The sequence below is a fragment of the Apteryx rowi genome, unplaced genomic scaffold (assembly GCF_003343035.1).
Source record: "Apteryx rowi isolate R43461 unplaced genomic scaffold, aptRow1 scaffold_502, whole genome shotgun sequence".
Taxonomy (NCBI): Eukaryota; Metazoa; Chordata; class Aves; order Apterygiformes; family Apterygidae; genus Apteryx; species Apteryx rowi.
This window is the reverse complement of record NW_020450764.1, coordinates 598,535-670,623: the sequence shown is the minus strand read 5'-3', so window position 1 is coordinate 670,623 and position 72,089 is coordinate 598,535. Positions and strand designations below refer to the sequence as shown.

General features: G+C 36.0%; 1 protein-coding gene across 3 annotated transcripts; it reads right to left on the bottom strand.

Annotated features, from left to right (window-relative positions):
* Positions 1 to 16,873: 16,873 nt before the first annotated feature.
* Positions 16,874 to 66,114, bottom strand: ADGRA3 (adhesion G protein-coupled receptor A3). Of its 3 annotated transcripts, none has more exons than XM_026079890.1 (19): positions 63,989 to 66,114; positions 63,577 to 63,648; positions 52,452 to 52,523; positions 51,031 to 51,102; positions 50,046 to 50,117; positions 48,170 to 48,330; positions 46,803 to 47,016; positions 45,714 to 45,878; positions 38,708 to 38,909; positions 34,924 to 35,073; positions 32,095 to 32,256; positions 31,636 to 31,839; positions 30,339 to 30,552; positions 29,969 to 30,177; positions 25,250 to 25,374; positions 24,592 to 24,715; positions 22,496 to 22,641; positions 18,681 to 18,776; positions 16,874 to 18,455 (listed from the first exon to the last, which is right to left on the bottom strand). In XM_026079890.1, exons 1-19 carry the CDS (start codon positions 64,039 to 64,041, stop codon positions 17,213 to 17,215), a joined length of 3,756 nt encoding a protein of 1,251 aa, XP_025935675.1. In that variant the 5' UTR covers positions 64,042 to 66,114; the 3' UTR covers positions 16,874 to 17,212. The 3 variants fall into 3 exon arrangements, with proteins under 3 accessions (XP_025935675.1, XP_025935677.1, XP_025935676.1); XM_026079891.1 differs by lacking the exon at positions 63,989 to 66,114 and adding an exon at positions 61,814 to 61,915 and having other exon boundaries at positions 17,213 to 18,455; XM_026079892.1 differs by lacking the exons at positions 45,714 to 45,878; positions 46,803 to 47,016; positions 48,170 to 48,330 and having other exon boundaries at positions 63,989 to 66,096.
* Positions 66,115 to 72,089: the final 5,975 nt, after the last annotated feature.

The following is a 72,089-nucleotide window of genomic DNA, read 5'->3' as shown; positions in this document are numbered from 1 at the left end:
TGGGATATTTCTGGGTTTAGCTAGAGTGATAGTCTGTCCTCAGTATTTGCATTAAGTTGGCTGATTCTCTCAATACTCACAAAACATGTAAAAACTTACCAACTCTTGAGATATCTACCCCTCTTCAAGTAGTGTTGATACATCCCAGAGCATCAAAAAGGTTTTGAAAAGAAGAAACGGACAATGCAATTGCAGAAGACACATTTCCCGAGGAAACCAGTCTAAAAATACTTTTTGTTTGTTTTCTGTTTTAAAGTATGACTTACCTGTCAACCCAATCTCATTCTAAATTGATGTCAGGCTTATTTGAAAGGCTCACAAACGTCTTCAGCAAGCCTGGGTTGAAATCTTTAAATACATAACAATCAGAATTTTGAGAATTTCTGCTCAGACCCTATTTTGCTGTGCATATCTTGCACAGCTCTGTCCTCCCTCTTGATAATACAAGTTGTTCTGAATATGCTTTTAGTGTGGTCTGCAACTGTTTGAGTGCCACAAATTAGCTTCTAGTGAACTGCAATATTATCGCCTCAACATACTTCAATATGCACTTTTAAAATTCAGTAAGCTTACTGAAACTGGCATCAGCCACTACATCCATGTGGGAGGATTCAAAGTCATTTTGCATCTGCTCATTCTTTTTCTGAGCATTTTTCAGTTTGTCATCAAGTTTTTCTAATGGACAATGTGCAAATTCTATAGATCACCTACCTTGCTGAGTATCAGCATCAAATTCATATAAGAACTTAACCCCCCTATTTTTAAACAATTACTTTAGAGTCTCACTAGTTCTAGAAGGTGAGTGAGAAAGGTGGATTAAATTGATATAATGGAATATAATTTAACTATGCTTATTTATAACCCAAAACAAAATAAATCTCAAGGGTTTGTTTATCTCGGATGGGTATAATTTCAAGTGCTATGAATTAGTTTTGTCTGTCTCTGGAAAAAAACACCTACTACAAAAAAAGACACAATTTATTTTGCTTCTCTCTTTTGTGTTAAGGGAATAAAAACATGTCTAAAACTCACCAAAGCCAGCATCAGCATGTTTCAAACCCTTTCCTCTATCTCACCCATTATAGCTGTATGTTGATGAGAATAATTCCTTTTTTTGATCACCCTGTGAAGCAGCTTGGTTCTAATCTGTCCAGCTGGTTATTTATACATACATAAACATGGAAGTTACATTTGTGACCATTTGTTTATCTGCTCATGTAAAAGCATGTGGAAAAACAAATTAGCAAAAATTAATGTCATTAAATTTAATGCACTGATCTCCTACTTTTCCATGTAAGTGTGGTACAAAAGGAAGAATTGCTTAGTTTGCTCATATAATGGTGCAGACTACACAGAGGAGATAATTAGTGCAACCTTAGGGAATTATTGTCTGGTAAAAATGTGTGGGTGTTAGGAAGACAAACCTATATGAGTATATGGCAAGCTTGTCTAGCAAGCACTTGCATATGAAAACCTGAAATTACCAGGGTAGGTCAAGAGCAATATCTCATACAAACTGAAATAGGTGAAGGTAGGTCCTTATTTGCAAGTGATGGGCCAAAAATGGGTCATTTTCTCCTGCTTTTCTAAAAGGAAGGGAGGTTTATGATACAGAAAGCTGTGAAAGGGAAGTTTGACAGTCTTTCTCTACAGCTCTCGAGCAAAAAATTGCCTCACATACTTGCATGCATTTTTCCTGAAATGAAGGCTTAAAGAATATCCACAGGTCATCCCCCTCAAACTACTTCCATACCTCCAGGACAATGAGAGTGCTTTTCCTGCTGCTGCCTACTCATTGCAAGTAGRCTGCTGGGTTAAACGCATTATAGCTTTTCTCTGGGCTTGTCAGCCATCATTAACAGGAARGGGGAAAAGACAGAGTTGTTGTGTCATATCCATAACGGCCATGGACTCGTTCTGAAGTTTGATGGTTCCACTGGTTGCAAGTACACTTTTTGTAATTGCTGTGGCCTTCAATACTGGTAACCTCTCTCCACATAGCACAGTTGATCCTTCGTCATGGAAGATTTTGAAGTATTTTTGATCATTTTACATAGTTTAGAAAATCATCTAGAAGCCTTAAATCAGTTTCAAAAGTAATCAGCTTACTCTTTAGTGAGAGTTAGTCCTCAAAAGTGCCTGCCTAACTTAGGGCATTTGAAGTAAAAGGCTTAGGCACTGATTAGGACTGTGTAATTGTGTGAAAACAGTGCTGTTTTGTCACTGCTTGCTCTTGCTCAGAGGCAGGACTTACCAGCTCAAGCCCAACATCATGCTCATGTAGCCCTGCTGTGTTGTAGTCCCCAGGTGGCATCTCTGAATGGTACTGCCCAGCATATGCTATGTGGGTATACCCCTGTGGCTGAAACCAGCTCAGGGGGCTGACCACTATATCCCATTTCATGATATAGGTGTGGCCCGTATGCACAACTCTTTGTGTCTGCTTCTTTAAAATGCTACTAGTTGAAACACTTTTGTCTTAAATGTGAATGTGGCAACTGAAGAGATTTGGGTGTTTTACTTAGTTTGGGAATGAAAATACGTTATAGTGACTTCTTACATTCTCACATGTGTACACCTGACCTCACAATCATATAAGTATGCTGTTTGTTTCTCCTTTTGCTCAGTGGACACAGAGTCCCCGGAGGGGGTGGACAGAGTGGCAATACTAAGACAATGCTGCCCCAGTTAGATTTGGAAGGAAGTTGTATTTACTGAAGAAACTTTGGATTTCTACTGAAATTTCAACACAGTTGCCATGGAAGCACTTCTGTTTATTTCTTTTAGCTCCTTAAATGCTTAATAAAACCTCACCTGGAACCTAAATTGAGTCAAATTCTATTTGGCAGTACCCATTTTAAATGTTTACTGGGAATTTATGATCTGGTTTTCTCATTCATATCTCGTCACTTACAGTTTCCCACTACCATAAAATTATGTTTTGTTGAACAGTCTATAATGTTGAAAATGTTGAAAAAAGTCTATAAAACTATTCAGTATTGCTTTTTTTATTACCCTGACTGGTTTTATGAGAGCAGTGCTCTGTGCTCCAAATCTTTCCATTTTTTCTTCCATAGAGTTCTTCATGTTTCAGTAATTAAACTAAGAGATTGTATATCCAGCTGGCTTTACAAGACAAAGCCAAGATTTTTATAGCACAAGAGTTAAAATCATGTTTAGGTATGAGTTAAATCCCAAATATCTTGCTTAAGTTGTCAGTAAATGTTCATTCTGTGCATTTATTAATGTGATTCAACATCAGCCTTACACAGTTTTGAAGGGATTTTGAAGAAGACGACTTGTGTTAGGAGTCTTCATGAGTTTTTGCTCTTTTGCTTGAAAACTAAGGCTTCCAGCAAAACAAACCAGATGCCAAATTTTGTCTTGATTTGTTAACTGGTATGCATCACAATTCATGCTTACTTCTAAGGACACTTTTGGTTAACATTGAAATTACTGGATTTGAAACCAACTCTCTCCCTCCCAAGTTTTTGAAAAAAGATTAAATTGCCTGTAATGTAATTATTCTCTTTACCACTCCTTTGAAATAAGGAAGTGCTATAGGCCAGCTTACAGAAGGAAAGCCGAGGGACAGAAAAATTGAAAGATCAGTAAGAAAACATTCAATTTTCTGTTCTGTTGCTGTTCTGATGTTCCCAGGTGCTACAGGGAGATTATAGGTTGATAATATCTAGTACAGTGCACCAAGTACTGTGCAACAGAAACCAAAAGGAGAAGGATCCTAGTGGAATCAGTATAAGAAATTTTCATGCAAAAAGTACCAAACTTAGTGAGGTTCTTCCTGCACTAGACCACCAGCGAACTGTGTCTGCTTCCAGATGAGGACAGCTTGGAGAGCAAGGTGAGAGCATTGACAATGGCACAGAGAAAGATGGAATCTCCTGCTGCTGATGATCTTGTGTATAGAAAGCATGATTTTTATAAGCTCACCATCTTATATTAACTGTTCAAAAGTATTGCAGAGTTTCTCTAGAAGACAGAAGTAGTCAGTTTATTCCAGCAAGCTGGCCCAGATCTTAATTTGATGAGAAGACTTCAGTAACTACACTCTAATGACTAATTCATAAAATGAGACCTGAAGCACTCATAACTGCATGAAAGAGACCTTGTTAGGGACTGTGCAGACAGAATGACTAAAAGTTTTTAATCAACCTAGTCCTTGTCAACCATTAAATTTGGTTCTGGAAGACTAGTTAAATAGAGATTCATTGTGTTTTGAAACTAGAAGTCTGCATGATGACCTCCAGCCTAATAGAATTTCTATGTGACCTGTGGAATTTTGTGAGTATGTTTTTGGAGGCAGGGAACAGATTCTCTGTTTAAGGAAACTGGCATTTTTTGGTGCTGGTTCGTATCTGGGGATTCTGAGGGCCGTGGTGTCACTGGTAGCAACTCCCGTCTAGCCTTGTTCATGTCCACTGTGAAGTGAACATACCTGTGGTTGGAAAATGCTTGCTGAGGTTCTCTCTTTACTTCACTATAATTTATCTAAATGGATCTTGGAGCAAGACCATTGTTACCGTTCTCGTTCTTACCGAGGAGGCACGGGGCCTTCTCCCCAGGCCCCGGACCATCACCACACAGACACCAATATGAGGAGTGGCAAAATGGCGTTTAATGAAGCGTGTCCTACTCTATTATAATGCTGTAAAGCCCCGCCTTCTTTTCCGGCAGCAGTGCTCCGCCCGTTACRACCTTCCCATGTTCCGCCCCGCAGTGCCTCCCTGCTCATCCTTTTTCCTCCACAGACCATCCCATGCTTTGATGCTCAGAATGAGACAGTATTATACTGAATCACTAGCTAGCTGCCTGGGGAGAGACACCGATCTAACATGACCATTGCAAAAGATGACTGAAAATTTCTGAATATATATCTGGGTCTCAGGACACTAACGGCCCGTTGCCAGGTGACTAACAGAAAGCAAGGAGGAGGCTCATGTTCATAAGCTATTGATGAGCCCATCTGTGATGAGTTCTAGGAGCCTCTTCCTCAAACAGAAGAGGCATAGTATTAATTTGCTTGGAGAACTGTCTAATCATTAGCCTAGATGGAAGATGCTCATTATTTCTTTTTATTGCAGTGCATGAGGTACAAATTCATATTCAAGGAATTTTTATGCTACTTCATACATTTGTAATGTAAACCATTACCATCCCGACTTCCACAACACAAAGTAAAACTGTAGCAGTTTTAATGAATGTATCCATCGCACAATTTTTTTCAAAACAATTTTTATAATGGCAATAAATCCTAGAACTGCCATTAAAGAGGAAATTAAAATGAAAACCCCAGACCTATTAATAAAGTAACAAATTCAAGGCAAACTACTGAAAACAGTGAGTTACTGCTGCTGTTCTACTTCAATTCATGGACTCTGTGTCCTAGTATTGTACAACTAGCTCAGTGCCAACTCTTTCTTGGAGCAATTCAATTATTTGAGACAATCGCAGCATGAGATCATATTTTTGTCTTCTTGGGTATGAGCTGGAGGTGAAAGAAAATTCAGTTTTGCTGAGGTAAATTAAGTTTCTTCCCTTGTTATTACTACTTTTGCTTAAACAAGTAATAAGGATTTGCATTTTGTTAATTGTTTACGGATGAGAGGTACAAAAAGGTTTTAATTTAGCAGAGAAAGTAATTTTGGATGGAACTTTTCCCTTCCTTCATCAAGATGAATCTGAGGGTTCAGAGTATTTTTAAGGATTAGAGCTGACTTGGGAGAGAGAACTCCCCTTTAAACAACATTACAGCGATGAGAAGACAAGCTAAATGGGAAGAAAAACTAAATAAGTGATTTGGGAAAGAGCAGAGCTCCACTTGCTATGGAGGTTGTGCAAAGATTCACAGACTGTGGTTCTTGCAGCAAGGCTACTGGGGCATAGTGAAGAACTGTACTCTAGGAATTATTTGTATATTGGCTGTAAATTCCTGTGGCTCAGCTGCCTGTAATATATCACACATGAAGGGATTTTACACTGCAGAGTGGAAAAATGTGCATCTTGCAATACAGCCCTTAGAGCTAACTTCTGGGGATAAAAATGGGCATTTGCCAATTTAGTAAATTATATTTAAAAATAAAAAAGCAACAGCAATAAATAAAACAATGTTARCTTCTAAAAATATTTTCAATAGGAAAATGCAGGATAGGATTTTGCAGTGTGCATTTTTCCATTTTAATGTGACTGCAGACAACTTTAAAAATCTGATCCCTATTGAAATCCATGGCAACACTCTTGCCTAGACTGGAATTGTCTCTCTTGACTGTCTTTCACTGGGTCCTTACCATTCTGCTATTACTCATTTTGTTACTTCAGAGCATTTCTTTTTTTTTTCCTGCCCCTTCCATATGTTTGTGATGACAGAGTTCCCATTCTTTTTTTTTTTTTKTCCATGAATGGCACACAGGGCTTGTCACTAGCAGCATTACAGTATAGCTATACATTTATCTTAACTATTTCCCTCCCTTATTCCTCCCTCTCCCCAAACCTTCCTGAGTTACTTTCTGTCCCTTGAAGCTATTTCTGCAGCCATAGCCTCTTTGGAGGTGTGRGAGTCCTGGGAGGCAGCAGCAGCAGCAGTCTGCAGAGTCCAGCTCTATTGGCACCTGTCTAGTACCTGCCCTCAGAGCTRTAGTTCAACTGGCCAGGCATAAATGCAACAACCTTTGTATGCACTTCTTTTTCTTTCATATTTTCTTCTTCCAGTACCATTTCCATTCTCATTTCATCTGTCCTTCTTTGTTCCTTTGCTTCCTGCTTTTTTTTCATTAACATCCCACATTCATACCTCTTCAGTATGTCCCAATATGTTTTGCACTTTTCCTCTCCATGGGATGTGCCTCAAACTGTCCGTGTATGTTTATGCATGTGTATGTCTGTAAGGAAGTAAGGGAGCAAACAGGAGTCCTATTGCTTGTGATTTTCTTGAGAAACCCCCTTCACTCAGTCCTAAGTGAACACAGCTCCAGGGAATTATTGTCTCCTCACTATTAAATAGATGTGACTGTAATGCCACTGGAAAACTTCTGCTTATTTTACATAAAGTCTGAACAAGCAAACTTTGCAACACTTGCAGTTTTAATTTGGCTTTTGAAGTGAAGGAGGGAATATTTGCATGATTAAAGGTCAGATTGCTTTTTTTCAGTAGCGAGCTTCCTTAAAATAAAGGCTGTTGCACAATGTGTGGAGAAGTAAACATTTTCCCACTACATTTAGTTAAAATCTCCTATGGCTTTGCTCTTCAGAAGCAGTGTATTTAGAATATTGGCCCTCCTTGGTTAGAGACCAGCTATTGTCATTCAAACCCTAAAGAAAGAAGGTTGTGAAATAAAATGTCAGTGTTGCTGGGTTTTTCCCCACTGGTGTGTTTGGGCAGGGTTTTTTTTTCTCACACAGCCACTGAAACTTATGCTTCTGGATGAAAATAGCAGAGTTGAAGGAGATGGGGTACAGGCTACTCTGCATCTTAAGCTCCTAAGTATGATAAATGGATCAGCAATTTTGTTTTCGTGACCTTGTTTCTTCTTTCTTTAAGTAGTTAAGTTGGTTTCCTGCACAGGCACTGTTTCTTTTTCTCATTCTTTTCTCTCTGTTTATTGCCTCCAGATGCAATGAGTCCAAAAGAAGTCTCTCTTGAATTCCTCCGTGGCTGAGTGCTGTCAGGTGATGCTCCATAAAGAAGGCTCGCTAAGGTACAGCTTTTCCAAAGTACATTTAAAAACTAGGCTTTTAACTTGCCACTGTTGCATATGATGTGTGATTTGGGTTAGGGGCRAGGAATCAGTTATGTAGGTTAGGTTTTGGAAAGGAGTATATATTTTCTTCTTGTTGAACTTTTATGTAGTCTTTCATAATATTCTGCATGAGTGAAAAGTAAGTAATAGTTAGCAGATATCTGGGGCTTTTTAGGGTTGGAGTTGATCAGCATGGCTAGAGTAAGAATATAGAGGTCTTCACCAGGATTCTACATCCAAAGAAATAAGGAGTCAGGGCCTCATTATCACCAGGCACAGTGCTGGCAGCTTCCTCTCAAACGCCTGCCTGACAGCATTCCCATTTTGGTTTTGTCTGTACAAACCACCCAAAGGAAATGGCAGGACTACAGCACAGTGGACAAGTCTGTGAGCGTTAATAACCTTTTGCTTTAGCTCTGTGATGTTCTGTAATAAAGTGAAAGACTTGTCCTAATGTAAAAATAAATCCTAATAATAACCTGGATCTTTTAAGGGGGCGATTAAATCAACTGTCTGAATAAATGCAACAGAGTATAAAAAAAGCACAGTTTGGAAAGAAAAAATAAAGAAATGTTAATTTTTTTTTTAATAGAGCTTTTTTAAAGTTACATTGGAAAGGAGGTATAAATTTAGAATTTCTCTGTGATGTGTTTACAGAATAAAAGGTTTTCAATTTTTATTTTCTTAAATTTTCTCCTGTGCATTAAGAATGTTGGGTTAGCATGCTCTTGAGAAGATAAGGCTAAAGCTGACATTTGCTTAATAGCAGAATACCTAAGGAAATTAACTGGAATAATATAGGCAGGTTTTAGAAACCTCCAGGCAATCTTTTGAATTTCTGATCCAGACTAATAATGATATCATGCATTATTGTTACCATAGAGTCTATTATCTTTACATGGGTGAACAGTTGTTGTTTCATAGAAGAAATCCCATAGTTTGCAGAAATATGCCATCCCCATTTTAATTTCAATAATATTGAACAAAACTTAAAAAAAAGCTGCCTGATTAAGTAAAAATCATCATGCAGCAAAAGTCAGAATTCTTGGGAGAAAGGGAAAGGAGAACTTGGGGTGGGTTTTTTGTTTTTTTGCTCATTAAGGTACACATCTTTAAAAAAAAAGAAGAAAAAAAGAATATTTCAGTATTTTAGGAAAATTAGATGGATACTGTTAAGAGAAGAAAGATGCTTGACATATGTGTTGGACAAGCTGAGCTACTAACTTGCTGAGTTAACAGCTGCTACCTGTAAACTTCATGGGAGGAGAGGGAAAAAAAAAACAGAACAGGTGCCTATTCAAATTGAGTATAAGCTGTTCGACAGCAGGGACAAAATAACCCCAGTCCTAGGATTATGGCAATTACGCTTTTCTAAGACATGATATTTTGGGAACACGACTCACCCTTCTGATAGCTTCAGTCACTAATTGCTCTGGTATTTCTAACATGTATCTTCATTCTAAGTAATTCGGTAGTGATGTTTTTGAGCCTGCTCRCTCATTTTCAGACAAAAGCTTTGGAAATAGGCCAGTAGGGGACTGAATTAGCACAATCAGATTTCAGTAATTAAAATCAAGCATTATCAGCATAACTTTAGACTCTGGACATCGATGGCACCTGAACGCAAGAAGCAGCTTCCTTTTTGCCACAGTGAACACGTTGTTATCTATTAAGCAGCCTTAGAATTTTGCTCTGGCTCCTTTTGAGATGTCTCAGAAATCAGTTTGGTTTCCATGCGCAGGGAGGTTTTCTGGTTGTTTTTCAGTTTGGGGCTTTTTTTTGTTCACACTGATTTAAAACTCTTCCTCTCTCCTTCATCAGAAATATTGATTAGGTGCTAGAAAATTCTCCTCGGGTGCCTCTTGAGCTTTTCTTTATACACCAGGTTACTTAGGTCATTCCAAAATTAATGATAGAGACATAAGCTGTCTTTATTTAGTGTTTCCTGGATTCAGGGACAGGAAAGAGGAGGTGGCAAAGGTAAAGGGGAAAGGAAAATCACCCTGATTTAGCTGCTACCTTTAATGAATGAACCTCGCCACATAATTCAATGTTGAATCATTTGATGAAAACAGCTTATGTAAAAGAAAAATCTCATGAACTACAAAACACTTCAGTCAAAGAGGCAGACACAGCATTCACTTTTATTCTTGGGTGGTTGCTCAAAGGTAGCAGGAAAACTACTGAGCCATGTAATTTAGTGAACAGCTGATACCATCTATTCCACATGCAGTTACGCTTATGCGCCTTACTTCATTTCAGCTCTCCAAAATTGACAACATAAAATTGTTTTAACTGTATACTAGTTTTTTTTTAAAGTTCCTTTGAACTGCCTGCAAGGTTTAGAGGAAACTTGAGGTATATGATAATCAGATGCTTATTATACAGGCTAGCACAGTCTAAGAAGTCACTGTCAGGGATGTGTTGTTCTAGTGGTGATGGGTCCCGTGTCCAAATTATCTTTAAATTGAGAAGTACTAGCCAACTGTAAGCATGACTCCAGTATGTCATCATTTTAGGACAATCAGCTGGGTTGTTCATTATCCATAGGGGGAAGGAACAAGGTATCCCTGATTGTATCCATTTTTGGTTATCAAATCTTGAGAGTGTAAAGTCCTGAGAACAGATATTTGTCTACTACTGTATTTATTAAAAATGGCCTTTGAACTATCTTTTTTGTTTTCACATCAAATATTTCCCCTGAAAATACTAGCTGCCTTATAGTACTCACTCAGTGATTACACTCCAAGTACAGTTTTACTTGAAAACTCATAATAGTAGTATGTTTTAGCCCATATAGCACAATGGTCTGCTCTGGTTAAGTGTTCTGTGCCAACTGAAAAGACAAGTGCATGGATTATTGCTCCTTTGAGAGCCAGTAGAAGTTGCATGTCTAGCACCTCTAAAAATAAGGCTGTTAATGATTAGAAGCACAGTGCATCAGAGTATTTATTCTGGTTTTAAATATCACCTTGCTCGGCACCTCTGGGTGCTATAAGGGATCCCGCTTCCGCTAGAGTCCTTCTTACAGAAGTTTCCATTTCACCAATTGTGTCCAGTAGAAACATCATCAGCTATTAGAGGCCAAGCAAGTCAAGTCCCTCCATACTGCATGTTCCTCAGAGCTGGCCTCTGACGCAGAAGAGTCGCTCATTTGCGACTTACAGGGAAGCTGCTGCAGACAGTGCAGAAGTTGCTATCCAGCCTCATGATGCTGAAGCGGGGTGCTGAAGGAGAATGCAGTGGACAGGTATGCGGTAGTATTAATTTGTAGTTCAGCAGAAATTAGGAAAAGGGTTCACGAGAAACACTGAAGGGRACATTGAAGAAAAGAGAATAATCATTGCCAGCAAATTAAAGCTTAAGTGGATGAAGTGAAAGGGTTAGGTATGTATTATATCAAACACAGCTTGTGATACCAAGAATCGCATACCAATTCTACACACCAGTCGCTTTAGCCTTAGTCCTCGTCCTCTAAGTAAGAACTCAAAACTGTATTTAGGATTTTTTTTCCCTTATAAATGTTTTTCTTTTTGAATCTTTACTGATTTTATGAAAAGCAATTTCTCTGAAACTAGTCTCTATATACTTAAATGTCCATATATTTGTTATTTTAATACTAAGTATTTTTTTTCATTCAAGCAAGTTAAATTACTATTGGACAGGAGGTAGGTAGCAATGTCTTATTGAAGAACACGTACAAAGACTGTACTAAGCTTTTAATATAGTTAGCAGTAGGTATCATAATGCAAAATTTCAAAAATGTTCATCTAATACAAACTGCAAAATTTCTCAGCAATTTGATCTCATTTTAATCTTAAGTCTTGCCTCATCTATTTCACTATATAGCTCAAAAAATGTAAAATTGTTAAGACTGCGTAAATGCTGAATTGAGAGAAGATGCAGTCTTCAACTATGCACTTCATTTGTCTACACAGACTGTGTATTTTGTGATTTGTTTTTTTCAATATTCAAGGAACTCCACCCTCATTGCAGATTGCTGCCGTGAATAAAACAGGAATATGAGAAAATCGTCACAAGCCCACAGACAGTTAAAGATGTAAATGTCAACACTGCTGTGCTAAACTGCTTTTTTTTTAATGATTATTTTTTAAATCAAAGCCCTCAGTTAATAGCTTCTACATAAAGCAAGGGAACTATTTCCCCTAGATTAAGTGCCACATGCCCACTCTTCAGCTACCAAAATCTCTAGTGGTGCCATAAGGCAGATAGCTAAGCACAGGGGAAAAAAATACACAGAGGGACTATAGGACTGCTTTTCTATTCAGTGTGTGTGCGTCTGTGTGTGTAAACATATTGAAAATGATAGAAATATGAATAAATGCAGTGCTGTAGCCCTAAATCACTAACTCTACTAAATTTGCCCTATGCTTTGAGCTTTTGATTATACTGAAAGTATGTGCCAATGTACCATTAAATACATGAACATACAGCTTCCATTTGGAAACACAGGGTTCCACAAAAAAATTTTTTTAAACTAGAGTTGCACTAAATATGTGCTCAACTGGTTGAAAAGCCCACTCATATTCAGAAAGCCCTATCTCTATTTCTGCACTGAAATTTTAGCTGTTGTCATTTGACTTTGCGATACTGTCCTCCACTCAACTCAGGATTTGGTCTGACTGCTGATAACAGAGAAGCCTGATTAGCAACACCAGTTCAGCACGAGAKGAAAGACTTTGCCAGGTTCTAGCCATAAATACCAGGTGTAGAGGCTGGTTTCCTCGAGTCCATACCAAAAGACAGTAAGTAGAGTTATTTTTTACCTGCTCATATGGAGGCAAGTTTCAGGTGTGAGGGGGTATTGGTGGGCTAGTATTACAGAGATGAATGTTTATCATACTCATGAGCTTGCTGACCTAATCATTTTTAAATCTTCCATATCAAGCAGTTTTTATATCTACATACATAGATGCCACCCTTCACTTACTCCTACATTTTCCTAAATACCTGTATTTGACATCTTAGAACCAGAGAAGGTATAAACCAAATTCAAACTGAAAACAAACTCYCACAACACAATGGGTCCCTCTCTTTTTGAATGTGAGGTTAAAAATATTCTCAGGATGTTTAACTTAGAAGCTTCTTTCACATTTTATATCTGATCCTTGATCTGGAAGGCAATATTATTTCTCAGTGGTGTCCATGCTATTAGTTTGTGCAAGATCTAGGAATTGTGACTAAAAAGAAAAACAGACCAAACTGATTTCTCAGTTTGCTCAGGGTTGTTAAAGAAAAGTAATACAAGGCACAAGACGGAGGGAGCTGCCTTGCACAAGCAGCACACCGTTAGCACAGAACAGTCCAAACGGAACGCAATTCTTCAAGTAAAAATGGGAGAACTCCATTAACATTGTTTTTCCTTCTGAACACTTGAAATATTTCTTAACCCACAGAAATTCAATTTTAAAACTAATTGACAGTTACAGTGCTGCGATAACCTATTCATATTCATTACTTAAGATCAAACAGTAATACTGTGAACTCTTTCTTATTGAATAAAAGGCAAAATACCTGCACCTTCATGTCTTAATCATRCATCTAAGCAGCGATTGTTTGCAGGTGTGTTTCATGTGTGAGTGTTCAGCAAAACAAGGGAGAAGTCCCTTTTGATAGTTTAGCTTTTTGATTATGAAGGACACTTTGCTCAAATGGTTGTCTATCTAATCAAAAGTGATTATTTTCTAAGAGTTTTTCTTAATGCATTCCCTCAGATTACAGTTAATGGCACTTTGACCAGATGTCCTACTGCTACCCAATATCTGCTGGTGTCAGTATGTATTATACTCCAAAATGTTATTAGTCCTGTAAGCATAAGGATGTCAGTTGCTGGGGATGTTTTCTCCTCTGTGCCATTACAAATGCGTTTTAGCTCTCAGAATCAAGAATTGTTGGTTTGGCTGTGAGACTTTCACGATCTGTATTATACCCTTACTCTTCTCCTGTTTCAGTCAACTCCATTTTCTTATTAACTTTGAATTTTTTTCCACCTTAATCCCTGTCCTTAGTATCACCACCAAAATATTTTTAGCAGGAAAGAGAGTGTGTTCACAGAACGTAGGTGACCCCTGCACTTCAAAGCAAGGTTTGTCAGTCCATTATGAAAGGACAAGTCTACTTTGACTTGTATCACAATGATGTCTAGCACTGTCTACCTAGAGCAATCTCTAGTCTCTACCATTTTTATTGTAATAAACACAACTGTCTCAAAGCAAAGCTGTCCTTGCCATCCCCCAGTCTGTATTATCTACTCCCTTTTATATAGCTACTTTCTCATTGTCCCATTCTAACAGGCAAAAATGTTTTTTTTTCTTCCATTGGAGTGCTTTAGATGGTTCTTCATGCAAAGGTCTCAGATCAAAGTTTATACAGATTTTTAGATACAAAAAACACACTAATGCAATTAGAACAAGCTAATCGCTCTAATCCCATAAAAATTTGAGGCATGCCAAACTATGCTGAAATATTATGTATAGGGTTAAATTTAAAGGCACTTTTAAGATTGGCTTCGTAAACTGGTAAAGACTAAATGAATGTTTCACCTACAGACTTGTGCAAAAGGAGCCAAGTGGTAGAAGCAAAGGACAAGCAGATTCTGAAGGATAACCTGTTCTCATGCAGATCACGGTGATGCTTTACTCAAAGAATAATCTGTCTATGGAATAGTTTGAATATTTTTATGATATTGAATACTTGAATACATATGGGAATTTATATACATATGAGTGTGTGTGCACACTAAAAATCATGCCAAAAATATTTCCTACCATGTCACTGCACAGAAGATACTGTAAAACTGCTCCTACTAGAGATGCCATTTCCTAGTTGAAACTGAAATATTTTTTCTTAAAAAAAAAAAAAAAAAAACAACTAAGTGCCTTTAACTTGTTCATTTGCATTAGTACATAAATTTATTATAAACAAACTTGCACAGTATCTATGCCTGATTAAATATAATCTAAAAAAATCTAACTTTTAGGCTACAAACTACATATGAAGTAACCCGAATGATTAAACTGCTGATAGTTGTGTAGATAATGCAAATTCAGCTTACAGAGATCAGTACTTCTTTTAACACATGCCCTTGTATTTACTGTCTGCAATTTTCTTTCAGTCAGTCACTAAATTGAGAGACAGAGCTGCAGCATTTGGAATGGAGTATTATCAGTTTTGACTTTATAGTTCAAAATGTATTTTGCCATCAAGAGGAAAAAAACCCTGCACTGAATAACAACCCGCATGCAGCTTTCTCTAAATTACAAAGCAGCAAGTTGTCCAAGAACCTACAAGTAGCTTAAAATTTAAATATTTTACATATATTTTAGACATTTGGTTTAATCTCTTTTGGTAATATTTATAAATAACTTTTAGGGTCTGGCCATACAGTAGCTATAAGGTGGTTACAAGCAAAAGAGTAATAAACAAAATTGTAACCACCCCCAAGAAACAAGAATAGCGCCCAAATCCTAGTAACACACTCACGAGATGCACAAATAGACCCAAATTTTAATAATACGTTCCTACTTGAGAACAGAAGTTTACAATGCACATGGAGGTTAGTCCAGACTACCAAACCCCCTGGCAGAGGATGCTGTAAACCTGACAAGCAATAATTACAAACACCCCCATGAGTGCTCCTCCTATAAACTGCTGAAATGCAACTCAGCTGGGAGCGTTAGACCAGGACTGTATTGAGRCAAGTATTCTTAACTGTTACATTCCCGACAGTGATAAATTAGATAACCAAGCCACCAGTGTATACAGTCCAATACAATTTTTGCTTAAACTTAAAAGGTGAGCATCTGTTAATAAAAACAGATAAAGTCCCAAGCATTATTCTACAACTACAGCCTCAAGCTTGTCACAGCAGCAAGATTCACAGTGTACTCAAAATATGATTATTTATACTGATATGCCAACAATTCAAATATAGAAAAACTATACTTATAATTGAAAAAATTTATTTCTATAATTGTATTTTACATTGAATATTTTTACATTGACTAATTTTTGTAATTATATTGTAATTAATGTAATTAAATGTAAATTTGATTGCATTGTAATTAAAGTGTAATGTAAATATGTAAATGTAAAAATTGTAAAAATGTAAATGTAAAAATGCAAAAAAGTAAATATGTAATAGTGTAATAAATGTAAATTTGTAAATGTAAAAATGTAAATGTAAAAAATGTAAAAAAATCTAAATATGTAATAGTGCAATAAATGTAAATTTAATTACATTGTAAACTAAACTTTAAATACAATGTGATTCTGTAAATTTTGAAGTTTACATCATTGTAAAAGATTGTGCATTTTAGCTATTTCTCTATTGCAGTGATTGAAGAGTTTTTTTTAATTGATAGCCTTATTAATATGACCCTTCTACTGAAAAGAAAACCTTTTTTGAACATAGATGCTGTATAATTTTGGAAGAGATTTACTCTTGAAATGACTGCATATAAATGAGTAAAAGTGGACTTGCAAATCAACAACCTCTCTCCAAAGTCAGCTCCTACAGTGACGCTGAACTTAGAGACCCTCATTTTTGCATACTGATCATGAACTTTACAAGTGTTTAACTCATTGCCCTCTATCAAGACAGCTGTGGTATTCTTCCAGATGTATACTGACTATCTTTGCAGACTAGCTCCTATTGACTGTGAACATTCATAAACTTTTCAGTACAAATGATTAAAGCAAAGAAAAAAACCCAAACCCCAGCCAAGTAATTAGGAAGGCAAAATAAAATAGAGTGCTTTCCAAAAACATCACCAGGTCAAGGAAGCTAAACTCTGTGTAAGTATGCATTAAAATAAACCACAGGTGCTGAAAATATAACTTATGTAGCAGCTACAAAACAGGTATTTTTGGAGTAACTGAGTTGCCTGTAATCTAAAAATCTGTTTAAAAGATAGCCTCATTTCAATCAAATTCTAGGACTAATACAATTGAGCTATTCACATTGTCCATTTCAGACACCAAATATATTCTTTAGCAACTAAAAATATCACAATTTTCAGGCACTGAAGTAGTAAAATCAAGATGTCATTAAGTTCAATGATCTTTAATTAAAAAAAACAACAAACAGTACAACATTGGGCTGCTGGGGAAAAGTACTATTTATTATACATTTAAATACAAATTTGAAATGTGTTGTGGACGCATCTGCAGGGTTACAGGTAAAAAATAAAAATGTACAAAGTTATGTTCTGCATCACTCAAAAGGTCTGATGCTTCAAAAAAAATTTCACAAAATACCAAAAGTTCATCTCTGTAAGAACAGCAAAGATATAATGTATACAATCTTTTAAAAGGTAGATATCTTTGTTCCCTCCCTGCATTAAGTACCTAGAGTTTGTAAACAGTCTTTAAAAGTGTTAATAGCTTTAAGGAATGTGTAATTACAGTTCATATGGATTTGTCCCATAATTATAATGCTACACAGTAGTTTCATGTTTCCATAACCCAGTTCTAATATTACCAGTACTGTCTGCAGTGAGCAAGGGTCCATTCTGTCCACTGCTTTTAAGTGGTCCATTCTGAATGGCTAAATTTAAGCCATAAGATTTTTGCTGGTTTTCAAGTTCAACCACTATTGGTTTCCTCAGAATATCTTTTTTGTTGTTGGTAGCTAGTGTTTTTTCAGTATTTCTGCCGCTTTTTGGAAGTGTACTGCAAGCATCACTGCTATCTTGTTGGGACTGGTTATACTGACGTTCTCTATATGCTAAATAGGCTCTTCGGCTCCTTGAATGCCCTTCGCTGTTGCTTTGTCGACTTTTAGGTAAGCCATTTTGCACACTTCCTTCCACACTTGTGGGAACATCATATGCATATTCCCTCAATACTGCAAGCCTGCTAGCACGATGTCCTTTGCTTCTGTTTTTATGATGCCGACTTGGGTGTCCATTTGTCCGAAACTGCACCTCTAATGGCGCTACGTGCATCTTGATATCATTATCCACTGAATGCTCAGTGAGACTGTTATCAAGTTGAGGACCTGTGTTCAATGGTAGAGAAGTGGGGTGGCACTGAGCTGCTGCAGCTTGTATATTAGTTAGCTTACAACCTTGAGRAGAATTTTTTAGGCTTGATGCACTTTTATTTGTGCAAGAAGATTCGGCACTACTGTTGGTACACTTAGGGGCCTCTCCACTGGTTCCACTGGAASTGGAGGGCTGAACATTTACTTGCACTGAATACGTACTCCTCCCAGGGCAGCAAGTTGTTATCCAAGCATGTCTGACATCTTCCCTATTAACGCAATGATGCACCATAAGAAAGGCACTAAGGCTTAAACATGTCGCCCCAAAAAAACAGCTAAAAATCAGGTCCATGGGATAATACAGGGAAACCGACAGGGCTCCGAAGATCCACAGAGCAACATATAAAAGCAAGGTTAGGCCCACTCCCAGAAGCTGGGCTTGAAAACTGTGCTCATTCTCCAAAGCAGATGTGGAAACTAGTGACACTGACAATGAATCTTGGTGAGTCAGTTCCCCGTGTTCATTGGTGGCCAGACGCTGCTGCTCCTCAACTAGTTCCTTAAGTTCATATTTGCGCTCAGGGTGTCGTTTCAGTTGTATGAATATGCTAAGAAAATACATGCAGTTTATGAAAATTATAAAGCTAGCTGGTCCATAAAATGCTCCTAAGCTAGGCTCCCAAGTCATCCAGCAACTGGAGGGGGTAGGAGAAGAAAAAAAAAAAAAAATCAAAATGCATGCCTTCTTACAAGTCACTTACGCTTTATCAGTTGACTTTGAAATGATCTTGGCTGAATAACGTTATCTGGAAGAATCACAATTCAACTTTTTTTTTCCCCCCACAGTTGCAACTGATAAAAACTATAAAAACCAAAACTATAAAATCTTATTACAGAGCTCTCAGTTATACAGTACTTACTATGGTGCATTAGGTCTGCTGCCATAATTTCGGATGTTTGCTGCTGCTGTTATTCCACAAACTATGATAGGGATTCCTCCACCAATCAGGTAGAACCTAAAAAGCAAGGCCAGGATATTAGTGGCTGCTTAGTGGAAAGAGGTTTTATTCAGTCACCGTGAGGGAAAGGAGAGGTTTCCAGGATTCTAGAGATATGGAAGTTCTTTAAGAAAAAATAGGGTGAATCAGGTTTGGGCTCCAGTGAAACCAATTTTTCCAAGTCTTCCCCGCTATAGTTTTTTTTCCCCCCGAATGTAACCCATCCTCCTCTCACAGCTGCTCACCTCCCTCCAAGGCACAAAATAGACAAGTTATATACAGTTAGAACATGGAAGCAAAAGCCAGAAGTCAAAAGTTATAAACTACTAGAAGAGACTATGGAAACTTAGAAGAAAAATAAAGGGGATCTTTCTCGCTTCCAAAGATGAACTTGTCTTACAGTATTGATGCTATTTACAGAAGACCACACATAAGAACTCTAGTTATTTTCCAAGGACATTAACCTTGTAGCGCATATATATTCTGCTTCCCTGTGGTAGCATTAACGATGACTTTATGCCTTCACAGGGATGAGGGCAGGGCATATATTGGTAGAGGATCTAACCTTTCATTCTAACTTCTGCGAACTCATGTTGAATTTGTTAGTGGCAGATCAATAATTACTGATGATCATTTAAATCAACGGCACTCTGTCCTCCATCTTATGTTAAATCAGTCTAAATTCAGATCAGCACACTCAGCTGAAACTACTGCTGTGACATATGGATGAGTTTATTTTGTCAACAATGTATACAGGAGACATCTATTCCTACAGTCCTGGACCTTTCCACCTCGTTTCAGATAACTCACCATAAGTTACTGCTGTCTCTCACTCGAGAGACAAAACAGCAGTCTAAAATAGTTTAAATCTTTCTTGGAAGCATAGGTACACTAAATCTTACCTAGCTGCTGAATCCTACAAGGATCAAATTCTGTTACTGGTTTATTCCACCTCATCATGCAGCTATCAGGTGATGGGCCAGATGGAACAGATCCTTTACACAGAGCTCTAACTCTACATATCTTTCACTGCAGGTTGCTAAATCACCGCCTCAGAGATGCAACGCTTTTCAAACTTGAACAGCTAGTTGAAGCTGGCTCTATATACAGCGAATGAGTATGGGGGGAGGGGAGGATGGGGGAGAAAAGCAAAACAATTTGCAGCCATAGTTCAGTTTCCGTTACTGAAGGAACATGTTTACAACTGGCCTTTAATCATGCCAAGGTATCAAGCACCAACACAGAAAAAAGCATGTGTGTTGTGAAGTGTAGATCTTCAGCAATTCCTAAGAGCCCTGTCGAGCGAGTAAAGAGTTAACAGGACTGAATTACAAACCAAAACTATGAGGGCTAAGAGCTGTATGAACAGAATAATATCTATTAAAAAAAAAAAGAAAGCAAAGTATGCTAGAAGATGCAGTAATATTAGGATTTGGAGGCAGAATGCTGCGAAAGCTAACACTTTTACATGAGCTAGATCAAAAGAGAGAGAGAGAGAGAGAAATATTCAAATGACATAGGTACAAACAAGAGATATTAAGATGGTGACAGAAAAAAAAGAGAATTTTAATAGTGAAATTTTGTGGTTTTAAGTAGTATGTTCACCCAGTATCTGTATTACAATATTTTGCTTTACATGAAGTATTCCATGACTGAGATCTTCAGTAAAGTTCTTTTAAAAGCAGTTCTTTACTTTTATGTACAAAATTTTGAAATTGCTTCCTCTGTCTTGTTTGAAGTCTGCTGAACACCACAGTATTTCTGCATGACTAAGAAGTTCCATTCCATTCTTGTGATTGACACTTGGGGACCTCAGTTATTTTCGCACCCTCTTGCCTGGCATGTCAATGCAATGTACTTGCCATAAAGTTCTTCACAGTCAAGAAATTCCACCCAGTGCAAGTATTGCAGTATTTTCTCAACACTGGCTAGTGTGAGCCACATCAAATCTCCCCTCTACTCCCTACAGTGGCTTTCTGTGGAAAACCAAATCAATTTTCAAAGTCTGTCACTTTCCGTCTTGTTCATGATTTGTAACAAAGTCACCTAAACACACAGAATGGAGACCACGATCGACAAAATTATCTTACACATAGTGAATTTTCCAAAATAAAGAATAAAGCTCATCTGTGCTGAAGGGAAAGGAAGCATGACTAGCAAGTGAGGGGAAAAATATGTATCTACATCCATCATTTTATTTTTGTCCTTTCCAAAGAACCCTTTCCTTTTTAAGTCTGAAAAGGCATATTGGGGGGGGGGGGGAAGAATATATAGACAGCATGGAGGCAAATAGTGAATCGGTTGTTTTATCTCTCTCTATTCAAGAAATCAGGAACCTCAAAATAGTAGGTGACAAGCTCCAAAACAAGAAACTTTTGCTTAGAACTCCTTGACCATGGCCATAGTAGATAGATTTTCTTGTTTTATTTTTTTTAAAGTATATGTTTAAAAGGCCATTAAATGGAAAAAAAAAATCATTCCATGGCTGTTATGTGCAAAAACATCACACATCTGACTGAGGAAGTCCCTGATCTGCAAGAATTTGGACACAGAGTGTATTTTTAGGAAATACAAAGTATACTTTCTCTATCCTTTTACTTCTTCATGGAGCTACTGCCATTTTCACAGATGAGATGCTCAGATCTGAAATGGTATGTGCATGTTTATGGTCACTTAGAGCTAAGCCTGAGAGGCTGGTAATTTTATTGTAAAATTTTTCCAAAGCAAGAACTCTACTATAGATAGTAAAGGAAGGGGGGTGAGGGAGAAATCAAAAAACAGATATTGAAAAGGCTACTCAGAACACTGCTGAAAAGCACACAGTTGGGGATGGATATGATATCCTACGCTGAGCACATTTACGTTCTCTTAAAAGGGAAAAAAAAAATAAATTAAAAAGAAGCAAAGGGGGCACTTAACTGGTTAAGTATTAACCTTCTAACTCATTAAATGTTCCTGTACTCTTGTTCATACTGTTACAAAATTTTACTTACAATATTAAGAAAAGCATTTCTGATTTTCCATCTCTGTACTTCAGAAACAAGTTTTTAAAATGTTTGCCTGTATCACTAATCAAAGTTAATCAACTTCTGCCACCTTGTGGAGAATTCCAGCTTAGCAGGTTTTAATTACTACCTGAAGTAGGATATATGAACAAAATCTGTTAAGGTTTACTATTTAAACTATTTCACACAGAGGGGGGATTCACAGATAATTAGTTCCTCTCACTTCAGTGATTTTAGAAACAAAAATTCTAAGAGAAATGCTTTACAGAGAACACTATTTTCTCTTTGATAACACCTGGTATTTTTCCAGTTAATTGTAAAGAGCCTTTTGAAAATCTCTTAAACTTTATTATAGTGCTTGTTATTTCTGTGTTAAAACAGTTCTCCACATTGTTTCCCCATGATAATTTAATGAGAAGTACTGCTATCTATAATCCTAATCAAAGCCCCAGTGGTAACACTGAAACACTACCCATGTCTTAATTACCAACCAGGAATACAGCATTATAACAGTAATATGCTAAGACCAACCATCCTTCAGCTCATCCTCATTAACATAATGTTAAGGATAAAAAAAAAAGAAAAGAAAAAGAAAAATCCAAAATGGACTTTATGAACCTGAAAGAAATCCAGGCATAAAAAGCAATTGCTACAGAAGAGTACTGTTATACTTTCCGGTCAGAATACGGGCATAGCAACCTGGGAAATAAAGAGTTACAGAAAGGGACTCACCTGAGCATTGGTCTGGGCGGAGGAGGTGGCTCATCAGGATCTTGACATCTTTTTGCTTTTTTAGTTACTTGCTTGTAAATATTACGAGAGGTCACACCCAGCCACAGTACTGTGGCAAGAGTGGAATAATGGAGAATTATCCCAACCTTAAAAAAAACCCAAAACCCAACAATGAAAACCCCAAACATGTCCATTTTACCAAGTTACAAAAATAATCACAGAACAAATGACTTGCATAAAAATACTGAATTTGTGAAGGCTCGCAGTTTCAGAAAAGAAAATAATCCCTCTCATTTCAGTATGACTGTTCTAAATAATAAGCCACCATAGTTTTTAAAAAAGTAAAGTGTGTTACATGAACACATCTTCATGTTAGTTGAAGAAACATGCTATAGTTGCTACTGGCAGAAGAAAAACGTAGTAACCCAGGAGACTCATGTTGTGCAATTCAACATTCTTAAGATTACAGATCAAACATGCAATTTAGGAAACTTTATTTTATGAAAAACAGATTTTAGCTTTAAAATGTCTTATGTTATAGATCAATATTTAAATCCAAAAGTGAGGGAATTGCAAATTAACAATATCCTGACCAAACTACACACTACGAGCCAAAACATAGACAGCTAACAAGCTCATCAGTGATTTCAATGTAATACCAAAAAACCACCATACTTGGGTACTTAATCAGCCCAAACACTAATTCAAAGTCTGTCTCTTAAGCAAATGGTAGTCTGACAGATCCTTTTGCATTTTGATCTGCGCTATTTTATAAACAGAAATTCCTTGGGTTTTGTTGAAGAAAAAAAAAAATTGTTTCCTGTATTTCCTTAATTAAAAGCAAGCACTGAGGTGCAGACAGCAAGAAAGTACGTTTCATAGATCTCTTAAATGACTGCACATGCATGCATGGAAGACGGGACACCTCACTTTGTTAGATGACTGGAGATATTTCTCTGCAAATTTCAATCACCAGTAAAGCACAACTCTTAAAAGCAACAACCACCAAAAGATATATCCATCCAAGTCACAGAATTTCTCTTGGCGGATTATTGCCTCTGTTTAATCAAGAAAAATATTACAGTTTTGTCAAATTATTTCCCCATCTCCTTATATATATATATATACACCAGTACATATACACTATCATTCAGAGCTCTCTATCCTAAGGAAAACATCTGGGATGTGTTTTATTGCAACACTTTGAATTATCAAGCTTGTAGCTGTAAACTCAAACAAAAAGTGTTATGGAAAGTAAGGGTGGGGGATTAGAAACTTTTAGGAGTCACTGGATGAAAAGAAGAAGATATTAAAAAAGATTTTTCACCGACATTATTCAAAAATGGCAACTGTTATTACACTGAAACACTACAACTTAATTAGGTACAGCCCAATCTCATAAGAACAAATTGTTATAAAAAGAGGAGTCACAACAAAGCTAGTGATTTTTGTTTAGAGAAAGCACAGGTCTTTGACCTGAAATACTTCTCACTTCTTCCCTTTAAAGCTATACAGAGTGAGTAAGAATATATTAAATATTTTTATACTTGTGGAAATTAGTTTTCACATGGTCTGTAATGCCACAGATAGCTTCTTAAAAAAATTTCATAATAATTTCATCTTGAAAATAAAACCAACACATGAAACTTATTTTGTGATAGCATTTTTGTGGGACAAAAAGAAAATCTGTTCCACTCAAAGTATTTTTCCAGTTTTCAAATAAAGAACTGACTATCTTCATGGCTGGATGAAAATATGAAAAACACTGAGGATTAAAAAACTGATCGATTCTTAGTTTGAATTTACATTCAGATGAAAATGCCTATACTGTTCAGTGTGGGGGGTGAGGGAGGGAAGGGGAATATATAGATATTCCGGTATGAAGAACTACTTCTTTCAAGTGAGCTTAAGTAGAATTCCAAAATATTCAAGGTTACAGTATATAAAAAGCTCAGAACTGCAGATCTTCATATATACACAAAAGCTTAGCTTAGCTTTGCCTGCCAAATTAAATTAAGAGTTAATAATTCAATATTTAAACATAGACTTTTGGAAATAACTGTAACTTATTTTCTTGTGTTGTTGTGTTTACTTACTGCTTGGCAAATGCTGGCATTCCTGGTCTGAGTTATGCCTCCAATAAACATCACACACGTCAGGAAAATATGAAAGCTCAGGTTAACTAGCATATGCCAGCTTTTTACACTGATCCTGATCACACTGTTAAAAGAAAAAAATCAGACAACATAAAACACAGCTGCTTTACTGTCTTTCAGAAACTAGCAAGATACATGCATGTTAAATGAGATATAATTACTGTTAATGATTGTTTGACTACCTCTACTTTGTAATCAAGCATAATCTTTGGTCTTCATCCCAAGAAATTAGAAACACCCTCCTATTAGCTAGCTTTATACAGTTATCTGCCTGATTCAAAGACGTTGGCTTCTAGTTTTCACTGACATCAACAGAGATTTAAAAGGTTGAAAAGTTTGTTCAATTTCACTGTTATTCTTGAAAGGGATGTCCTTCATCATGAAGCAGAAGTGAAGAATTAGAGAGATACATGCTTCTAAGAGCAAAATCTCTGGTCAAGAACAGATGAAAAAGTTAAGTAATTAACTGTTAGTTTGCAGATTATGGATGAAGATTGCTATAGCACATTCCTATCAGGAAGTAAAGGTAGTCCTAAGCACTATGAAACTGTAACTTAATGTCTGCATTAGGTAAGGCTCCAGCAATTTTGATTCATACCTGTGATGGTATATATAGCTGACTATGATCATCAACAGACACATTAGCAAAACCATGGCAGTGGCATAAATTACTGGATGCAAAAGATCAGCTGGCTGGGTATATAATTCAGCTCCTGTCAAGTCCTGTCAAAAAAAAAATGTCACATTAATCCATCTCATCTCCTTGCTTTATGGGTGGGAATGGGAGAGGAAACAGAATAAATAAATAACAGGAACCTTCTAGATAAAATCCCCTCCTCCCCCCACGAACTATTTATTATTTGAAGTACTGGGCTTTGTTCCACAAATACCTGTTATTCTGGCTGAACGTTATAAATGTAGTCACACATTTTACAGAACTTAATATATGCCTAAATATACAAACAAGTTAGCAGCCTACAGAGACAATGCAGTTTTATTCTTAAGATACATTTAACATAAACATAGTATGTAGAACATCTATGTCTTTTAATGATGATGATAAACATCATCTGAAGTAACCTAGAGAATGGAACAGAATGTAGCCTCACCAAGTTTGCAGATGATACTAAATAGTGGGAGGGAGACTGAAATATATTCAGCAGGATCTTGACAAGCTAGAGAAATAAGCTGATAAAACATCATGAAATTCAACAAAGGAAAATGTAAAGTTCTGCATCTGTGATGGAATAACCCAATGCAACAATACAGGCAGGGACTAGACTGGATAGAAGTAGCCAAAAAAGGAGCACAGATAATTCTTGGAGATGCACAGTGAAAGAATGAGAGGCCATGAACACAGCTGGCAGCATGGGAAATTTTGATTAGATATATAGAAAAAAAATTCTGGTAACARGAGTGGTCAAATACTGGACTGAGGTTGCCCAGAGAAGTTGTGGAATCTCCATCCTTGGAGATACTCAAAGCTTGGCTGAACGTGACCTGGAGCAACATGATTCAACTTTGAAGTTGACCCAACTTTGAGCAGGGGATTGGACCAAGTTACCTCCAGAGGTTCCTTATTGCATAAATTATTCTATGATTACTGTTTGACTGGCATAAACAGTAGAAAAATAGATTTCAACAGCTTTTTCAATATCATTCAAGTTTTGTGAATCCATCAGTCCAAATATTACTGAAGAAAGAAGTATAAAATGGAGCCCTACAGTGTTAAAGCATAGTAATATTTAAAATAGCATCTAAGGAGAGTTATTTTCATTTACTAACAAGAATAGCAACAAATAAAGATAACTTTGTTTGGATACAGCTGGATGGGTTTCAGTTCAAGCTAGAGCAATTTACTAGGGTACTGTTTCCTTAATGGTAATGAACTCTGAAAGAACATTAGTCCCTCTCAGCACAAAATAAAACAAATTTAATTAAGTAAGATCGGTGGAAAAATTTATTAAATCTTGTCCTCATTCTGAAAAATTATATACAGAAACTGATCTCTTGGTTATTATTTGGAGTAAAAGTCACTTCTAAACCTCTAGAGTTGTAAAGTTCAAATACGTGTTGGGGTGAAGGAGAACAAAGTTAGCATTTATAAAGAACAGTGAAACACTAGGGAGGAAGCTTCTGTTTGTTTTGAGAAAAATCGCTTAGTGATTTTAGGTTAAAATGGGTAATCTGATTTCATAGACAGGAGAAAAGCTCTCGAATTGAGGCTTAAATTAAATTACATTCAGCAGTGTCTTCACTCCTCCTTCAGTTGCTCTTTTATCAGAATGCAAATTTGTTATTCCTAACCGACTCACCAACCTCTTTTCACACCAATTTAATTAGATTGTCAGTTTGATTCTTATGTATTTGGGGTTCTCTTGAGCACCTGGGAAAAACACTTTGGGAAAGACTAAGATATTACACCTTAGCCAAGGCAGCCAGTGTTACATGATCTTGACAGTATCCATGGCCTGGTTAATAAATATCAAACTGGAGATGCCTAGGAACCCACTGTTTTTATAAGCATGAGTGAAGGTACTGTCACACGTTGGTAGTGTTATGTTGCCTGCAGAGCRGACAACAGAGGCAGTGTGAGAATTCTAGTTGCTGCTTCCAGGCTTGTGACAGGTAACAAGATGTAACATATGCATTAGAGTAAATTTAGAAAACAAGATCTACAAAAATCATTAGTTTTACAATAATCTTCTAAAAAGTTTGAGAGAATTAAGCATGCCTAGCTTAACTAGCTAAGGGCTTGATCCCACTGAAATCAGTGGAAAGATTCTTACTGACTGAATTGACATTTGTAATCGGACCTCCTAAAAGGAGTGAGGGGAGTTCATAATCTTATTTTTAACCTAAATGGATCCTAACTAGTAATTTATTTTAGATGTCTGACAATAAAATACAATAGAGATGACATTTAAAAGATTTTGGGCATTTATAACCAACTAGCAGCACTATCTCCCCCCCCCCCAATACAGGCCTATCATAATGAGATTTCAGATGAGCCTCCTAGTATCTCTTCTATCATTAAACATAGATTAATGAGATTACTAAATAAATAAATAGCTGTATCTTCCCAGATCCCACTTCCCACTAGATTGGAAAACTGGGCACTCAGTTATGGGTTTCCTTATCAGAGAGGAGTTTACATTACATTCTGAAGTGCATAAAGATAGAGCAGTACATTACAAACTTTTCTTCCACAGACATACACAGTCTGTAGTCAAACAGTGAAAGCAGACAGGAGAGTGAAACAACTTTGATTATGCCAACAGCGATGCAGCCAGGATGATGCAATACTGCATTCTGGTCCCTGTGGCTACTACTCTTCATGTATTTCAGGTTAAGCTTAAGTGTTGGATTAAAAGACAAACTTAAAAAATGATCCACTAAAAAGTTTCCCAGGAACCTGGGATCAGAATTCAGACTTTCTTTATAGACTGTCATAAAGGTCTGAAATATGCTATCGTGGCTTTTTGTTGTTCATTTACTATATATATTGGCACTATCAAAACCTTCAGCAGCTAAAACTATGCTTTTTTATGGAGCCAAAGGTTTTTCAATGTGTTAATTGTGTGCAGGGAATATTTAACAGTTAAGCTCCACCAACCTCTTCCCCTCCAGTCTCTAGGGCCTATATTTTGGGAAGGAGCTAAATATTTAAGGAATTCTGAGCAAGCATAGGAGAACCACTAGCAGCAGAGAGAAGGAAGAAAGCTGCCCCCCCCCCTTTTTTTTTGATTTCTGATTGTTAACAGTTTTCTGTATGCTCGTCACAATAAGATATTGATATAATCTTATTACTTGTTAATTTAGCAATGGTCATGCACAGATTATGCCTTTCATTTTTCTTCCTCCATATGGCAGAAATGTGACCAACGTAAAGTATAATCTCTTTTTACATATGTATTACACACATATGAAGTATAATTCAGTTTTAAAGAACACTTATATTCAAGGGAAGCATTATACGTTAAAGAAAAAATCAAAGAAAACAATATTAAACTGTAGGATTATAATGGTTTGAAGTAGTTTAAAACAGTACTTTCAGAGTAAAAGTGAAAAGTTGTTCCCATTGAGCTCTTTTAAAAAGCTTATGCTATGGCATCATGCAAAATCTTAAATTTGTTTATTTCTGTTAAGCTTTGTGGTATTTATTTAATTCTCTTGAGAGGAAAATTTATGAAAATTTAAGTTGCAAAGTAACAATTTCTCATGCACTACTCAAAAATAAACCCTCTTTCTTCCAAGTATGATTACATAAAAACATGTATTTAATTCAATAACAGCACATTAAATAAAATAGAACAAAATTTGTACCAAATTTACATTTAGTAAGTTAACAGTAGTTCCTAAAACTCTTTAATATTTCACCCAGCTTCCTACTGGTCTCCCATTTTTGTATATTGTATTTTATTAGTATCTGCTGTGGTAGCTGATGAGTTCGGTAACAGTCACTGTCTGCAAAAGAAAAGTTTCTCATTCTGTCTGTGCGAGAGCATGCACGCGGGTATGTATACACACACACACATATTTTTAAAGGAAGAACAGATGCTGTCTGCTAAGTTCTGAAGCAAAGACCTGTGGGAACAAAGAAGAAATCCTACTGCATAACTGAAGATCACCTAAAAGAGGTGCCTGCCTCCCTCCCTTCTACTTCTGCTACCTCTATCTTTTAGAACTGGTTAGCCATTTTATTGGCAAAGAATAGAGTTCAAATATAATTTCTGAGCAATATTTCAAAAATATTTTAGTTTGGACAGTAACTAGAATTTCTTCTAGTAACAAACTTGCATAGCAGGGAACAACTAGCTAATTTAGGGTAAAATAGCTACATCTGATTTTAGACCACAGGGAAAAAAAAAACAAAAAACAAAAACACACACACCATGGAAAACACACCTAATAGAGAAACAAAATTAACAAATTTAACACAGATTAAAAAAAAAGTTTTTTACTGTTACCTGCTCTTTATTTCAAACTGTTAATATTAGACAAAAGTTCATAAAAGCACATCTGATTAAATAGTTCATTAGAATGACTTCCTACAATACAGTGCTTTTCATTAGAAAATTCTTCAATTTCTAATCTATTCAGCAATTAATTGCACTCTGATAGCTTTCCACTTAAACATCACACCAGCATTTATATCAACACAAGCATCAACTGAAGATTGATTCCTGAAGTCTAGTTTTCTGTGAAAAGGAATGTGGGAATGTATGCTTTCTTTAATACAAGAACAAAAACAAGAGCTGTGTTTGCAATATTTTAAAGTTTTGGAAAAAGACATTAGTAATTCTAAGTGTCATACCATTAAAACTGCATAGTTGCTGAGGGAATAGCACTGAATGGTAGTAATATTTTCATCAGACAGCAGAATGCGACATCCATCCGATTTCCATCCCCCTTGTCCATTCAGTAGATCAAAGTCCCACTGAGCTGCAACAGCATCTGCTCCATGTGCAATACGCCGCAGTGTCACATTTATAGGAATGTGGTGACTGGCTAGGTTTAAACCATCTGTTACAAAATAAATGTATTTGCACATAAATTTCTCAACATATAGCATGTTAGATGCTAAATAACCTCTTATTTTTTAGATATATGCTACTTGAAACATGGAAGTCAAAACAACTTCTGTATTTTTAAAGATCATGAAAATGTAGTAGTAAAAAACGAACCTATCTTGGTGAGAATAACTGGTGTTACAACTGTACGTCGCTTCCCATCATCAGCCAGATTTGTTGAATTTCCCGTGGCTGGAAAAAGCTTTCCATTGCGAAATGCGATAAGCTGAAGCTTGTAGACAGACTCATCTGCTGGCCTGATTTCTCTTTTTTGCTTTTGGGTGAAAAGGGAAGCAGGCAATTGGATAGAAGCCTCTACAACTGTATTCTAGAAATAAACAGATTTTAAAAGTTTTAAGGAGAAGATGAAATTCTTTTTCAGAGATTAATTTGGCAACTCCTCTAACTGAACAGTGTCAGATGTGAATGCATTAACCAGACTATGCATTATGACAAACCTATTTGACAGTATGCGTCCAAATAAACCACCTTAAAATACTTGAATTAAACTGTTAAAGCCTGTTAAATGCTGTTAAATGCTTTTTTCCTTTTTTTAAACAGAACATTAAGATTCTGTAGTTACCATACTTGCTATTGCTAATAAAGTTGGTATCAATAACCCATTCCAATACTTTTTCAAGGTAGACTTTTGGCAACTAGAAGCAACAACCAAGAACGCACGCAAACACATCCATAAAGCAGATAAAGAGAAATGTTGTAATTGTGGAGAAGTATCATTAAAAAAATAAAAATAATAAAAAAAAAAGTGAAACTGTATACTAACAGGTTTTGATAACTTGTATACAAGTTGTATTTGGGTATGGAAACATGCATATAGTTTTGTATGCACCTGTAGTGCTGTTCAAAAGCACATTAAGTAATAAAAGCAAACTGGTATGTTGTGAAATGTAACTGAAAAATATTTTTATGGACTATGAGGGAGAGGGGAGAGGAGAGTGCGGAGAGGGAGACTGAGCCTTTCAGGCCTGTTTTCCAATTCATGCTTATTTACACTGTCACTCCAACCAGAGTATTTCAGATATTTGGGGGATATTAGTAATATGTAATTTAGTATGTAATTATGGTGAAAATACATAATAAAGACAAATATCATGAACTAGGCAGCATTTCAGTTTCCACACTTATGAGATATTCTGAATGAATCTTTCAACTTAAGATGTTTCAATAAAGAAAATCACACCTATTCATTAAAAACTGTGTCCATTAAGCAATTATAGCATAATCAAACTGTATTATCCCATGTCACTTTGACTGTGACAGTGGATAATTAATCTGGATTATGCAAGAGTGCTATTTTAACATTAGAAATCAATAATTTAAGCTTGCTTTCCAAATGTTTCACATTTAAGGTATTCTTACAAAGTCAATAGGGAAACAATGAGTAGCAGACCTTTAAAGCCAGGCTAGACAGCGTATTTGAAATGTTGCACTTAAAGCTTAGCTGCTTATCTAGATTTCCATCTGGATCTCTTCTCCCATAATCACCGAGTCCTGTACGGTCTGATGTAGCCACTTTCTGAAATACGGTGCACGTCATCCCAGTGAAACCAGCAGCCTTTATTACATAAGCCTCAAGAGCAATATTTGGAGAATACTGTGACAACAAAAATCAGAAACTCATTAAATATTATTTCTACACAGTGCAAAATTAACAAATAATCTTTATGGGATTCTCTGCCAGAACACTATGCAAAAAAACAAAAACCATTTTGGGTAACTGGCAGGAAGATCAGAAAATTTCTCCTCTCCCTACAAAAACAGTAAGCAGTTCAGATGATGCCAACATCTATTAAGCAAAGAAAAATAAAAAGCCACTAAAATGCCTTTAAATAAATAAATTTATGCTTACTGTAGAGTAAACTTGAGCCCCATTCGCAAGCCGATACATAGCAATTTTCTGCAGACACTGTACAATTCTAGTGCAAGCCTTGGCTTCCCTCTGTGCCATCCACAGAACACGTTCATCAGCCAACATAATGTTACTTGCTATGTCCACCATCACATCACCAAGCTAATAAGGAAGAGAAATAGACTGTTTTACATTTTTGATCACTTGCATCAAAGTAGGATCATTTAGCATCATCTTGGATCAGAAAACACAAAGCATCTGCTGGCATAAAAAAAGAAAAAAAAGGAAAATCAGTTGTTCCTATTTCAACCGCTGCTTGTTGAGAGACTGAAATACTTCAACTCAGACATTTACCTCCATCCAACAGAAATGTTACACAAATGTAACTTGTCTATTTGTATTATACTTGGAGAACAAAAGCATGAGAAATACCACTGTTTTATTAAAAGTTAAAGTGCAATACCCCAAGTTCTACTTTACTAATTATTTAAAAGGACTATCATCAATTTTGAACCTGAAATAAATAAAAATAAAATAAAACCTATAAATCAGCAATAGTACAGTTTTTGCGTACAGGGGAAGAGAGCAAGAAAAGAATAATACAGGAGAAATTAGCATACAATCCTCTTGCCCCTTCTGCTTCTCTTCCCTTACACCTTGTCCACCTTTTCTTCGATTCCTCCCTTGTTTTGCCTTCAATTTTTTGTGGACTGTTTTGGGTTGCAGGTGTTACAGTAAGTAACTATAGGTACCAGAGCTGATTTCAAATCACCAATCACATTGTTTATGAGTTTATTTCGTGCTCCTATCTTGTCTTCTGCATGGCAGACCCATACAAACCAACCAAGGAAATGCTTTCATTAGGCCATAATTACCAAAATTCACAAACACCTGTGTCGACAGGATCGGATTTTCGTAGCATTTAAGAAACAGTGACAGAGACTGGACCAAAAGTGAAGCTACATATATTTTCCATTGTAGGCATCTAATTAAAATGAATGAAATGCAATCCCCAGTGCCTAAATTTAGGAACTGAAAATTTCTATATAAAGAAAAACAAATAGACAACCCCCACCCCCAGTCTTTCACATCCGTGATAACTCCTTTAAGTAATATTCTGAAAAGAAATCAGGTATTTGCATAACAAAACATTGTTGTTCTGTTTTGTTTTGGAACTGACTCTCTTAGGGACAGATGCTACAGATGCATTATCAACAGCATTTGCAGGCTGTAGCCCTTTTTATTAAATGCTCTAGAACAAATCAAAGCTCAAATAATTGCAGGAGATGCTTATTACTTGAAAACTGGTACCATTTTTTACACACCAACACATTCATTTTTACTGAAAAAGTATTAAAATCTGGAAGGTATAGGACTTGAGTTATTTCATGAAGTATATATATTTTAATATTAATATCTTATTCTTTTTTCTTATCAAGATATGCACAAGTTTTTTCAGCTGCATTCTAATGTAAGACAATCTACTAAGAACTTTCTGAAGCTTTTCAGTTTGTTTCCATTTTGACATCAAAAAGCTATTAAAGATGCATTTCATAATTTAGAGTATATCTCAGAACAGCCAGACTGTAATACAAATTAAAGAACTGACAGCAAATTGCTACAAGCATCAACATATTGCATTCACTTGAGAAAAAATGCGTAGAGCAAGACCTAAAAGAACCCTTAGCATTATTAGTAAGTATTAAAAATTATTAAATGAAATTTCACTCACATTCTTTCAACATATCAATGACTAAACATGTTTCACCAAATAAGGTGAAAAAAATGCATTGCCTAAGAGAAAATCGAAACCACCTATGAATTTAACTGTGACGTTTTTATAGCATCTATTGCCTTCAAACATGGCAGAATAATGCCAAACTGTCAATCTACAGACACTAAATCACAGCTAAGAAAAAAATACTCTTATAATGTAACAAATCATGCAGCAATCTAAGGCATGTTCCTATTTTGGATTGGGTACAAAAACAACCATTTAATGAATTGCTTTTAAAATTCCAAAATACACAAAACATTTCTGGAGCTATCATTGTAAAAGGATGTCTAGCATGAAAATTCTCCAAGGAGTTCTGCAAAGAATCTACAGCCAGCATTTACGGTTGGCTGGGGGGGGGGGAATTTGTCTTCTGTTTTTTTTAAGAGCAACTTAAAAAATTGATGCAYTGTGGTCTCCAGCTTCCCAACATGCACTGTACAGTGAGATCAATAAAACCTCTGTTCAGCAGTGAAACAGAGAGTTCCTACCCACTGGTGGGACTACTCAACCACTCACATTTTTCTCCCCAACAATGAGCATTCTCTAAGATTTTATTTTAATTTCTTATCTTATATCCTGCAAGATATAGGTAGGAAAACCTTAGAGATACAGCTCAATACTGAATAAAGACAGCCTATCATGGCAGGAGGGGAGAAGATAAGTCTTGTTTTATTCATTATTGAGAGGATCTCTGAGGCTTTCATTTTTTTTTTTTTTTGATAAAAACATACCAATGAAAACCTGTGTGACCCACTCCATACTAAATAAAAGCAGACTTACTGTACCTATCTCCCTGCTCCATTGCTGACCAGAGGTGTTACTCACATTACAGGTCCAGTGAATGCTGGGTCATCGCAGCACGAATGCAAAGTCTGTGACCATGGGTCAGCAACTTCAGGGACCTACTAAACAAACAAAAACATGGAATAGAATCTGATAAACCGCTAATTCAGCAGCTGCATCTAACGTTGAGAAGGTTTCATTGCTCAGTATACTTAAAGACAAACACTTCATCTGATTATCTTTAAAGTGATGGCAAATTTTCCAGTTACCTCTTTATACTTTTCAGCAAATCTTCCAAATTTCTCTATCATTTCAGCCACAAAAATAACATCCATCTTATCAGAAAAATTTGCTGCTTCAACTGTATAAGCCAAGAGCTGTCTTGCTGTTGCCACTGCATTAGTAAGGTTGAGCGGCATCTATATAAAGAAGAAAYATAAGCATTTTAAAGAAGTGAAAATTAAGTACAAGATAAAGGAAACGCTTCAATAATTAGCACATCAGCACTTTCCCAAAGAAGGTAGCAATCCCCACAGGAATCATGAGAGCGCAAAGAGTGTTTTAACTAGCCATGGACCACTACCTTATTTGCTAGCAACAATAAAGTCCTACAAGTCAGGGAATCAGTATTTGTATTTGCAGCCAAAAACTGATTTTTGTCCTTTTGTCTGAGAAAAGAGAGAAACTGCGAAAGAGATGTTGCACCAAGAGGAGCAAAAAAGATGGAACTGTTAAGTGTTTATTTTCCTTTGCATGAGAGCCTAGGCATAACTATACAAAGCTCCTAAAATACGGTATTTTATAACAAGAGAAGCCAAGAGAAATTCACAACCACCACTGCTGTACCATTCACTTCTAGTTCTATAATTACTGAAAGCATACTTGAAACTGAACACACACAAAAACCAAAACTACAACAGATTCTCTGTAAGATAAAGTTCAAGATTTCATTCCTGTAAGAAGTACCATGCTGGAAAATTCTTTACCACTAAATAGCATGCAATATCAAAACACCTGAGCTAGCAGGGCACGACTATACAAATGTTATCAACTCATGATCCAATGGTGTTTGTCCATGACAATCTAAACTAGAGATGCCTTGTCTCTTTATTTTGTGGCATCTGAATACTCACTCTGCCCTACTGAATTTGTAGTGCTTAGCACACATCTGTAGATCTAAAAGCAATTAATGGAAGGATATTCTTCTCCTACTCCCAACACTCAAACACGCAATTGTAAATCACACACAAAATCATCATACGCGCTTTCTTTCCACCTAAAACCATACTTGTATGATACCCAAATAAGACCAGTGAAATATAAATTTATAATGTTACAGAGGTTTCCTTCCATTTTAAATGTAGGCTTCTACTTGACTTAAATAGCTTGTCAAAGTTTTAATGTCCAAAACAAGTACACTACCTTTGTGTTCAAAGACTCTAAAGACACTTGCATCATTATTACATTTTAGTCTCAAAGAGACAAAAAGCCTGTGCAAAATACTGTTAACAAGATTTCCAGACCTATTACACAAAAAGAAGAATCTGATGAGAAAAAAAACACCTTAAATACAAAGCATTCTGATCTTTTCCTTTTAAGAAAAACAAACAAAGAACCCCCCCCACAAAAAATCCAACAAACATGTATTTCAGTGTAGTATACTTGTGCTCCTGTATTTAAGTAGATAATAGAAACGGTTATCTACTTCACTCACGAGAATTACAATTCTGCTGCTGCTTTTCTGAAGATACCATTCTGACCCTCACATCTTAATTTCCTAACACAAAATTGGCAACATTCTTTCAAAATCTGAAAAATGTCGGCTACCCAAGAGCAGATATATAAAATATATGAAATAACTGGCTTTTGAGCAGTTGCAGCTCTTAAGTTGGGCCATAGCATGTAGTCAGGAGTAGGGCTGAGCTGGCACAGGCCTTGCTGGAAAATGTGAATTCCCAGGTGAGGAAAAAGCAAAGCAGCAGCAGCAGYTCCCCAAAAGCAAAGATGCAGCCTCGCTGTGCCCCACAGTGGGACAACGGCACCCTGGCACCATCGCCCGCCTGCCAGTCATTCATTACAGTGACTAGCCCTCCCGCTCCCCAGTTTCAACTCTCAAACATGTTTCCTGCGACTAAGCCATGAAACACACCACTAGGCCTAGGAAAGCAGTGCACAAATAGTTGCCAGCCCCCTCAATTACCATTCATTTATATTAGCAATACTTCCTAAAAGAGTTGCAACGGTCCTACACCCTATTTCTTAGTATACCATATACATTGCAAGAGGTGGATTCCTTAGTTTACTGGGTAAATAAAAACAAAGCATCACCAAAATCATGCAACAAGACAGAAAATAAGTAACAAATGACAATATTTTTCTGACTAGCTTTAAAAAGAACAGTGGYAAAGAAAAAGGTTTAACTTGGTGTGGCTGTACTGAATATCTAAGTTTAACCGTYGTCATAACGGGCAGTCCTTTCCCTCCCTCCCACACTTTCCATTTTACTTACACAAGTGCTCACTGATCCTCAGGGAACCGGGGCGGGAAGGCAAAGTATATGTTTAAGTTCGTAACAGAACACAGTGGGAGCAAGTCAGCAATTCTCCATCTATGCTATATGTGGTTCAARGCTTTTACTTCAGACTAGATTTAGTCCAAGCCACCAGACCACAAGTGTCCACCGTATGTGCGAATCAGAGCTGTTCAAAGGGAACTACTGGTTTAGATCCTGATGACCCTAAGTAGGGGCTGCACTGCATTTGACGCACAGTGACTTTTCTCCAAAGGAACCAGCTGACACACACTAAAACCACTCTGAACAGACGCAACACATGCTAATCCCACCCTGAGGTCAGATGAGCACCATGGCCTGTGGTAAATATGGATAGTGCTACCAACATCCTCAACTAAAATTAAAGGGGTTTAGCTGAACTACAAAAAAAACACCAAAAAAGTCCTCAGATCTCCAGAGTTCCAGCTGTTACGCTGATGCAAGTGATCTGACAACACATTAAAGTACATCAAGCTTAACCCGTAGGATCAAAGCTTTGTGGCGTATTTTACATTATAGTGCCTATGCATACAAGCTTTATGAACACTGTTTTGCAGTGATGTACCAAAAGCATACTTTAACTGGAGATAAGCCTTAAAAGAGTCTGTAATTGAAAAATGCTGTTTCATAGCTACACTAAATGAAAATCTAGAGTACTCCCTTATATCTCGGTGAGTACTATTAGATTAGAAAAATCCAGTTAATATTTGTTACTTTTGGCACTTAAATTGTCATCATTGAAATTATTGTAGGTTTACTGCAACACAGGCAGAGTTAGACCTCTCAGCATTATTATAATGAACACAGTTGCTCTCCATTACTGCTTCAGCCTGCCATCTTGTTTCCTTATAACACACGTAAGGGCAGAATCGGGCAGCCTGCTGCCAAAAAGCAGTTATGATAAGTACCATTCTCTTATGCTTTACATATTCTTTAAACATGCGTTTTTCAAGTCCTAACTCATACTGGCCAATACATTTGTGCGTCTAATTCTCATTGTATCACAAAACACATTTACCTCCATCTCAAACTCTTATCAGTATTTGTTATCATAAAACTTAAATCTGACACTACTCAAAAACAATTACAGAARCAATACAAATGTTATCTGGTACAAAACATCTTTGTTTTCAGTCAACAGAAAATCGCTACAGATTTCTGGGGTAATAGTATTCTTCAATATACCAACATGAACAAAATTCAAGTCACCGGCATTTCTTCTGTTTTGCAGAAATGTAGACAAGGAAAATAAATCTTGATACAGGGTCAGCACAAACACAGTAATAAATAATATTTTTCTCTTCACTTTCATTCTGGGGGCACCAAAAAGAGAGGTTAAACTAAAATTTAACATAAAGCTAGAAGTTCCACGGTGGTGCTCAGAGCCATGTATTCATCGTAACTGAGCTAGAATCCCAGTATTACCAACTATAAAGTGGAGAGACAGTTTCATGCTTTTATTTTCTTTAAAGAATTGGAGTTTATAGAAATGCATGAGTTACCTGATTAAACATATACAAAACTCGAGTCACATCATTTGCATACTGGCACTTAGAGTAGTCCTCTTCTGCCCAGTATCCTCCCCTGTCACATCTGCGCCAAGCTCTTCTTTCATCTTGTGAGTTGCCAGGATATATCCCACTGCCAGCAGAGTAACGTGTACACAGCAGGTATGCGGTGATGCCTGCCAGCGTTCTAGGCCACCTGGGGAGTCAAAAGCGGGGGGGGGGGAAGACATTTACATGACAAGTAAATAAAAGGATTAAGCATTACAACATGAAATAGAGAGACATTCAAAACAAAGTATCTCTAAATTATTTAAAGGGCCACCTTGGCTAGCCTTCAGAACTTTCAAGCTGTGTGTATTTGAATACTGTTAACAAAATGAGTTCTAATGCTGGCATGGTTTTTTCCATTCTTTCATGGGGTTGCAGATGAAGGAGAAAAAAGGCGTTCATATAAAGTGTACTGAAAATTTTTTTTACATAAAAGCAGCCAGCTCACTTCATGAACATTTCCAGATTAACGCTATATAAACAGTTGTTAAATATACTATTAGCAAGCCCTASAGTCTTTCTACTTGTCCTGTTCACATGCATTAATGCAACTTTCAAGTGACTGTATTCATAGATACTAAACTATAGATATGAAAAGATTATGTTCAAAGCAATTAAGAAACAGCAGTAGTTGTACAACCACTATGACAAATTTTGTATCAAACATCATATCAAATAGAAAATAATTTTAATGTGAAAATAAAATGTTCATAATGTTAAAAAAAGAAGTAGGAAAGAGTTCCTTCAGGATGAAATTTTCAGCTTTTAGTGATATAGCGCTAAGCATTTTAAAGAAAAYTTTTTAATATTCTCAACTTTCTCTTCTGTAATTATACTATACATTTTCTCTATATAAATATATAAACAGATAAAAATGAAATAAGGAAGAACAAATACAGAAAATTAAATTGCAATACACCTCAGTGCACTGATTATTCATGACATCAAAACTGATTCAAAAGAAACATAAGAATAAAAAGAAAACACCTGAATTTAGCTGCAGTTTTGAGGAGGAAGAGGACACTGACAAGGAATGCCAATTAGTCTGCCTCCGCGACAAGATATGAACCAACAATATTTTAATCATTCTGAACATCAATACCTAAATTTTAAAACAAAACACACATACATACAATACATCAAATCCAACAACCCAACATATAAGTTTTAACTAATGAGCAAAAGACAGCTTCATTTGARCACTGCAGGCTTTCTGTACCATAACCAGATGAGGGTAAACCAAGCCCTCTTTAAACAGCCTTGAGATTTGACATATACTTTTTCTTCAGCCTTAAGAATTTCGAATGGCTTTACTCAGAGCAATTGTCTCCAAAAATTGAAAGGGTCAAACAAAGGATCCTGACAGATTACACTGATTTAAGCTTTGTTTTTTTAATCTGGACAGCGTTTCAGTAAGTGGCCATTTATCCACTACTGCCACCCAAATTAAAAGAAGCTTAGAACATACTTAAATTTGGGAAGGAAAAGAAAAACAAAAACTGAACATTTCTGTGTTTGAAGGAAGATGGAATGAACATCCTGAAGGATGCTCCAGCTCAGGAAAGTGAAACTTAGGTAACATTAACATGAACAGAGAAACTGAATGAGTCTTGGTCAGCTTCAGTTTCCTTCCTTATTAAAGCACACCATCAGTTTAGTAACTTACTGATGATATTGGAATTTATCACAGTTCTCTCTCAAAGAAGAGAAAAATTCCAGGGGTGGTTTATGACCATGGCAAGAGGCTACAGTTTTCAATTACATTAAGTAAYGCAAGAGATTAACCTCCTAGGGTATACCAAAAGTCTTTTCTATCTCAAATTCCTATCTATTCTTAATCAGCTCCAGCAGACCACTTTCAGCATCTTCAGTAGTGGAAGAAAGAGACTTACTTCAGGCACTTGGGCAAAGACTATTTAGGTTTGGGCAAAACAACAAGCAACACACAAAAAGATAACTTCTGGCATTCTTAAACTCCATAGGTCATGGCATCACCACAGAGGAACTCAAAGTCAGTAAAGGAATCTAATGGAAAAAACTAGACTGTAATTACAACAGATCAAAACAGGAAAGGTAAAGCCCTAAATCTTGGTGCCTATTATCATAGCTTTGGCATTACAAATCAATTCTCCACATTCTCTCCATGGACAGAAGAAATGGAGACCCATTATTATGACCATCACCAAAATATCTGAATATCAGAAGAGAAGAAAGATGATGATTCGGGTCTTGTAGCAGAGCTTTACCCAGCCTAGCAAATATGCATACACTTCTATTCGGAGCCTCAGGAGCAGTGGCTTGTCTTTGCTGAGAAATCAACAAAATGTCACCATTCATCCTTTATCAGGAAGGAAAGCCTATACCAGAATTGGTGGTGATGGAGAGAAGGTTAAAAGAAAAACAAAAACAAACAAAAACAAAAGAACCAGCACAGTTTTAAAATGCCAGCCATTACATACAGGTATTCTGGAGAATGTAGAACAATTCAAAGAATAGGTGTGTGTTCTGTAATGCAAATTATTTACCATCTTTTCTCTTGTAGAGGAGAGGAGCCAACAGAAAGGAAAAAAAGTTCCTTAGAAAAAATCCCAGTGACCTTTGTGAGTTGCTGCAGTCACAGTAATGAGCTTAATGAGACATTATGTCCAGTTTAGAAAGTTAACAAGTACCCTCTTGGATCAGGATCACGTCTGGCCAACTCCCATCACGGACAAAACAACTTACATGGATCTGCTCTGAAGGAGAGAGGACACGGTACAAACCAACCCAGAATATAAGCATACAAACCAATCAGAGCATGCAAACTTATCTAAGTCTCTGAAATTCCTATATGGATAATCACACCATGTTCTGATCAACACAGACTTTGGGAAAACAGCTACAAAGATGAGCTACTTCTAATCTCCTACTTCATATGGATACAAAAAACCATCAGAGAACGAAGCAAGAAAGAAAACGGGCAGACAAGAACAACAAATAAATCAGATGGCACAGCTACTGGAAGATGTGCAGGCCCACAAATACATAATACATCCAAAACTCAGCTTCCAGAATGTGGGAAGAGTCAGATTTCTAGAAACAGAGATATTAAATTTTAAAAAGCTCCATTTCCTTAACCAAAACAATTTTCTAAACACTGATTTTTTTTTGGTAAGTTTTTACCTCATCAACTATGCCATTTAGCAAGGATGTCTGCTTTTAAAGATAATTTTCTGAAAAATGTATTTCTCCAAGGCATTTTAAGTTACAGTGTGGCCAGGTCAGTTTTAACTGAATGTGCTATATTACAGATTAAATTAGCCCAAGATCATGTGGCACTCAAAGTCTGTGGTTCTCCCAGATGTTATATGGCATAAACTGCAAGACCAGACAAGTAGTATCACTGAAAAATGGCACATGTAATTCCTTTCCTCACTTCTCACTCCCAGTTCTAAAACATTAGAAAAAGAGAAACTGAAGTCAAGAACTAGGACTTAAATAGAAAACATTTTTTTCCTGCAACAGAGCTTTCATTACAGTTCTAAACAAATATAATTCCTAAGGTATATACGTGTTTTAGGACATCTGTAGACAACAAGTAGAAAAAAGGTGTGAGAGTTTCAGTGTAATACTAGGTCAATAGACATTATTAGGTGATCACAACATTGTCTCTCTCCTTGCTCTTCTCTCCACTTCCCCTATTTTTTTGATCCACCTCTTTCCCTTTTTTCACTGTCCCTTTATTTCTCCTGCATTTACTTCATTCCTCTTCCTAAACAGCATTTTATCATCTTTTACCATGAACTTCTTAAAGAGATACTAACGACTTCAGACAGTCATATAACCAGTGCCTTGTGCTTCCTTACAAAATTAAATATCTACAGAAACATTTTGCAAATAAAACCAATATATTATTAGTCTAAAGATTTAGAAAACTTTCCACTAAACCTGACGAGATGATTCCCAGGCCTCCTGTCATAATTTCACATACATGGAAACAACATAAGTGAGCACAACCACTAAAAGAAGCACTTCTACACCTTCCCCATGTCCCTTATCCTCTTTCCTGTCCCATTCACAATACTCGTTGTGCTGATGCAAGTTTCTCTGCAGCTCAGTAGTGAAGCAGCCAGAGAGCTGATCCCACTCTTCCCTAATTCTGTTTTTGCTGACTGAGTGTTAATGCAGACCCTTCTCTGGCACGAACTGTTTCTTCCCAACACCTGTACGGGATGAGGCACTCGGCACTTCCCCAGAGCCCAAGAGGGCATTCTCGCAGAGAGGGCATTCCCGCAGCACCATCTGCAAGGTGAACTGAATCGCAACTCTCGTCACAGAAACAAAGGCTCTGTAAGGTCAGCTGCACTCGTCATTGCTCGTAAGCCTAAACTCCGATGTCTTTCACTGTTTACCCAGTTGCTAACAGAAGTGCAAATTCAGAATGTATTAACACTCTTACTTTACCACTGTTTATAATTAGATCCTTAAAATTTATCATATATACATGAGAGGAGACAGCTGTGGGGAAAAAGATGGTTCATTTACATTTAAGTAGTGTAATTTCATTTGAGGGGAAAAAAGCCAGACCATGAGCTTATAAAAGAATCCTTCATGCATATTAACTATTTTGAAAGCATTTATTTAAACCAACGTTAACTTTTAGCAACAATAAATGAATTTTTATATCATAATTTCATTAACTTACAAGTAGTACAATATTTTTTATTATTACAACTTAGTAATTCTCCTCTAAATTCAACATGACAATTACAGTCTTAAGATTAATTAAGCCCTGTGGGTAAGAGTTTTCAAAAGAATAATTCTTATATTCAAGATAGAGTTCTATCAACTATCAGGACAAAATTATTCCGACTACAACAGTTGAAGGATTTACAGGTTAGGACATACTTTAACATGCAAATTGTATTTTATATTTAATCATGGATTGCAACTTATTCAAGGATATTATTTGAATAAGACTTTAAAGAATATCCAAATAAAAAAATATTTCCATGATCAAGACAGTTTTGACCTACTCTTTTTAAACTCATACCAAACTACCATTAATGACACAGACTTCCTCCTTTGCTACACTGAAGTATCATCTCTGATAGGATAAAACCTAGATGTCAGTTTTGAAACAGCTTCTAAGCTGAAATGACTAGCCAGTTCCAATAGAAAAAACTATAAAACCAAATTCACCTAGGATCATTTACAGCCATCTGCTCAGAACCATTTTCTCACTAGTCAAAGCCTGAATTCCATATGGTCTCAAAAGGTGAAAAATTACTCTTTAAGTATTACTCTACCTAATCTACAAATGGGAGTCTGTTATAGTAAGCCCAAGACACAGTGAACCTTCTGATAAACTGAACATTTCCTGAAATCTTATTTCTTTCCGCTGAATTCCAGAGGGGGAAAAACCTATTACACTGAACAATCACTGAACAGCATAGGTTAATTTAATGGAAAACACTTTCAAATAAGCTTTTACCATCTGTTTTCACCTCTAATGGCAAATCAAAGAAGAACAATTCACACTTGTATCATAAAAAAATATATAAGTGATTTAAATAGATGTATATGCTCTTTGGTGAATACTGCATGCATCTGTTTGACTTTCTTCACCTTTTCTCTTAAGCAGGAAGCTCTCATTTCCTGATGTAATGCTCATTCCTGAAGTGGCAACCACCACAGTGTAAGGGGAGGATATGCTTCTTATATAAATAATTCATTACAGTGTGAAAGTGAAGCTCTTCAGGAATTCCAGACTGCCTCTGTGGAGCAAATGATCTTACCACCTCTTCCCTTATTACTCCCCAGACACCAGCTACCCATTTTCTCAAATTGTCCAACTGATGAACATAAAGACGACGAACTTGGAACAAATGTTCTCAGCCAGGACTTTACCTGAATTTTTGCTAAAACCTGGAGAAGGCCTTCTGCACTTGAAAGCTTGTCTTCTCTCCCCCCACAAACTATGTCCCAGCAACATTATTTAACTTGTTTTTCATTTCTTAAAATAAAAGATTAATGGTCTTAGATTATCTGTACAGAAAGAAAAAAAACTTTAAAGAACCCTAACGTACACAGGGAAAGGAAGAAGTTTGTAAAAGTAAACAAAAGAGCAAACAAAAGGCCAACATACCCAAGCAGCAGAAGAAAATGGAGCATATAACTGGACAAAAGCAGTTATTACATTGAAAAAAAACCCTCCAACTGTATTAAGGACATATGCTAACAACATACACTAATTCTCAGCAGGTACTACTGCAGGGAGGTACAACACAGAGTAGTTATAAAGGGAATTACCTTACTTATAGAGAATCTATACAGAAGCTATCTGTTACAGCTGGCACCTCCAGGAGTAACGTGTTGTTAGAGTGACCAGCAGCAGAAAGATCAGAAAAGGGAAAACAGGTGAAGAGATAAGAATAAAAGACAAAATACTCTGCAACATCCAACACTACAGAATATCAGAGCTGCCACTACAGTCTCAACCATCATAAAAAGGAAACAGTATTCATATTATTTACTGTAATATTAAGAGGAAAAAAATAGATATATTTTATGAGCCATAGTGATTTGACTGTATGGGAGCAGGAGAGCTTTAAAAACAGAATGTAAACCTGGTGGACAAGCCCAAATCAGTATGCATTCTAAAGCTAATTTACAAATAGTCTAAAAAGTATTGTTCTATTCCATTAATCTCATTTATACATTTCAAAAATATTATAACTTACTTTCCATCTCTTCCAAAGGTGCTGGTTAAAAAGCTCAAAGTTTAGGATTTCACAGTATAGTGTGCACTTCTTTCAATACACACTAGTTTAGCACAACTAAAAATCTGTTACATACCATTTACAAAAGAACATCTAAATAGATGCCTTTTAAGCACAATAATTTAGGGAAGGCAGGGAGAGTGTTAGGTAGACTTTTTTTCCTCCTTTGAAACAAAATTGATGTTACCAACCTGAAATCTCCTTTATTGTTCACAACCCTCTCTGGAGGGCAGTACTGCGCAGAACTTTCTAAAACCACAATGTCTACTGTCCTTGTATTATTTCCACGTCTGGTTTGCACGTGGCAACCCCAGTTTCCAGTGGAGCCAGCCTGAATGTTCGAAATTGTCAGCGCACTGGGTAAATTAAAAAAAAGTAAAAATAAAAATCACCAGTCTTGCAACAAAATAAACATAAGCTTTTACCAGGAGATGAATACAGCACAAAAAGACAACGGAAGAAGCAAACAATTATATACAATTGTAAATGACTTATAAAACTCAGAACTATTTATGAATCAATGAACTAAAGGTAACAGAGAAATATTTAGTATTCTTCTAACTCTCAATTATGTGAAGGAATGAAAGAAAAACAATAGCCAAGGGAACAAAGTTTCTTGACTTCAGAAAGAAGAGAAGTCCAAATTCCCCAAGTGTTATCACCACTCTTCAACACAAAATTCTAAATAGTTGTTGTGGAAACGACAAACTAAAATAACTTTGAAAATGCAAAACTTGTGATAAAGTCAGATGCCCTAATTTTCTTAATACATTTAAAGAATATAGGATCACTCTGGAGATGCTGAATGAGTCAAAAAATTGCTGCAGGTGGAGGCACTGCTACTTATCTCTGTTGGAGAATTTCAGTGCTATCAATCATGGCATACTCAAAGAGAAGAGGAAAGAATACGTGAATAGTTCACTTAAAAGCCTTGTTCTCATTATTTTAACGTTCTAAGAGAACAAATGTATCCCACCATAAACTATCATTTTCTTTTATGCAAACAGTGTTTGGTAATTCCTTACACAGGAATTGTCCAATCAGACAGTAGTAGTTCCTCCTCTAATAGTTAACAATAGTGACCAAAACAAGATATTTTAAGAGATGATGTGTGAAATCACAGACTACTTCCCCACTAGGGAAGTTTCTGTCTACATAGGACTGCACATACGTTCGCTCAGTGAGGATAAGAGGCACTTACTTGCAATTGAAACAGTTACTAAATCAGATACAGCAAGAAATGGGGGATGGGAAATACAGGTTCTCTTTTAAGGATTCACCTTGCAATCAGTGAGCAGTTATGAATCATATTTTTTTCAACAAAAATACCCTGGGACTCATCAGTTTCAACTATTTTTCCATCCTGATACCACAGMACTTGCATGTCTTGATCAATATATGAAGCCATACATTGGAAGGGTAGACTATCTCCTTCAAAGACAACCTGACGGTGAGATGGTGTCATATAGAAAGATGGTAATTCAAGAGGAGGTTCTAGAATTCATGAAATAAAAACACAATTAACAGCTAGAAACCATTATAAGCACATTTATCAAAAGAGGAGAAAACAGCACTAGCTGGATATCAGTTGTTGATATAAGCTTTTGTCAGCTAAAGCTCACAAGATTTACATAAAACTACATATGATGCATCAGATCTTGAAAATTCAAATTCTTGGCAAATCCTTTTTCAAGCTGTTTTCCTTTAATGCAATAAATTTCAAAAGTGAAAATTAAACTGCAGTGAAAAATAACCGTTTATGGGTTTATTTCTTCACAGTATCTCAGTATTACTACTTAAAAATCACAAAGATGTATGTTTTATTATTTTGCCAGACAGAATAGCTCTAACAAAGTAGTTAAGCAAGCTGATCAAGGTTTCATCAAAATAAGATACCATTGTCAGAAACCTCTAATACGTAGGGGTTTGAAGAACAATCTTTATCAAATCTTGCCATGGCAGCTTATGAGGTTGCTATCCCTCTCCTCATCTGTTTACTCCTCTCTCTTTGCAGCATATTCTTTTCTACTGGTAGAGCACAACTAGCTCTTATGCCTCAGATGTTTAAAAAGTTTAGCTAAAACACTGCCAGAATGACTGATTTTCTCACGAGTTTTCTACTCCTGCATGCAGCTCTGAATCAGATAACTGACCAGGACAGAGGAAGCCATTACACTCACTCTCCCTATCCCTTTTATTTCCATTGGAGACCAGTCAACAACAGAATCACCAAATAAAAAAATAACTTAACAAACACAGATCTTTTAACTTCAGAAACATGGGCTTGGAATAAATTGCATGTCTGAAGTGAGACAGCTAAACTCTGGAAACAAGGAAAAAAGCCATCAGTTTCCTATTCCTAAGTTTAGGTAAAAACCCCTTAAAACAAGGTTTAGCAAGCAACAGAGTTTATCCCTAAAGAGTGCCACTCATGCTTAATTTCTACAGACTAACATTTAAAATCACCAATTTTATTTCCAAAAAACAAACAACTGGCTCAGGACTAAAGGTCAGCCTTGGAAAAAGAATCATGATCACTTTCATTTAAATGCTAAATTTCAGAGCAACAAACAAACAAACCGTGTACCAATAGTAACGGAATAGAGAATGTATTAGAAAATAAGTATTGCTTGTCAGGAATGCTTACCACAGGTCAGAAGCTCCTGCTTAACACCAGTTACTGTTTGTGACTGAAGTGACTTGGGATAGGCACATTTAGTTTCACGTACAGTTATATTTCTTTCTTTTAACCACTGATGCATCCACAATATATTACAATCACAAAGAAGGTAATCAGTCTGAAATTCTCTGCAACACAAAAGGGGTATTCACAATGATAAAATACAACTCAGAGTTCTGAAAACCTTTTAAAGAGCTTTAGAGTGCCTATCACGGTCACATATAGTTCATCAACAAGTGGTCAGACTTAATACACAAGCATGACCTACAAATGCATTAAAAGAGCACACTCTGCATGTTACCATCTCAAGAACAGGTTTACACATCCCAAGAAAAGGAATTCCAATTGTAAATATGAAGTGTCTAATATCTGTATATGAAATATATATCTTTTTTTAATGAAGAGAGTTTATGCTGCTTAAGTGAGCAATAACAAGCAATGGCTTGAACAGAGAAAACACACCTCACTGACAAAAAGTTATTTTAGCACTCAAATGCTTTAACAGTAAAATCTATAGAAATATAAAAATATCTTATCACCTATTTCCCTTATGAGAGCCACTACTCATACACTCCCCACGATAGTTTTATTCTGCACTATATGAAAATGATATAGGATTTTAATTGATTCATAAAATCGATGTAATTTAACACTTTCTACTAAAATGATATACCAAATCCCCCATAAAAATGCCTGTCGCAGTCAGCAAAATTAAAAGATGACATTAATATTTTATCTGTTTAGATGCAGTTAAAAATGCATCAAAGGTCCTTGTGCCTACATTGTTTTTACCTCTATTAATAACATATCATTTACTATTAATTTATTTTTCTTTTTACAAATGTCTAGAGGATAGTGTCACATCACAGGCAGAACACTTCAAAGACAATTAACATTCTTTAATCTGAATCTTTAATATGATTTTTTAATCTGAAACTCTGTTTGGTCTTTGTTCACAGGATCCTAAAAACACACACATTTTAAAATAGAAGCACTTATATCCAGGTTCTCTTTAGACCTGTGGTGTTCTAGACAGCACTATTTTTGTACACAATTAATATACGAGGAATAACAAATTATGAACAATTATCAGGAGCCGGGGGAAAGCTTTTGCCTTTATAAACAAGAAATTAACTCAATGCCAAAGCCTGAAGAAGTCAGAGCTTTTAGAAAGTCCCAGTATGGTGAGCCAGCCATCACGATGGCCATGAAAAATGTAAACTAATAATCAGCACTAATAATTTTTCATTTATTTCCTTCCTTACACAGCATTACAGTTCATATGAAATTAAAAGAGCAAGAAAAAAAAAAGTGAGGTTGATATGTACCCACTGTTATGTGTAACTAAACTCTATTGTTCTTCAAGAACTAAGTTTTCCTTAGAAGTATTTGTTCCCTTTATTAAAAAAAGTAAGGTTTAAGATGGTATTTATTTTAAATAAAGTAATAAGCAGTACCTACAGAGTAGAATTTTCAGAAGTCTGGATGCTGGTATAGCTCTGCTCTCTCAGAGTCATGTGACAAATAGCACGTTTGGAAGAAAGTTATTTAAATGCTCATGCAAACATCTGTATCTACACTTCCCACACACCTACTCAAATAAACAACTATTGTTACGTTAAAAATACAAAACAAAACTGTAATATTATCAAGTGAGAGTATTCACATTAATGTAGGAATCTATTGTTCACAATCTGCAATACTATGGGTATTTTGATTTGGACATTTTTAGCTTCAAAACAGTGTTTTAGGAAACATGTTTTGTGATTATAATTTATAAAATGTCTTTTGTGAAGAACACAAATGATCATGCAAATTAAGATGAGAAGGAACCACTACTTACAGAGACTTTAGCGAACCAAGATGATCAAATGTTCCCTGTGTGAGTGTAGAAAACAGATTTCCAGAAAGATTTCTAAAAGATAAAAGTATAATCATTTGAACTCTTGTTCAAGCAACTGACATTTGGAATTTATTTAAATAAGTTCCCTTTTCAAAATAGCATTATTTTAAAACATACAAGATACAATTAGAAGGACACAGTGTCTTAATTTATAAGGCTTCAAAGACCATATCAGGTTTGATAGCCTAGCAAAAATCCCCCAAACAAAGAGTTCTCCAATATTTCCCTTTTAGCTGAAAAATTTTAAGATTGGAAATAAGGATTCAAAGCAAATATTTATTTTTATTTAAAGCAACAGCTAGCACATGTTTGGTATAAGCTTCAGGAAATATAAAATTAGCTTCACTGTAGACAGATAACTGAGGTGTTAYTATTAACACACTGTAAGAAAATGTTTAGATATTGCAGAATACTTAACGAAAACATTTTATATCTCATGTTCTCTAAAAAGGGAAAGCACCACACAAGCATCGTAACTAGGGCAAAGAAACTTTCCATAATCTTAGAGGTTACTTTGTTTATGTAAATGAAAAACTACAGTACATGCAACAAAGCCAGCAAAGGACAGTCATACTGATGCTGCAGTAGAAGATATAAATATTTACAGCCTGTATAATCCTGAAATATTTTTCTAGGAAAGTATTTTGTACAATCTGTCACTTTTTCTTTTCCACTATACATTCTGAGAACCTGCAGAAGGAAGGTTGCAAAGCAGACAGCCCACTGAATAGGGGTTTGGTTGCAATCTCCCCCTCCCTTTTTTTTTTTTTTAAATAAGCTTGCTACTGAGTAACAAACCACAACCTGGGGCTTGCTCCACGTCTTTTAAGCACATACCTAAAACTAAGTAAATATATTCCCACTGAAACAAAGAAGGTTAACTTGCATGAAAAGTGAAATTATGGCACAACAAAATTATACTTACAATCTAATAAGATTTACAAGTCCTCTAAATATATCTGCATTCAGGCAGCCTATTCTGTTATTAGTTAAGTCTCTAAAAAAAGGAAAAAGCAAAATTAGAATAAATTGTTTCATTTCAAAATGACAGAGTCTACAGACTGAAGTGCTTCACAACTAATATTCATGAGTAATGGATTGCATCATATCTACATTTAGTCTTTTTTAGCAACATCAAAAGGTGCTGTTGTGTGGGTATGCACCCATGCACACAGACAGCAGTCCCTGTTTCGTTTCTAAAGTAGTAATGGTTTGCCTGTATTAAATGAGCCTAGCCTTTGCTTACATCACTAAGCAGCAAGCTGCCTTTTATTTTTATTTTTTTTTAATAATATATTCACATAAACTACATTGCTCAATTTTTTTCACTGGCCAAAGAATATCTACACCACCAGTGCATTTATTTTATATAAATATGACCTCTTCTATTGTATACCATAATGACCTTCTATTATATACGATAATTATTATATACCACAATATAGGTCTTAAGTCAAATTGCCAAACAGCTTTAAAGGTATAAAAATTAAGCTTCCAAGTAACAAAGATCCAGAATTGGTCCTTCAGCTTGATTTCTGAGGTTTTGAAAAGTTTAGTTACCAACAAAATTTCCTTTTAAGTGAGCCAGATCATCCGACCAGTCACAAAGAAACATAAAGACTCTGAATATTTAAGAAGGAAAGCTGCATGCTGACTGAAGGCCTGAAAAAAAATTCACCAAGACTTCTGCAACTTAAAAGCTGCCCCTGATATTTTGAAAATCRGAGGGGAGAAAAATAAATAAATAAGAAAAAACAAAAGGATGTCTGTCATGCTCAGGGCTTGTTTTTCAAGTTTCATCAGGGACAGAATTTTCAGTCAAGGTATAGATCCCTCCAAAACGCTCTAACAGAAATGTTGGCACAAACTTTAATAAAGCAGTTGTAACAGCACTGTTATCTAGGGACTCTGTGTTCTCCTACAATATTTTGGAAAAATCACATTTAACAAAGCACCATGGAATGGCATCAGAGCTCCGAATCATCATTCGGCCAGGAACGTCTCGAGCGGCCGCACCACAGACAGAGGAGAAGAACACAGAAAGCAAGGAACAAACCACAGAGGGGCCAGGCCGGGCCGGGCTTAACACGTTTACCGGGACCGATCAGGAGATCGCCAAGCCACAAGCGGTAGATGTTCTTTCGTCATAAGACGGAAAGCAGGAATATGAACTTTTACGTCGACAGTTTGGCAATGACTCCTTTGTTATATTTATCCAATTTTTTAAGAGATAACAGTTTCATTGTCTTTAAATTTCCAGAACCATGAGACACATCCACACACCTTTTTTTTTGTGTGTGTGTTTTTTTTTTTTTTTTTTTNTGACTAGCTAGGCATACTACTTACAGTCTTTTTAGAGATGAAAGCCCCATAAAAGCTCCTGGATTTATAGTGCTAATGAGGTTGTTCTTAAGGTCCCTGTGGAGAAAAATTAAGACACTGTATTTATCACAAACTGACCTTTTACGTACAAACATATACATGCATACAAAGATATACCTAACCTGTTCCAACTTGTCTGAAAATAACACACACAATACCCACGRCACATTTCTACTTTTTTTTAAACACAGACTTCCAAATTTTGAAATATATTGGTTACATTTTGTTCTTAACTAGGAAGAGGAATATAAACATGTGTGTTCCTTTAAATATTCTATCAATTCGCAGCAAACGGAAGGGTATATAGTCAAAGATATTTTACCATACTGTCAGAAGAGATTATAGCTACTCAGAGTATATTTGCTCATTAAACAGTACAACGCTGCTTAGTACAGAGTCTAATTTTGTTACTTTAGTGTTGCCCAATATCTAACGAGCAGCAAATCACAATCCTAAAAATGCAGCAAAAAGATACAACACTGAAAGCTTCCAAGAAAAGATAACCAACATTGCTGAAGGATAACCAATGTTAACCAATGTTACTGGCACAGAATCAAAGCCTTGGCTGAGAATCCCAAATAAAGCTGGTGGGGAAGGAAAAAAAAAAAAAAAAAAAGCCACTCAGATCACAGATTTAAAATCTGAAGTTTCCAGAACAGGAGATTGCAAAGAGCGATTTAAAGTGACTATGTCATTAAACTGTTTCATTAATTGTACAAGTGATACAGGCGTTTTAGTTCGAGATATTTTACAGACATTCTGTAGTTTTAAATATCACAGAAAACGTCTGCCAGCATCTACAGTTTTGAACAACCTTTATCACTGCATGAATGCCAAAAATATTTCTGCATCCTTATTCATCCAAAACTTGTACTATACTGTCATCTGAAACCTCTCTTGCCTTTATTATCACAAGGAAATGTCCTGATTTTTTCATAATATACAAATATTTTGCATTTGAAAACAAAATTCCTAATTCCAATCAAAATCAAAGTTTTAGCAAGTGGTGACAGAAAAAGCATCTCCTAAATCTACCACAACATTAATAATTCTACCAAAAAAAMCACAGTGCAAAAGGATTAATCAATCTACCAACACAGAAATATACATAATGAAAAAATAAATTCACCAAGATTAAACAATAGCATCCTCATCCTGCAGCCAGATAAATAAGCAATACTTTGTAGCTTTGGTGCAACAGGCAATGCCATGGTACCACAGATCATGCCTCAGTGCCTCATTCAATATGTATAAACATTTTAAATACTTGAAGTATTAAAGTAATACCTTATTATTTAAATATTGATTACATTTACCTTACCATAAATTAATTTTAAAATTAAATTATAATATTGATATACACACACACTTCTAGCAGGGACTGCCAGCTCCTTCCTAAGCAATGTTAGGAAGATGCAGAACTGTAAAGTTTTTAGGCCTCTCTCAGTAGGCACATAAATCAGGTATTGAGACCATGATGAATCTGCGAAAACCAAATATTATCCATCACTTAGTCATCATCAGTCTTTGGGACAAGGAAGAATAAATGATACTTACTGTTTGAATTTTAAAGTTTTAGTTTAAAATCATGCAACTACCACTTAAATAGAAAATCTCCTTGTGGAAAATCTGAGGGGAAAAAAAAAAGCCTTGACAGCATGCCTTAGAAATCCACTAATCTAGATTATTAGTGATCTTGAATTTCATTACTTTAATTCAAAGCATTACTCCCTGAAATGTCTTGTTTAAATCCATTGTCTTGGGGGTGGGGGGAGTGGGAGGATTAAAAGCAAAAGTCTTATTACTTCTGCTATCTGCTTCTACATGGTTAGCTGATAAAAACTGACTAGTCTAGTTTTTACACAATATTTTCTTCCTCCCCCCTTTAATATGCCATTAGAAGGATACTTACATTAGAATTAATAAATTTCTTCTAAAAAGCTATGAAACTCAATGTATAGTGCATAGCAACGCATTAATGAACAACCATATCAAAGTAAYTAAAAAAGAGTCATCCTGAATACACAAAGCATTTGTTAGCTCTTTCTCAACCTCTAACTGCAACAGCTGGGGAGTCTTTGGTTTTTTGTTTTGTTTTTTTTTTCCCCAGCAGCAGTCATTAGAAAGCACTAGCTTTGTGTCCCATCTCTCTAAAATATTAGCAAATAAAAACCGTGAAACATAAGAGACAATTAAAGAGTACAAAATTAACACAGTGCTGACATGTTTGGCAGCTCTTCAGAAATACTAAAAGATGTTGATACTCAGGCTGGTAAAACTGTTAGGGCTCGAGGATCTAGGCTAGTTTCTAAATAAAGAACAGCTGCTGCTAAATTAACAAACTTGAAATTATTTTCATGTAAGGGGGGAGAAGGGGCAATACAGTCTCATTAGAAAGTTGTGTTTGGCTTTGAGGTTTTTGGTTTTGTTTTTACCACTCATAAATACGTGTCAACAGAACTACTAATTTTTAGCAACAGGAATTTAATAATCTTATCCACTGACTTTAATTATTTTTCTCTGGCAAAGCTCAACCAACAAGATATAGTTATAGATATTTATTAGTCCAAATAAAAGTTTATTTAAACACAAACACTTACAGAAATCTATCAGAAGAGGTTTTCGGTTAGGGTGATATTATGACTTCCCCAAGCTCTGGCTCATGAGCATATCTTTTATCTTACAACAACTGCATTTTCCATTTAGCAATTAGAAATACTGCTACTATAAAACACAAGCCAGGCAGTAGAGTAATCTTTCTGTGATAATCAATAAAAAATACACTAATTTTTTCTTAAATCTACAGAATACTGTGCATGAAGATGCCCCTGTATTTCTTAGGGAAGATGACTAGCTGATTAAGACTGAAAGGATCTGTTCAGGTCGTATAGTCCAACCTTCGGTTCAGAGTACAGCTAAATTAGCTCAGCTGTCATGTCGAGTCAAGTTCTGAAAAAATCTGCAAGAATGGAGATTCCAACATGTAATCAGGCAACCTCTTTCAGCATTTAACTACTCACGCTCACTGCGAAAGATTTTCTTATGTCCAATTAGAATATTTTTGAAATTTTTGACTAAGTAATGTAGGCAAATAGCAACTTAAATAACAAGCAAAAATATATATTAAATGCCTGACAACTATTCTTAACAATATTTTATTAAGATAATGAAAATATCCTAATGAAAGAATACTTGAATTTGACTATAGTTTGCCATTTAAACAACAATTTTTTTTTATTTCATTTGAATTTAAAATTGAATGTTTCAGTGGCCAATTGCCTACGACTTTACAGTGCGTGCATATGTATTTAAAAATTAATTACTTGAAATTCCATACTTAAAGGTTACTTGTGTGTGTGTACATATATATATTACAACTRACCCTTTTCTATCTCAGCCATATGAAGACTGCCTTAGTTATTACCTTATTATACTGTGTGCATAAATGCATACATATACATATGTACATTATTTAGTCCTCCCAATTACCTTTAAATAATCTTTTCTTCCTGAATAGAATTTGAAATTAATGTAGGACAGAGAAAAATGAGCTACCATGGACTCTTAATATGCAAAATGCCTTCTCAAAGAGGAAATGGGGGAAGAAAAGGAACAAAGAGATTACAAAAATAGATGAAGCATTGGATAAATCCACCCTAGCCCTCCCACAGCTCTGTGGAGCACAGATTAACTATTCTTTGTAGGCATATCCAATAAATGCTTATTACTGATTACACGCTTTTTATGTTTCCTCACCATTCACTGTGTATGATTTAAATTGTGCACTGTACATAGCCTGCTGCATTTCAGGGAGAGATCCTAAATTTACTGAGTTTTCACCATCCGTGAACCAAATATTTAGGCTACCATCAAAACTGTTGATAACTGAAAGCCCAATACTTTACTGCATATGCATCTCAGATTTTGAATTGTTTTCAGGTCACTATATTCAAATTTTATCAAGTGCTGCTGGAGCTGTTTCACCAGATTGAAGTAACTATACCTAGGAAAGGAAAATTGGATTTAATCCATCACTGATTTGGATGATCTTAACAAAACAGAAAAATACAAGAAGAGAAAGCAATTGGAGAGTGTCCAGGTTTGTAAGAAATCAAGAAAAAAAAGAGACACTAGACAGTTCTGAGCCATGGGCACTTTGCAAATGAAAATTTACAAGCTGTTGTTACTACTCAAAAAGTCAAGAGTTTTTTTTAGTTCTTATGTATGCCTTTTACAGCTCCTTGCGTCTAAAGTAATCAACAGCGACTTTGTTTTGCTGTGTCTCACCACATCACACTAGCTGTAGAATTCACCAGTGAATTACAACGCAGTCAAAATTTCTTGAAGATATAATGCCAGCATCATTAAGAAGAAAGAAAAAAAAAGCCTCTGACTACTACACCTCTGCAAACTACACAAAAGCTACAGTAGCCCAAACCAGAAAAACTCTTCTGTTTGGTTCTGTTTCCTTCAATTAATTTCTGTGATATTTCCAATAGTTCATAACAGTCCAAACCATTCAATTTCACATTACAGATTTTTCAACAAAGACTAAAACCACATTTTCCCTCTTGCCACTCATCTTTCAAAACTTACCTGTGAAGCAGGGGGAAGAAGTGGAAAAGAATTAACCTAACAGGCTCATCTCCTGGAAGAGCTGCAGCTAACAAAGGGATGAAGCATCCAGAATTGAAACCAAAACTATGGTTAGAACAGAGCACAAGGTCCTGACACTTATAAAACCATTTCTCTCCTCAATAATATTCAAACAAGAAACACTGACACTTTCCAGTCCCTTATTAAAAAAAAAAAAAAAAANAAAAAAAAAAAAAAAAAGTTCAATTTCACCATTAGAACCCAGGTCCATCTTTCCCCATGCTCAGCAGCACTATAACAAGAACTAAAATCAGAAGTTGTTACTGTCTGAAACACCATTAGATGATTCAATTTATATTTAAGGCATCCATATATCTGTAGATTGGTGCTGTAAAAACAGACAGAAGAAAAAAAGGACTTTTCACAAATAACACACCCTTCACACCACATATCTGCCCTTTTCCATGGTATATTAGTAAATCCCATAAATACATTGGTAAACCCTTCTCGTTATTTTCAGTTCAATAAATATCAAACCCTTCTTTTGCTATCTAAGTAACTTACTGAATTTCATGCCTGTCTCTTTCTTCTCCCTCTCCCCCTCACATACAAAGAAAAATAGTACTTCATAAATTTATAAAGTAATCTCTCTTATCCTGGCAAAAATCAACAGGCAGCATCAACTAGCCCCAGGATGGAAGACAGCAGTTTGCTTTTAAGTTGCTGGACTACAGTTAATGCCATATAAAATCAAGCATCTACTAGATGAAAAATTCTCTGTTAAAAATTGGTTGTGCAAGAAGTTATCTAAACGTTTAAACAGCAGGAAATACATAGCAAAATACAGCATTAACAACATCAGCCTGTGGAGACTGTAATATTTGATATCCTTTCATATATACACTTGGATTACTATTGATAGTAGTAAAAATCTTTGACCTGCTTACTATCATTCAGCCATTATTTACACGAACTTCTTCCTACCAGAGTAGATGTACTGACATTAGCACAACTGTTTTCCACTATAATTAATAAATATTTCATCCACCCATAGAACAAAACTCTTATTTTGGTAACCTACCAACTGTTCACAAAATAATGCATTATAAAAATCTACATTTTTATAAATTAACATGCATACACAAAACTACAAACAAACAGATTTGAAATATCTGTCTAGGGTCAGCATTTTTAATGTTGTTCCCCATAATTCTGGAACATGCAAACAACAGACGAAACAATCTCTCCCTCTTAACAGTAAAGGCAAGGAACTGTCAAACAGGATGATGTCAGCAGATAACATGCTGGCACAAAATGATAACCTAATGGACAAGAATTTGCCAGGTGCAGATACCATATGCTCAAGTTTACCTAAGGAACTGAAAGAACCCACAGAAACCACTCACAAAAATATGTAAAACTTCATTAAACAAGACAAACATTTTCTGTTCTTGCCCAAAAGTAGGACGAGAAACAGGAGAAAACAAGTTCACTGTGTTAACAGATGAAATTATGCAGTTGTGAATCTATCAGGATTCAGAATATAGCTTAAAATGCAATTAAAAAATATTTATTATGCATGTACATGTTCCTGACATTAGTTTAATTTTAAAAAAGAAAACTCTTTGTTTAAAAACATTTATACACTCAAATTCTGCCAGAAAAGCATTAAGGAGATACAGCAAAAATATATGCTATTGTGATATGTGCTAATTTGTTGCATCAAAGTGAGAAACAGCCTTGGGAAYATCTTGTATTGTGGTATGTGCTAATTTGTTACATCAGCGAGAAACAGCCTTGGGAACATCTGTGGGAACATCCTACAGCCTGTGGTGGGGGGCATGTACCCCGCCTGAGAAAACTGAGCTGAGCTAGCGAAGCGGCAATGTTAGTTTAGATAGCCTAATACGGCACACAATGCAGAGGAAGACTCCAGCCTTCATCCCCACGACCACCAGAGGGCTGAAGAAGACACCCTAGCAACAGCCGGCGCAACCGCAGAAGTTACAGGAAGTGCCACATATACCCGGAGCTGGAATCGCATGTAAGGAGACTGTGAGGGGGGGGATCGCGCGCGCCGTTGGTGGAGCAGGAGACTCCCCGGCCGCCCAGCGCTGTTTTGCTTACTTGTGACTTGCTCAATTATTCTATTAAATTGGGATTTATGCAACCTGGCCCGAGTGGTTGTCAATTTGTCRCGTTTACCTATAACACTATTAGGTATAACATTACATGAACTGAACAAACAAGTACTAAAGGCATATAGAATCTCTTCCTTTGATAAGCAGTATTGTACAGTGATGATGCTACTGCCTGAATTAACTATTTAATTCCTGGCTGAATTTACTTCTTTTATCCCCATTTCATCTGTTAAAAAGCAGGAGGAAAGGAGTATCTACAAAGAAAAAAGCCTAGAAGAGGTAAAAAGGAGTAGGAGGGGGGTAAGCAGTAAGAAGAAAAAAGCAAGCAGAAAACTGCCAAAACTGGTGCAATTTTAGAGACATGCAAATTATCATAGTGTACATTAAGGAATATAGTTTGAAAGTACTTAATATAAAGTCTAAAATATTTAGTTATTGAGGAGTGCCTTTTATTTATTTATTTATTTTAAACTATTAATACCCACAGAAGAGCTACTGGTCAATTAAGGACTGTATGCACTCCCCAAACTCTGGCACATAAAACAAATTTAAAAGCAAACGTTTTCTGTAGCAAGCTGTACACATTCTTTGCTTTTAAAGGTACTATTTTGAATTAGTCAGCTGCTTATGCAATCTCATAAATGTGACAGAAGCATGACTTTTGTTTTCCTTACCAAAACTTATAACTTATTTAACTGCTTCTGTAGTCTACCCACCACTATTAAAACCCATTTTAGAAAAATAAGAGGATTTATTCAATGTCTTACAGCTTCATAAGCTTAATATTATCTTTCCCACTTGAAAGATACAACAGTCTACTAGTAAAGTGATAATTATCCCCATTGGAAAGTGAATAAAAAATATTTAAAATTTTTAGAATTTGAAATCATAGTTTAATGAGGGGAGCCAAAACTAGTGGTTACATCAGCCAGTAAAGCTTTAACACATATGAAAACGGACACAGACTGAGGTAAGCAAGTAAGCGAAATTAAGCATATCCAGGAACATTCACAGCACTCTGTTTAGTGTGTCTCGGACTACACTGGACTGTTTCAAATATTGGCCTACTTGTAATTATATTTTCCCTTAAAAAAAAAGTTTTTACTACTAAACAAGGTTATTTGTTCTTTGACTGTTTCTGCTCTCCTAGGTTGGTTAATAAAGTTTCCCTTGCATTTATTTCTAAAGTTTTCATATTAGAGAGGTAAAGAATTCAGTGAGAAAAACAGAAATCCATGAAAAACAGAAATCCAGGATAGAACAATGCTACAGAGAACAGCTTAGTATTCCAAATACAGACATACTATTATAAAATTGGGAGGGTGTTTCTGTTGCATGTCTGAAAGAGCCAGACACTTGAGCACTCCAATTTCTGCCAGCAAGCTGAAGGCCAGGGGAGAGAAACACTGCTCTGCAAGATTACTCCCTACCTGACATGCAGATCCACTGCAGAGAATAGGTGTATTTTTATTTAGGAGGAAAGAATCAAGCTTCATGCCCTTGTTCCTCTTATTTTTTTCCCTTCACATCCACCAGAACTCTGATGTCTGTTACTATTGAGGTGAGATTATTTTACATGAGTTTTTTGAAGGAAACAGTACATAGCTATTCACAATTCCACCATCAGTCAAATATTCTCTTTCACAGAAGCATCCATTAGCCTTTTTTAGTTTTCAGCTACATGTCCACATTTTAGAAAGCTTTCAGTATCAAGGAAATGGCAATAACATTTCTATTGTGGGCTTATCTGGTCACTTCCTTGAAAGAGAACATTTGAAAACAGTCTTTTTTTCCTGGGAGTTGTGGTTGGCAAAAACTAACATAAAAACTGAAGTTTTTAAAAAAAGACCACAGTCTCTGGTTCATCATTTGTATACCTTTTTCCCCATCAGTAGGAAGGTGTCATGGCTAAGTTAAAAACTTCAACAAAAACAACAACAATATTAAAATCTACAAAAGAGATTCCAAAAGAAAAATCCTTGGAAACCCATCAGTCAAGAAGCAAATCAAATAAGGGTGAAATACAGCCAATAGATCTTTTCCAGCATATGATTAAGAGCAAGTAAGTTTTTCTTTTTTCGAACACTGCAGGTAGAACAAATACAACAAAGAAAATAATTATTTTAACTTTTAGTATCTTTTATTTTGCAGACTTTAGAAGCTCAATGAGACCTGTATAGGAAGCACACACAGTATTATTTTCTCAAACACAACCATTTCTAAACTCAGGTAAGCATATATGGGGTGCAGAATAAATAGATCTAAACAAAATACATAATTGTCTTTCTTCAAATTGTTTGCATTAACTTTAAAAGCAAAACAACATTACCGCCACAATTGGAACCTACAAGTGAATCTACAAGTCTGTCTAGTTCATTGAAATATTCAAGGTAGAACTAAGGTTGCTCAGTGAAACCTTGATACCCTTCCAGAATATGGAAGGGGCTAAACTCTCAAGGCAAGAAATTCAGAGCTCAAGTCCTGTCTGATACCAATTGTGGAAAACGCTCAGGGAAATTACAGTATTTCTGTCTTCTCCAACTGCTGAGTATCATGACTGAATATCGTATAGAACACAACCAAACTCACTGAAAACACTGGATTTATTTGGGTTTACTTAGGGAAGGGTATACTGTCCGCTTCAATTCCCACAGGAAGACAGAGTCAGCTGGAAGTCTTATTCATTTAAGTCTGAAAAATCATTTTATTCACATGATTAGTTTCCATCCTCAAGCTACATGCACAGGTCACAAGAGCATGTAAAGCAGAAAGGTTTCTTTTGGGTAAGATTAAATAGACAATTTTTAAATAAGAGTTCTGCACAAAAAAATGGTCATTTATGAACAACACGCCCTGCTAGTTATCCTCTTCCTTTATGATGAAGATATCTAAATAATTAATGAGCATTCACTGATGTATTAAGTCCTACACCAGTGCACACAAGAAGGTGCATTATCTCATTCAAATTAGACCACCTTACAATCTAAAATATTGCCTATCCTAGATCATTTTACACACCCAAAATATGATGGATTATTTACTGGTTTCTTTTCCTTATCATGAAAGAAGGCATACAAATAACTTCAAAAAAATTTTTTAAATGACAGGAGTTAAATGGAAGAAAACTGGTTATTATTTTAAATAAAATTAAGATTAGGATTCATACAAGGAGTTTAAATGATCACGTCCAACTAATTAGAATTTCAAGTACTTCCTGTCTGAAACTTGTAATGACTTACAAAAACTAACAACTGTCAGCAGATGCTTTTATTACTTAGGGCAAGGATGCCTTTGGCACCCTTGCCAAAAATAATGTGCAGAGATCTAGAATGCAGTCACTGCTGATAGCCTTGCTTCTTTGGCACAAAGACTTGTTTCTACAATAAACTTATTCATCAGTACAGAAGACAGATCTTTCTTCTGGCATGTGGGGGATGGAATGGTGGAAGTGTTTGGATTTATTTAGGCCAGGTGACTGGGATTGCAACCTTCAAGTGTTAGAGGATGAATAAAATACTTTTAATCCCCTGAAGCCAGAAGTCCTTTGGAACTCTTCCTAGATGCTGCAAGATGATTATGAAACTGGCTACTTTCCCAGTCAACTGGCCTAGAAAAATCCCTACCTTCTAATGTTTCTGCTTACTCTCAGGTAGATGAACCTGCCAATCCTGACCTTCTACCAGCTGGAAATAAAGCTGACTGTAACAGAAGCTACAATGCTTCTTCTTATCCCATATGTGAAATATCATCTGAAAGGGAAAATTAAAACAGGAAGTAAGAGGTGTCAAAGAAGTTACGCCCTTCAGGTTCGCTCCCATTTTTCCCCCCATACGTTTGGTATACACAGGGGTTGTAGTAACAAGCAAAACTGTTAACTTATGAAAGTCAACGATGAACTTACATTGCGTATAGTCCCATTTAGAGTCTTCATTACATCCATCTCCTACTTTAAATATACTTTACACTTATTTGGAAAAAGGGCTTGACACTTTGTAAGCCCTTCCCACTGAAACTGCCCTAACCTTGCCTGAAGGCATTTGAGAGTCCCGACCATCCTGTAAAGCATCACGTTTAGTTACTGCCCTGGACAAAGTGGGRTTTAGGTATTTCTTTTTGCATTTTCTTCTTTTACACCTAGTTTCAGGGAAATAGCTTTTGCTAAACTCCCTTTATGTTGTTACATAACATTTATTTTCATGAAGAAAATACTTAAGCATGCCAACTCTTCAGTTACCAAAAAAAAAAAGGGAAACGTATCTGTTAAATAAGACCTTTTGTTGTGAGAAGTATTAATGAAAAAAAACAACATTCAACTCAGTTTAAGTGAAAACAGCTTTCAAAGAAGTGCTTACAATCTTTCAAGAAGGCTTAATCCAGAGAAGGAACCATTCTTCAACTCTGTTATTTTATTGTTACTCAGAATCCTGTAAACAAAAATAGACAAGATCAATATATTACGAATTTGACAATACAATTATTTGCTGCAGCTTACACTTCTGGTGCTAAGCTTTCTACACAATCTTTTTGTTTAACAGCCTTTACGTCAAACTACAATGCCTAGTTAATTATGTGAGGTGTATGTAACAGCACTGCCCAAATAGTACAAAGGAAAAAAAGAGGATTTTCTATGTTATGTGCCCTAAAAAACATGCAAGCTGACATCATTAACATATGAAAGACAGCTTACCCATAGAGGATTATCATAATAAAATAATAGAATTAGATAACAGAAAATGAAGTATAAATAAAAACAGATCTACTTACTCAGCATCCTGTTTATCCATACCCACTTCTGTTCTCAAAACCACAAAGCACATTCCCTATTTCCTCACACGGCTGCTTCTGCTGTCACAGCAAGGCCCTTAACACTTGGTTGCTTCTCTCATGCCGTGCCTCCTTTCCCAGCAGAGTCCCTCACGCATTCATCTTTCTCCTCAATGCAATTCTTTTCTCTTACTGAAGGAACTAAGACATGTGTAAATAAGCTCAGCAAGCATTTCTCTACTTCTAGTCATGCCTTCTTTTCTTTCCTTGAAGAACCACATGGCTGCAAATTCCCTCTTCAACATGAATAACTAGATAAGGTCTTTCTAGCCCAGTACCCAGCTCTCCAGTAATGGCTGTAAGCAAGAGGGACAAGCATACGATTCTTCTCAGGATTCTCACAGCCTTCAATTATCCTCAAATTAGGAAACTCCTTGTATAGCTGGGTGTTTCCTTACTTAGATGGATCTGGTTTCTATATAGCTAAACTTTTCTGTCATGAATTTGCTCATTTTCCTTTTGAATCATGTAAAATTTTGTCATCCACAACATTCCTTAGCAATGCCCGATTACATGAAGAACCTGACATCTCATTTGTTTTAAATGTAGCTCCCACTAGCTTCATGTGATGCTTCCTAGTTCTTGCACTGAAACAAACAGTAATCAATCCCTATCTATCCTCTCTTTATCACTCATAATTATGTAGAATCCTAGATTGTCTCTTGCCAGATGGAAGATTCATATTCTACTTAATTACTCCTCATAGGAAAGTCATTTTGTGCCTTCTTAATGATTTCTAAGCTCTTTCCAGCTTTATTATCTCAAAAATTTTTGAGAGTAAGACTACCAGAATTGAAAACAGTATTCAATGTGTGGACAAGTCTGAATCTACTCAGTGGCATAATGATGTTATGTTTTGTTTCCTATAATTTTCCTAGCGATTCCTAACACCTGATCTGCCTTTATTGCTGATTCTGAGAATTGAACTGAAGATTTCATGGAACTACATCATAAATCAAACGTCATTCCTGTGTGTTAACCATCGGCTCAGTGGTCATCATTTTATATATGAAGATGGGACTGTCCCCCCTACCAATACGATTCTCATTTTTCCGCAATGTGCTACTTCTGACATTTTATTGTCCAGTCATTCTGCTTCATAAGTTTCTTCAAAAATTCTTCAGGTGACCCCCATCCTTACTATGTTAAGTAACTCACCAGCAAATTCTATCACCCCCTACTCACGCTATTTTACAGGCCATTAACAAATATATTGTAGATTACAGGCCTCTAAGACTCCACTCCAACCTCTCTCCATTGAGAGGGAGAACCATTTACTCCTACACCTGCTTCTTATCTTTTAGCAAGTTAGTTGTTCACACAATGATTTTCCCTTTTATGCTGACATAATATTTTCATTACAAGTCTTTGGAAAGGGACTGCAAAAAGCCTTCTGCAAAAGCCACTATGTCTCATCATATCAACTGGATCATCCTTGTAAATACATTTGCTGATTCCATAGAATTCCAAAGATTTGCAGGGAGATAAATTTTCCAAGTAGATAAACATATCCACCACATCTATTCTTTATTATAAGTTTTGCTGATTCGTCCAGTGAAAACACCAGACTTAGAAGCATGTAGGTCCCCAGAACTCCTGATGCCTTTCTAAAAGTCAGCAATACATTTGCCACCCTCCAACCCTGAGAAATCAAGTTCATTTTAAGCAAAAGTTCAGACATTCATCATTTGACTTTTTTATCCTTGAGTTCTTCTAAAAACTCTCTAGTGAACACCATCTACTACTCCAGCACTTACAAGCACTGCTAAGAGATATTCTTTCCAGTCCGATACATCGTCCAGGCATCCTTTGCAGTTCCCATTATAAAACAAAACAACCCCCCAGAAACAGAACAAAAAAATCCACCACTTTCCTCCCAGGCATAACATTTATTATCTAGTGACAAGAATTAGTAATTCATGAATAAAACTAAAACATGGAAACACCCATCTACGAAAACAGCATCATTTTGACACCGAGTGTACCAAAAACTGTGTAACATAATCTTCTTCTGTACAACCTTAATTCTACCTTTATGTCATACCTCAGTCTTCATTTTCAGGAAGGTATCACAAGGCTATCAGTTAAGTTAGAAAATATAATTTAAGATTAATTTTTTTTAGATAGCATTTTGGGCTTAGAACATTGACATAGGTACCTATACACAGGTGCTTTGCAACAGTTGTGAAATTCATCATTCCAAACACAACCCACAGTTATCTGAAGTAGAGACAGAAACAAAAATAAAGGGAATTAAGATCGCCAGTATGCAGACTGCCCAGWTAATAGCTATTAAAGTACATTTTTCTATTGACTGTACAGAACTAACTAGGAAACAGAGCAAAGCTTGCTCAGCAAATGTACTGCAACATTAAGACATCACTATTTTTTGGTGTTGCTTTCTCATGGGTGGCATGAGAAAAGTCCTGGGGTTTGTTAAAGCGTTGCATGACTACTTATAGTGCAATCAATTCCAGATTGCAGGCAATGAATTACATCACTTGAAAATATCTAATGAGTCTTAGCTATATAATTTTCAAGTGTTTTAAATGCAACCAACTTTGAACACCCCCCCCCCCAAAACTGCGGAAAAACCACTGTGAAAAAATTCTGGGTCCACTTAAAGAATCAGGAGGTTGAGAAGGCATTTTAGGAATGGCCAGTACCAGCCAAGCTTATTAGCTCTCTCTCAAAACTGTTCTCTATTTACAGCATTCTGTTAATCTTCAAATGAGCAAACAGCRCTCACATTACTTCACATGCAATTAACAGTGTTGTATGTGTGTTCCTTGGACTAGCTAGCATTTGATTTTAGATTCATTCACCTGATTTAGCTGCCAAAATTGAGACAGTTACATTAGTTTCCTAAATAATCAGTGAAGAAAGTAATTCAGGTCTTAGGTGAAATTAACTGTCCTTTGAAAAGCTTCAGACTTGAACATCACTCTTGCTGAAGAGCCACACTAACCTATACTGCATCGTGTATGTTGGCCAATTAACTTCTTGTGCTTACTTTTAAGAAAAAAAAGGGGGGGGGGAGAATGTTATATTAACACTTCTTATCATGTCAAATTGGATAAATTATAGTGTTTCCTCCTTCCCCCATATTTCACTGAAAATATTTCCATCATGGAAATACCCACCTTCTCGAGAAAAATACTTTTTTATTTTTTGTTAATATTTCAGTATTTGAAGCTAGACTGTGGAATAATCTCTGAACCATAATCTCTACAAATGTCATTATGTTGCCATGTTTCCAAATACCCAACAAACAGGAGTGCTTAGTTTATTTCCCTAAAGAACTTAAAACAAAAAAAAGAAAATAGCTTAAAAAAGTAAAGGGAAGGTGATGCACAAAAATATCGTACCATGCATGCAGATACATTAGAATTTCTTTTTTGTTTCTTCTTCCAGAAGGAAGCAAATGATCAAAAGATTTAGAATTTAAAGAAGTAGGACCAACATGGAAAAAAAGAGCAATCTGCAAACACAAAGTACAGTATTCTAACAAGTCACACTGCTTCCTGCACAGGTCAACGTTCTGGCCAGCATTTTCTTCTGATACTACAACACTAAAGAATTTTTTTTTTTTTAAATAAACATACTTGAAAGAACAGTCAGGTATATACCTTTATTAAGCACATTCCAAATATATTTCGGGGGGTTTACTTTATCACAAAATTTAAAAACATGAAAATACATTCAGAAAAGGGGGAATTTCCTATATTTGTATAAATGTATATTTCTATTAATAAACACAAGAGCCAGAAAACATCCAAGTCAACACAAGCAAGCAAACTACAAACTTTGGTAGCAGAAAAATCATTTGTATTTTAGTTATAATTGACTTCATTTTAAGCTCTACTGATTGAACCTGTACCTCTTCCAGAAAAAGGAGCAGAAGCCACTTCAAAAGTAGCTTTAATTGACTGAATTAAATTTAAACTAAATAAACATTAAAAGTCTTAGTTTTCTGACATCACCTATAAAATAATAGGCCYAAAGTAGAAGCCTTTGAATATGTGCGCACTAAGTAAATTTCTCTCTGGAGTGTGATGAACAAATTACAGTCAGGCTGATTTAGTATTTTCTCTGCAGAGGCTGTTAGTTGCTTGGCCATAAAGGTTTAGTACAATAAATGATARATTTTACAACACTCCATATAACCTAAGGCATTTCATCACACTTAAAAATGTTATAAGTGTAATCTTTAAAAACTGAAGTTTACAACTTGCTATTAATGTATTTAGTCTATACATTATTTGAAGTGTTTAGGGATGTGGCATAAGAGGACAAAACACAAGCATTATTTCAAAGTAGACATTTTATATCCAATTTCAGAATTCGTGTCCATTAATGTACAGTGAAGTGATGTACTATTATGAACCACTTAGATACAGGCAATTATTTGTGATCAATAATAATGCTAAGTTACTAGTTTAAGACCACAATGTTTCCTATGAGGCAAGTAATGCTGAAAATATGCTAACTTCCACTATTAAGAAGTTTAGGGGGAAAAAGATAGATACTCAGCTCCATTTTGTTTAACTCTGTTTTAACAGGTGACCTTACAACATAAAATATGTTTACCCTAGAGTACCTGGAGATCTTATCAAGGTGTTTTCATAGCCCCCTGTCACTGTTGCTCTGTATGTTACTAGCTCCAAATCAGGTATTTTTATGACCAACAGTATGTGCTCAGAACAAACGTATTCTGCTTGCCCAGCTGGTAGATAAGAACACGAGGTGAGATATGAAACTACAGGATGCAAATACAGTCACAGTCACAGGAATTAAGCACACAAAACTTGAAGGAAAAAGCAGCAGCGAAGTAGGTTGTAGAATAATGACAGCATCTCAAAGTTATTTTAAAGCAACAAATTTCCTTCTCCTTTGACTGAGTGGAATGGTTGTACAGACAAAGAGGTGTTCTGCAAGGGTGCACCTCAGGAAAACAACAAAACAAATAAAGAATACCAAAAAAACCCACCCAGATCCTTCACCCATCCCAGAAACTACTGGAACGCTCCTTTGTTGAACACGCATTGGATCTGAAAGCCCTGTTACTGTTCTCCTCCACAAAATGGCACAAGAACTTAGTAAAACTTTGCAAAGAAATTCATCTCTGTGCCTTATTTATTTCCCAGACCTTCAGCAACAGAGGCACAGTTGCTAGGAAGAAAAACTTAACTGTGCAATCAAACCCAAAGTCTGTTCTCTTTTCTAATAAGAGTTGTCACAATGGATACTAAATGTGATGTAACCATCATTTTCTTTTTGATATAGCAATAAAAAAAAGGCTTGTTTTGTTTCTACCTTTTGGATAAGGTGATGTAACACCAAGTGAAAAAAGGTTTGTTCTAGATTAAACAGACTTAACAACTAGACAGGAATTCAGAATGAAATCTCAAAACTCCACAGACAAAACCTTTCATCTGATACTATTACAATCTACAAATCCATTAATACTATTATAAAAATTCCAAATGGCATCCAAGAAGTACAAAGAATGGGAGATAAAGTAACTCTGAGCTGAATGTTGAAACAGCTTCCAGAACAGAGTTTAAAAGACCCAAATAGTGACGGAGGAAGTAGAAAATAAATCAGACCATTTCATGATGATGGTCGTATACTCTAAGGACCGGGAAACCTGCAATCAGCAAAAATTGGACTAAAGTAACCATCTGTACAACCAAGAAACATGCTTTCTGCTGAAAGCAGTGAGCATACAAAAAGAAAAATATATTTTTCAAAGTTTGTCTTGTAGAAGCTATGATTTAACAGGGATAAAACCAGTATTTTTCAATAGTTAGTATTTTGCCTTCTAGWGAGTTACTGGTGTCAAAGGCAAAAAACATAAATAATATACTGATCAGAACATGAACAGTACTTGCTTAGAAGTAATTCCTGAAATGAAAACATTCCACAAATTATACAGTAGAATGTATTTTCCAATTTAACAAAAATATCATAATTGAGGAAGCTTAGAGAGGAAACTTTTCTAAAMTGTAAGTTTGCAACGGATTAGGATTTATTGTGCTATTTCATTATTATGCATACAAAAAACCACCCACATTAAACAATATTAAGATTGTAAACTAAAGCATCCACAAGTAATGAAATTACAGAACTACAACTGTGTCTATTTATATCTCTCCACTTCCACTTTGAACTAGCAATGAGCTGATTTTATACAATGTAACGATGAACAATTTTTCTTCTGCACAGCCCCTGCATCATTCATTTATAAACGCAATGATGCTAATTTTGTGCACAGCTATTCAAGATAATTTTTCTTGCTATTCAGTATGTGGCCACATGCTTAAATTATTGAATGATATTCAAACCTTTAAGGACAGATTTCTTAATTTCCAGTGAAATACAGTGCCCATCACTGGAGTACCTAAGCAGTGAACTTTACAGGTAAAAAATACTTAACAAAAATTATCTATTAAAAAAAAAAAAAAGGATAGAACTGAGAGGCAAAGCAGAATGCAAAAATGAGCAGCTGCACTGCTTAAGATAATGCCACCAAGAGAAATGTTTGTCAGTTATAACCCTAACAACCAAACTTCTCTTTCTAGCTTATTCTAGGTTGGAGAGACTACCTGAAATGCTTATAGAAAAATCAGAGTACACACCAACATCCAATTTTTTCCAACACTAACTCTGAGTTGCCAGCCCTAAAGCTAATGCACTGGTAACCTAACCCTTGTGGCCCCTACATTTTGGGAAGCCTCCTACAAGTTCTCTCTTCCCCACTCTGTATCTGTAGCATCTCTATCAGCTTAAGAGTTCGTGATTGACTCTTCCTGGAGTAACCCTGCCATGAACTTCAGCTCCACCCAGAGCCTCCTGTCTTACTCCCCTACCTTCTGCTCCCTCCTCAGTTTCCACTTCTTATCAAACAGATGTACACTTTTTAGGATTCTCCCTTACCTGCATTTTAGTGTAAGTTCACCCTACTGTCCTCCACGAATGCATGCAACAGCGTAACTCGCTTCACAGGAAATACTGCATGCACTTAAATCTAGCCAGATCCACTAACTGAAGCAGTTACTAAACACTCCTATACTTTTGGGGTCCAATATATTCTACATGTCATATCACAGAACTGTTAATTATAATATACAGTCGAGCCCACAGTTCTCTCATGTTTTTACATTTCTAGAGACCACACATAACCTGATGAGAAAGTACGCTGTCTAGACATGCTGGCAGGTACTTCCTTTCAACTGTTCACAAAGACGTATTTTCATAAAAGTTTACAGCCTAATCCCACAGAGGTCAACAGTTTTTTGGATAGTTTAGCTCCCTTAACTGACTCAGTGTGGGGTCAGACAAGCATTAGTATAGTGACAAGGGATGAAGAAACCCACATAGCCAGAGGCTGGGAGGTGAAGGTAGAAGTGTGGCACCCCAGTTTAGGCTACAGTTTTACAGGCAGCTGAATGTGGATGTACACTCAGTGCAGTCCGAAGGGTGAGATCTCATTTTCCCCTCCCTTGCTCCTGACCTTCTCCTCTGTGTCAGCAGGAAGAGGACCTCTCTTTCACAGCAGAGTTGCAACATCAGCTCACTGCGTCTTATGGGAACAGACTGGTATAACTAGACYATCAATACTGAATGTTGAGAATTGGTTTAAGTAATTGTTAACCTAACCTGACGGCAGAGGCTGTCATCCTGAAATAAGGGTTCAAGGTATTAGATCAGCTGGTTGAATGTCTTACAGGATGATTTTAGAAATCGCACACAACTTAAAAGATTCAACATAAAATCTCTTTTGTAACAACATGGATTAAGTCATAAAGCCAGTTTTCTTGTTCTGACTGAAGTAAGTTGCACTAATCTTGTCTTTACTGGTTCCCTGGTTACCTGCTGAATTTCCAAGGATTTTTGCCCATCTCTTCGCTAAGCCAGTTGCACATTGCCTTCAGTACCACTTACCTTATTTATTTACTCTCTTTTCATTCCCTCTTAAGTGATTCTGAGATTCTCCATCTCTATAACCAACCAATCCACTCAAATCAACTCTCCATAT